This window comes from Nicotiana tabacum, chromosome 18 (assembly GCF_000715075.1).
Source record: "Nicotiana tabacum cultivar K326 chromosome 18, ASM71507v2, whole genome shotgun sequence".
Lineage (NCBI taxonomy): Eukaryota > Viridiplantae > Streptophyta > Magnoliopsida > Solanales > Solanaceae > Nicotiana > Nicotiana tabacum.
In genome coordinates this window covers 137729529-137801617 of record NC_134097.1, presented here as the reverse complement: position 1 = coordinate 137801617, position 72089 = coordinate 137729529, and the positions used below count along the sequence as shown (strand labels likewise).

The window sequence follows — 72089 nt, the reverse complement described above, 5'->3', positions numbered from 1 at the left end:
AAATATGCATTTTTGCGTTTAGGTTTTAGTATCAATTAAGGGTTAATTGTGTTTTTTAAAAAAAAACAACAAAACATGAAAATCACAAAAATTAAGTTCACTTTTGCATTTTAATGAGTGTTGCTGTGAATTTATCATGAAATAGCTGTTGAACAAATTTTAGTAATTAATTAGTCGTTGTTTTGAAATAACTAGGATTTCATGTTAGTTTTACATTCCCATAAAAATTAGAAAAAAATTATAAAAAATTTAAAAGTGAGAAAAGAAAACAAAAGGAAATAAGCATAGAAATTGGGTCTTAATAAAAGACCCAAATTTGGGCCAAATCAAAAGAATTTGTCAGGCCCAAACGGCTTAAACCATTGCAAATCAGCCCTAGCCCAAGTCCCCAACCCGGTCCGTTCCCCCTTCTAATCGAAACGACGTCGTTTCGTGGTCTCCAAATCAGGACCGCTGGATCTCATCAATCCAACGGTCCGGAACTAACGAGGTTCCTAATTTAAAAGGGTCCGAAACTTCCCCCCTACCCACATTTCCCTCGTCCTCCTCACCCCACCCCTCCTCTCAAACCCTAATCTGCGCCGCCCTAAATCCCTCACCGGCGGTGAACACAACCTACGCCGTTCACCCCCAGATTAACACCACAGATCCCCCTCACTCTCCTCTTTCCATTGCACCCACTGGCTCCCCTCGAATAAGGCCGGAACTCGTCGAATATTAGTTTAAAGTTTTCCGGCCAAGTGACAAATTCATCCAAACCAGCCCAAAATCACACCACATAATCCCCGTTCTTCCCTCAACCCTAATCCATGGTTATTTTCTTTCAAATCTCTGTGAAACGGCCCGAATCTTAGATCTGGGAATTTCTGGCCAAACCTTAAAACCAAATCTTTGTGATTTCGAACCGTAGTATCCTTAACCATGTGTTCTCTTGTAAGAACACATGGTTAGGGATGTTACGCGTCAAAAATCTGAAAGGATTCAGACGTTTCTGACTGGCCGGAGTTCTTTGTGCCTCTATGAGTTTTTACTGTTTCCTTTTACTCGCATGTTTGAAGTTTTATTTACAGTTTTGTTTCGTTAATTTTTCTGTTAATTTTATGACTTAGTTGTATTAGTTTAGTTCTGTCAATTGTTGATTAGTTTTGAGTTGATATTTGTTTGAATGATTATGAGTTTATGGATTAAGAATTAGTTTCAGTTCATTTAATGTTGTTCATGTTAGCTTAAGCTTAGTTTGATATCATTTAGTTTGATTGAGTTAATATGATTGAACAATTTGGTTTTGGTCAGTCTGATTAGTTGGTTTCTGATTGATAATTAGTCAACTTCAGCTAGTTTTAAATTGGATTAGGGTATTGGTTACAGCTATTAAGAATGAGGGTAGGTTCAGTAACTTTGAGGGGCTTTCAGGGGTAATCTGGGTATGGAAAAGGGTAGTTCTGATAGGAATAGTAATATCAAGGTATATGGAAGGGCAGTATAGGTGTTGTATGGGTAGAGGAATACCCTAGGCCTTCTAGAATGGGGTACAAGTGTAGATTTTAATAATTGTAATGCATTTACTTGTTTAGCAAGTTAAGAATAGAGGGACCAAACTGAAAATAGGGAGGGGACTAATTAGAAAATCAGAATCTGATCTATTCTCTTTGGGGTTGCCTATAAAAGGGCATGAAATGCCTTGGGAAAGGGGGCTGCTTCTGCTTCTGCCTTTCAGCTTTAAGCTTAAAACCCCCCCACCAAAAACTCTCCTCCATGCTTTCAATTTCAGCTGGCATTTTAATTCCAATTCTATTCAGAGAACAAAACATCAAAAAAATGAAACAATCAAAAACAATCCTATAGTTCATTATTAGTTGGATTTCAGTTGGGTTTTGGGTTTAGCAGTATCGCAGAGGTGTTTGGGTGCAGCTGTGAGGGTTAGGACTATATTTGAAGTATGTGTTAAATTAATCTGTGGAGGCTGCCTGTATTTCTGATTTTCAAAAGTATTTTCTGGCCTGTCTTGTGGTATATTATTGCTGAGTTTGCTGTTGTTGATGTTGCAAGTAGCTGACTCCTCTCCTTCTCTCTATTTACATTTCAATTTCCAGGTACTTGTTCTGTAGCTCTCAAGTCTATAGAATTGAAGTAAACTTGCTGTCTGAAGTTGATCTCTGAATTCTTCATGTTTTTGTTTGACTTAATGTATAAAACAGTTAGCTTACTCATGTCATTCGGGTACTAGACTAATCCTGGTTTGTATAAATTGGACTGATGAATTGTCAAGCATGAGTTTGTTCATTTTGATTAGTTAGGGGGCACTTGGGTATTTAGATTCATGTATGTAATCAAGGCTGTGGACTATCTAGACTGTGCATTTCATGTTTATGCAATCGTAGTTTCCAGTTTGTTTAAGTTCCACAGTCTGCTGAAGTTAAATCTGCAAAGTTGTAATTGATTGTGAGTTCAATACACATGACTGCTTTTAGTTTTGGTCTAATATGAATTGTACATTCAACAGCTTCCTACTGGGCCAGTTTTGGGCCTGGCGTATTAACAGGTAGCCCAGATTTTGGTTAGGTGATAAATCGAATTAAGGCCTAGGTGCATTAAGGTTTAAGAATTAAATTAAATCAAAAGGTGCCCAAGGGCTCGATCCCTGGGCTGTACGAATGCAAGTTAAATTTTGGGCCTGCTTTATGCCCGACGCCTAGAGCTCCAAGGGTCTGTGCCTGCAGCATGTGCAATGGCATGATTTGGACCTTATGGGCTCAGAGCCCATTTGCTCAGCATTTCTTCCTGGATGTTCAAATTCAAATCCAACAAAATATTGGCCTTAACCAATTAGGATCCTTAAGTAATTAATAGCATAATTATCTCACTATTTAGATTTGGAAAGGTTGTTTAGCGAATTTCACCACCTTCCTCAAAATAACAATACGCTAGAATCTTTAGGCGCGATTTTAATTAAAGTACCTTCTTAAACTCGGGTGCGCATTGATGCGACCCAAATCCAAATCTCGATGAAGTCGAAATGTGTCGGCAATTACGGGCGCATTGATTGTGACGAGGTTCGAAACGCGTTTTCACAACATCGTAATTCTTTTAAAAAAATAATGATAGAAAAGAGGTTCACAAATTGAGACGAGCCTCACCGCACAAAAATAAATAAATGTGGGGCCCTCAATAAATAATTATCAAAATAATTAGAATTTGGGATGGCCGTTTAGCGAACTTCATGGTTTTTCCCCAAAATAATACTACGATAGCATCTTTAGGCACGATTTAATTAAATTACTTCCTTAAGCTCGGGTGCGTATTAATGCAAACCAAATCCAAATCTCGAAGAAGTCGAAATGTGTTGACAACCACGGGCGCATTGATTGCGACGAGGATCGAAACGCGTTTTCGCAACATCGCAATTCTTTTAAAATAAATAACCATAAAAGCTGTTCAAAATTAAATAAAAAGCATATAAGCTAGCATGTATTAAAATCAGATAAAATCAAATACAACAGTTAAGCGACCGTGCTAAAACCACGGAACCCGGGAATGCCTAACACCTTCTCCCGGGTTAACAGAATTCCTTACTCGGATTTCTGGTACGCGGACTGTTAACAGAGTCATAAATTTCCTCGGTTCGGGATTCAACCGGTGACTTGGGACACCATTAATCTCTCAAGTGGCGACTCTGAATAATTAACAATTAAATCCCGTTCCGATTGTCCTTTAAATGGAAAAACTCCTTCATGCCCTTTGCGGGGTGTAAGTGAAAAAGGAGGTGTGACAGCTCTGGCGACTCTGCTGGGGAACGAACCCAGAATCTCTGGTTCAGGGTTCAGAATTCGAGCTTAGATAAATTGTTGTATTTGATTGTATCTGATTTTCTTACATGTTTTGTGCTAAATGTTACCGCTTTGATATTATCTGAACTGTATATAAACTGTGCCGACACCCTTCTCTCTTCACCTCCGGGGATGTGCTTACTGGTTGAGACTCCCTATTCTGTTAGTGTCATACCTTGAAATAAGAAAGAGGCCGGACAAGTTACGAAGCCGGATGACCTTTTGGTTCCCGGTAAGTTGCCCCTTCTTCGACTCGAGTTGTCCGCTCGGGTACACAGTCTAGAACATCAACCCAGGTTTTGAACATAGAATAACGTGACTTCATGCCGGATACCTAGTAGGAACGCTTATTTGCATCACGTTGCATTTGACTTAGGGGACTCAACACAGGGGTTGGGTCCGTCTAGGACTAGCAACCTGAAATGAAAAGACCATCCTACTTGCTCTGTACATATATTTATTTCGAACCTGCATGTTGACCGGTTTCTGAATCTCGGGAATGTTGGAAAATTGGAAAAAAAGAGAGAAAAGAGGAAAAAAAGAGAGAAAAGAGGAAAAAAAAGAAATATCAGTTAGGGAGTTAATTGATTATTTTAGAAATAAAAATCAATGACCAATTACTGGCGAAACTCTGCCGAAATTCTGAAAAAATAATAAAAAAATGTTTTATTTTGTTTTACTAAAAAAAGAAGCAAAAAAAATAGGAAAAGAGTCTTTTATTTTTAGTTTGGAAAAATAGGTTGTTTTATTGTCTGTGGAAAATGAAAAAGAAAAAGAGTCTGTTATTTTTTTTTAGCTTGGAAAAATAGGCTGTTTTATTTGTTGAAAAGAAAAAGAAAAAAAGAGTCTCGTTTCTAAAAATAGTTTTTATTCGCTTATGAAATGCCAAAAAATGAATGGGAAAGAGTATTGTTTTAAAATAGTTCGGTTAATTTGCCCGAACTACGCATGGTTTGATTCTTACAGGGCGTGAGATACATAGGCAACCCTCATCGGGTCCAACTTTCTCTTTTGCAAAAATAATCGGAACATATCAAATTTTTAAATTTTGTCATAAATAAACCAGGTGATGCCGTTTTTGTCAAAATTAGCCAAATGTTCCCAAACGGAACGCCGGAAGGCTGACCTTGCATAGATAGCCACATTTGGTCATGTATTTTTATTTTTATCTTAAAATAAAAAGAAGCTAAGTAGAACCGTCTTGTCAAAAATAGCCTTAAAATTTTTTTTTCCCAAAAGCACTGAAAGGCCATGTTTGAAAGTCAAGTTCTTCGCTTGAAAATATATAGGTAATTTTGAGTCGATAATATAGATAGTTTTTTGGAGTTAAATAAAAGTTTTTCTTTTTTGCTTAAACGCTTTAATAAATGTGCAGGATGAGCACGATGGTAAATGAGCCCTTTTCAATAATGACCAAAATCCCTTTGGAGCTGCAATTATGGTGGAATGATTTAGGCAAATAGGGGCAAGACGAAGTGAGAAAATATTTGAAAGACCTTCCGGATTTATTAAACATTCAGCCTCGGGGGGATATATCAGGGCATTGGTCGCCCATTGGGATTCGGCACATAATGTATTTCATTTCTCAGACTTTGAGATCACCCCGACATTGGAAGAAATAGCGGCGTATATTGGAAGTGATCAAGCTCCATTGAGGTTCAAATACTTAATTGCTCCTAGGGCCATTACCATACACCGATTCTTGGATTCCTTGAAAATACTCCGAACAGTTCATCATCCAGATTTTGCAAAAGGTTTCTGCAGTTTCCGTTTCATGTATGATAGATATGACCACGTGGGCGGGTTCAATAATCCAGACTTTAAGCTATGCAGTAGAAGTAACCGACAAAAATGGGAGAAACACAGACGGGTGGCTTTTACGATAGCCTTTTTGGGCCTCATAATATTCCCAAGGAAAGATGGTAATATCGATTTGAAGATAGAAGGGGTCGTCAGTACCTTGCAAACCATGAGGAAAAGCACTTTAGCACCTATGATCGTGGTCGATATCTTCCGAGCTCTCACTGTGTGCAAAGCTGGGGGCAACTTTTTCGAGGGATGTAACCTGCTGTTACAAATGTGGATGACTGAGCATTTGTGCCCTCGCTCTCAGTTATTGAGTTATGGTTCGGCTGAGAAAACTTGTATAGGTGAATTTTACACAAGAATCAAAGAGGCTAGTCTACCTGAAGGAGTCACGACCTGGGCATTATTATTTCGGAACCTCCATGCCAGCCAGATACAATGGGTGCTTGGATGGTTGCCTGTCGAAGAAGTTATATATATGCCAGCAGCCCGACCGCATTTTTTGTTGATGGGACTCAAAAGCATCCAGCCCTACGCATCATATCGGGTTATGAGGCAACTTGGGAGGTATCAAGTAGTACCGAGAGATGAAGATTTGAGTACCCAGGTGGTCGAAATTAGTCCTGACGGTCGATTCCCCGAGGAAGAGGTTCGCCAAATCTGGAGTGAGTGTCAACATCTGATGGCAAACACTTGTATGTCAGATAGGGTCAAAGGGGAAGTTTCCCCAAGGTATCACGATTGGTTCAGAGGTGACGTGGCATGTGGGAGACAGGCTAAAAGACCTCATCTCGAAGATTTCACCAAGTCGTCCCAAGAGCAGTGGGACTGGTTAGCAAAGGAAGAAGGCTATCGAGTTGAGATTGGCAAACTAAAGCAGCAAGTTGAGAGTCTGAAATTCGAGAACAGTGTACAGGTTGCCGCGGATCAAGGTGAAAAGAATAGACTGGCTCGAGAAAATGAAGCACTTAGGATCCAAATCCGACAGTTGAAGATAACCATCGATAAGCAACCGAGGAGCCGATCCAATGAACAATTGGTAAAAAGATTGGAAAACGAAATCAGGGAATGGCGGGATGAATTAGAAAAATCTGAGAATGTCATGGCAGAACTTAAAGCACAGTGGGCTACAAGAACAGAGGAGCATCGCCAATACTTGAATCAGTTGAAAAGGGACCATGAGAAAATTATTGCCAATTTAAAGAGAAAAGTGGTTTCCCTTGAGGGTAAAACGATTAGGCAGGCTAGAGATTTTGAAATTGAAAGTGGACATTGTTACAACTTGTTGGCCCAAATGGAGGTAGAAGTGCAGCAGCTGCAAGACCAACACCTGCAAGACTCTCGAGCTTTAAAGATGCGCAGCGATCAGATAAGACGCTTGCTCATAGAAAAGAAGCAAACAAAAGACAGGATTAGAGCCATTGCTCATGCTATTTTCAGGAGATGCCGGGTTTGTGAAGACATGGCCCATACTACTTTTGCCTCAGCAGTGATGATCTATGTGAGGCGAACCATGAATGAGTTAGAGCAGCTTGAAAGGGATTTGGATCCTAGGCCCGCGGCGAGGCCGAACGACGCCCTGCGGACACCTAAGTTTGAAGCACTAGAATATGCATAGTCTGTGTCTGTAATTTTCTACCATTTTGAGTCAGTCTTTCGTATGTCTGTTATCTGTCCAGGTGAAGTATGTCTGCAGTCTTAGAGTCTGTATTTGCTTTTAAATTGCATCTGTTAGCTTCGTTCCGAAAAATGTTGGGTTTGCAATAGTTTGTTTTAGTGATGAAAATTGAAAATTTCGAAAATTCTTACTTCCACCCTTTATTTTTGCATTTATTTTCACGAACTACGCTTGGTCTGATTCGTGCGGGGTCACGATACATAGGCAATCTCCATAGGATTCGACCATAATCGTAAGAAAAATAGAAAGAAGAAAAAGAAGAAAATAGAAGGAAAACCGAGAAAGAGAGAAAGAAAGAAAAGAGCGGAAAAACAAAAAAGAGAAAGAAACAAAAGAAAGAGAAGAGCACAAGAGAGGGATGAGGTAATAGAAGGGTAAAAAGAAACGAGGAATGAAGTGCCGGGATGACGCATGCGATCGAGCAAATGCATAATAAGAAATGATTAATTGTATAAATGCATTCATGCCAACGTGCGGTTGTTAAATCTGTTAAAACCTAATCGCTAACAAAGTGGTTGTCTAAATGTGTGAGTCCAGGCAGGTGGTTAGTTGATTGGCAATTCTGGCAACTCACCCGTATAACACCCGATCGAAGGATCAAGTAAAAATGACAGGGCAGGATTCGGAAATCAGCATCGTAGACCCTTCAAATGAGGTTGAGGTAATAGATGTGGGTGCTATCAAAGAAGAGATGAAGAAATTAAAAGCACAAATGGCTGAAATGCATCGGGCATGGTCTCAGGGACATACGACACCACTATATCCTACTAATCCATCTTACATCCCACCCTTGGCCCAAGCTCAGGAGCCCACTACTCCCCACGCATCTTCAGCTTTCCCCTATCCTGCCCAGGGTTATGGTACCACTTCATACGCTCCTCCCAGCTCCACCCCCTAAACAGAACCCTCCACCACCCATGGGTCTCGTCTTTGTGGCACCTCCCCCAGCCCCACTACATAGATCGTCCAGTGAGCCGCTATTCCAAGCTCACGACACCCAATATTACCCTCCCAAACCTACTTTCAAAGCACCTGAGCCATATACCTATTCTCCCCACTTTGAAATCCTGGGAGAGGTTGAGAAACTGGGTAAGAATACAGAACAGGAGGAAGTGATTTGTAAAGTCAAAAGCCTGGAGCAATACTTCAGGAACATGCATGGTTTAGGTAACCAAGTCAGCGTCGCATACAAAGATTTGTGCCCTTTTCCTGATGTTCAGTTGCCTGCGGGGTTTAAAATGCCGAAGTTTGACTTGTATGAGGGGCACGGTGACCCAGTAGCCCATCTGCGTGGCTTTTGTAGCAAAATAAGAGGGGATGGGGCAAAGGATGAGTTGTTGATAGTGTATTTTGGTCAAAGCCTGAGCGGGTCAGCACTAGAATGGTACACGAGACAGGACCCCGGCCGATGGTATACATGGGACGACTTGGCATAGGCATTAATTGGCCATTTTCAATATAACCTTGAGATAGTCCCTGACCGTCTGTCATTGTTGAAGCTGGAAAAGAAGCCTGAGGAAAGTTTTAGAGAGTTTGGTTTCCGTTGGAGGGAACAAGCAGCGAGGGTTGATCCTCCAATGAGGGAGAGTGAGATGGTAGATTACTTCTTGCAAACATTGGAGCCTACCTATTTTGGTCATCTGGTGACCTCCGTCGGAAAATCGTTTAATGAAGTGGTAAAGATGGGAGACGTGATTGAAGAAGGATTGAAATCTAACAAGATCTTGAGCTACTCGGCCTTGAAAGCAACCACCCAGGCCATCCAGAGTGGTACTGGTGGTGTGCTTGGAAAGAAGAAGAAAGAGGAAGTTGCTACAGTTGAAGCTAGTGCTTGGTCCAGGCCCAATAACCTTCCACTCTATTACAACCAACCCAGATCCCACCACCCAAACTACCAATATACCCCATATGGCCCACCGCAACACTACTATCCACCACCAGAACCACATTTTTCTATCCACCACGCCCAGACCTACACTCAGCCCCCGGTGCACTCGCAATGGCGTGCACCGAATCCCCAAAACACACATCCACCCCCACAAAACACATATCCCCCTCCCAGGGCAAACAGACCAGGAACCAGCTTTCGCCCAAACCAAGCTTTTAAAAATGAGAAGGCCCCAAACAGAAAAACATTTACTCCGCTGGGAGAATCTTACACTGCCCTCTTCCATAGATTGAAACAGTTGGGAATGTTGACCCCGATTGAATCCAAAGCACCAAACCCCCTTCCGAGAAACCTGGACCATTCTGTTAGCTGCGAGTATTGCTCAGGGATGCCGGGGCATGATACTGAAAAATGTTGGAAGTTGAAAAACGCGATACAATAGCTCATTGATAATCACCGTATTGAAGTACAGGCTCCAGAAGCCCCGAACATCAATCAAAATCCGTTACCAGCACATTATGAGGCCAATATGATCGAACTGATATATAAGGGGGCAGAGCCTAAAAAAACCTTCGCAGGTGGTTATGGTGATTCGTTCTACGGAAGCCAAAGAAAAGAAAGTGAGTGCAAAGCTAGTGGTTCAGTTAAAAGCAACAAAAGACAAGCCAGTGTTGGTAATGGGAAAGAGACCATCTGTGGCTGCAAAAAAGCCGGAGCCAGTCAAGTTAATAGCACTAAGGTCATCATCTGCACCCGTGGTGGTTGTGAAAGGAGCTTATGTGAAATCGGTTCTCATAAAACTAGTAGTCCAGTTACCCGTGATTGATAGCAAAGCCGTACCGTGGAAATATGACAAGATAGTGGTGACATATAAAGGAAAGGAAGTTGAGGAAGAAAATTGTGAAGCACAAGGACTAACCCGGTCGGGACGTTGTTTCGCTCCCGAAGAGTTGAGAAAGTCTAAGGGCGCTAAAGACAATCCAGTGCCAGTCAAAAAGGCTGTGACGGAAGAAGAGGCAGAAGAGTTTCTGAAGAAGATGAAAGTACAAGATTATTCCATTGTTGAACAACTGAGAAAAACACCGGCCCAAATCTCGTTGTTGTCACTATTGATTCACTCTGACGAGCATTGCCGAGCTTTGATGAAGATATTGAATGAGGCTCATGTGCCTGACAAAATTTCAGTGAATCATTTAGAGACAATTGCCAACAAAATCTTTGAAGTGAACAGGGTAGCATTTTCTGATGATGAATTGCCTGTGGAAGGCACAGAACACAACAAAGCTCTCTATTTGACGGTCAAATGTGAAGGTTCAATGGTTACTCGGGCACTGGTCGATAACGGGTCGAGTGCTAACATTTGCACGTTGTCCACATTGAACAAGTTGAAAATCGATGAGGACAGAGTCCGCAAAAATAGTATTTGTGTTCGAGGGTTCGACGGAGGGGGAACAAACACAGTAGGGGATATTGTACTCGAATTGACTATTGGCCCAGTCGAGTTCACAATGGAATTTCAGGTGTTGGATGCTGCAGTGTCCTACAATCTTTTGTTGGGTCGACCATGGATTCACGCGGCCAAAGCCGTGCCTTCCACGCTGCACCAAATGGTCAAGTTCGAGTGGGACAGACAAGAAATTGTGTTACATGGAGAAGATCCCACATGTGCCATGAATGATGCCATTGTGCCCTTTATAGAAACTGAAGATGATAAGGGACCATGGGTTTATCAGGTATTCGACACGGTCCCGGTGAGTAGAGTGCCCGAAGGTAAAAGCATGCCATGTCCCAGGGTGGCAGCTGTGACCGTCATGGTTGTATCAGAAATGCTGAATAACGGGTTCGTGCCAGGGAAAGGGCTGGGAGCTGAACTTCAGGGCATTATTCAACCTGTGTCCCTTCCCAAAAATCTGGACACCTTTGGATTAGGTTTCAAACCAACAACGGCAGATGTTAGAAGGGCCCGTAAATTGAAAAAGAAAGCTTGGGTTCTTCCTAAACCTATTCCACGTTTGTCCAGGTCCTTCGTCAGGCCGGGTAGTAAGAAACAGTCATTTGCAAAGATGTCAGGTTCGTTGATTGGGGCAGAGGGGAATTTGGATAAGGTGTTCGAGAGAGTATTTGCTGAAGTAAACATGGTTGAGGCCGGGGAAGGGTCAAGCAGAGCAGACATACAGTACATCAGACCACATGCTAACATCAACCATTGGGAAGCTACTCCTCTTCCAATTCGGAGGGAGTCGTGGTAGTGGGTTTTGTGTTCCTTTTGTCACCTAGATTATTCCAGGGTTTTGTAATCTAGTTGCTATGTTCCGTCCGTTTGGATGAGTTAAAACCTTGTTATCTTTACCTTTAATGAAATGCAATTTTCTTCGTCCCTAATTCTCTTTCCATTTTCTTTTCTTTTTGTACAGTTCTTTTTATGCTGATATCAATGATATGACATGCGTGAGAAATCTTCGGCCCAGTTTTAAAAGCCAATTTAGCTCGGAAGTAATAATACAAGAAATCGAGTGTGATGATGGGGTGGATTGTAACAATGATGAAGCTTATGAGGAAATTAGTAAAGAATTAAGTCATTTTGAAGATAAACCCAAACCTAACCTAAATGACACAGAAGCAGTTAATCTACGGGACCAAGACAATGTGCGGGAAACTAAAATAAGTGTTCATCTGGAGCCACAACTCAAGGAGGAGATAATTAAAGTATTGCATGAGTACAAAGATGTTTTTGCATGGTCATATGATGATATGCCGGGTTTAAGCACTGATTTGGTGGTTCATAAATTACCCACTGATCCGACACTCCTCCCTGTCAAGCAGAAGTTGAGAAAGTTCAAAATGGACATAAGTGTGAAGATCAAAGAAGAGATTACCAAGCAGTTTGAGGCAAAGGTCATTCAGGTTACACGGTACCCCACTTGGTTAGCTAATGTCGTGCATGTGCCGAAGAAAGATGGCAAGACCAGGGTGTGCATCGATTATCGAGACCTTAACAAGGCAAGTCCAAAAGATAATTTCCCATTGCCCAACATCCATATATTGATCGACAATTGTGCCAAACATGATATTGGCTCTTTTGTGGATTGTTATGCAGGTTATCATCAGATTCTAATGGACAAGGAAGATGCAGAAAAGACGGCATTCATCATGCCGTGGGGAACGTATTGTTATCGGGTCATGCCGTTTGGTTTGAAAAATGTCGGGGCAACTTATATGAGGGCCATGACAACCATGATGTGATAGTGAAGTCTAGACAACAATCCGACCATGTCAGAGATTTGAGAAAGTTCTTTCAAAGGCTTCGTAGGTACAATCTTAAGCTCAATCCTGCAAAATATGCTTTCGGGGTGCCATCTGGGAAGTTGTTGGGGTTTATAGTCAGCCGGCGGGGTATTGAATTGGACCCATCGAAGATCAAAGCCATTCAAGAGTTTCCACCTCCAAGAAACAAAACCGAGGTGATGAGTTTGTTGGAAAGACTGAACTATATCAATAGGTTCATTGCTCAGCTCACGACAACGTGTGAACCAATTTTCAAGTTCTTAAAGAAAGATGTCGCGGTCAAATGGACTGATGAATGTCAGGAGGCTTTTGATAAGATAAAAGGGTATTTGTCAAACCCACCCGTATTGGTTCCGCCAGAACCAGGGAGACCTTTGATTCTATATCTGACAGTTGTGGACAGTTCATTCGGCTGTGTACTGGGGCAGCACGATATTACGGGCAGAAAGGAGCAGGCTATCTACTATCTCAGCAAGAAGTTCACATCTTACGAGGTTAAGTATACTCATCTGGAAAGGACATGTTGCGCCCTAACTTGGGTGGCACAAAAGTTGAAACATTATTTGTCATCTTACACTACTTACCTTATATCTCGCTTGGACCCATTGAAGTATATTTTTCAGAAACCCATGCCCACAGGGAGGCTTGAAAAGTGGCAGATCCTGCTTACAGAGTTCGACATTATCTATGTGACACGGACCGCCATGAAAGCACAGGCATTAGCCGATCATTTGGCTGAGAACCCCGTCGATGAAGATTATGAGCCTTTGAAAACCTATTTCCCTGATGAAGAGGTGATGCACATGGATGAATTGGAACAATCTGAGAAGTCGGTATGGAAACTTTTCTTTGATGGGGCCGCAAATATGAAAGGCGTGGGAATAGGAGCGGTACTTATTTCGGAAACAGGTCAACATTACCCTGTTACAGCTCGACTTCGTTTCTACTGTACAAACAACATGGCAGAATATGAGGCGTGTATATTGGGATTGAGATTAGTTGTGGATATGGGTGTACGGGAAGTCTTGATCATGGGTGACTCGGACTTATTGGTACACCAGATTCAAGGAGAATGGGAAACACGAGATCTGAAGCTTATACCGTATCGGCAGTGTCTGCATGAGCTTTGCCAGCGTTTTCAGGCCATAGAATTCAGGCACATTCCAAGGATTCATAATGAGGTTGCTGACGCTTTGGCTACTTTGGTGTCAATGTTTCACCATCCAGATAAAGCTTATGTTGATCCATTGCAGATTCTGGTCCGTGATCAGCATGCTTACTGTAATGTGATAGAAGAGGAAATTGATAAAGAGTCGTGGTTCCATGATATCAAAGAGTACATTAGAACGGGAGTATATCCGATACAGGCCACCGGTGATCAGAAAAGAATGATTCGGCAATTGGCAAGCGGGTTTTTCCTTAGTGGAGGAGTGCTGTACAAAAGAACTCCAGATCTGGGTTTGTTGAGATGTATAGATGCAAGGCATGCCACAACTATCATGACTGAGGTACATTCCGGAGTTTGTGGACCGCATATGAGTGGGTATGTTCTAGCAAAAAAGATTCTCCGAGCGGGTTATTATTGGCTCACGATGGAGCGGGATAGTATCAGTTTTGTGCGTAAGTGTCATCAATGCCAAGTACATGGAGATTTGATTCATTCTCCACCATTAGAATTACATACGATGTCCGCACCATGGCCTTTTGTTGCATGGGGCATGGATGTTATTGGGCCAATCGATCCAGCAGCATCAAATGGACACAGGTTTATTTTGGTAGCTATAGATTATTTTACCAAATGGGTGGAAGCTAAGACGTTCAAGTCTGTGACTAAGAAAGCTGTAGTCGACTTCGTGCATTCAAATATCATATGTCGGTTTGGGATTCCAAAGGTAATCATCACAGATAATGGGGGTAATCTTAATAGTCATTTGATGAAGGAGACGTGTGAGCAGTTTAAGATTACCCATCGGCATTCTACTCCATACCGTCCCAAAGCAAATGGTGCGGTTGAAGCAGCCAATAAGAATATAAAGAAAATACTCCAGAAGATGGTTGAAGGATCTAGACAGTGGCATGAGAAATTACCTTTTGCATTGTTAGGATATCGCACCACCGTTCGTACCTCGGTGGGGGCGACTCCTTACTCATTGGTATATGGTACCAAGGCAGTAATACCCGCAGAAGTGGAAATCCCATCTCTGCGAATCATTGCGGAGGCTGAGATCGATGATGATGAATGGGTGAAAAGCCGTCTTGAGCAGTTGAGTTTGATTGACGAGAAGAGACTGGCATCAGTGTGTCATGGCCAATTGTACCAACGAAGAATGGCAAGAGCATACAACAAGAAAGTACGTCCAAGGAAATTCGAAGTCGGGCAATTAGTATTGAGGCGGATTTTGCCTCATTGGGCTGAAGCAAAAGGAAAGTTTGCCCCAAACTGGCAGGGACCATTTGTAATAACCAGAGTGTTGTTTAACGGAGCATTGTATTTGACAGATGTGGAAGGAAAATGTATAGAAATGGCCATCAATTCCGATGCGGTCAAGAGATATTATGTATGATTTCTTTATTTTCTGAATGTATCTGTTTGTATTTGGCATATCTTAAATATTGAAATGATGAAGGTGTTTTGTCCTGCTATCCAAACACTCTTACCCCTTGTTATCTCCTTTGAGCCTTACTTATTTTTCATACCCCTCTTTCGGAATCAACGGCACTATTAGGGAACACAGGTGCCGAACATAAAAGAAAGAAGAGAAAAATAAAAGGAAAAGAAAGAAGAGAAAAACAAAGGAAGAAAAGAAAGAAAAGAAAGAAAAAAGGAGAGAAAAACAAAGGAAAAGAAAAGAAAGAAAAGCAAAAGAAAAAAAGGGGAGAAAAACAAAGGAAAAGGAAAAAGAAAGAGAAAGAAAAGGGAAAAAAAAAGAAAAACACAACAACAAAAGTTAAATACATTGAACTACGTTTGACTTGATCCCGAAAAGGGTACGTAGGCAGCCTTACTCCGAGGTTCAGTCATACCAAAATAGAAACCCAAAAATCCCCAAGCAAGAAACTGGGGCAGAAGTTGTGATTTCTGTGAAAATTGGATTCCGAAAGTTGTAATTTAAAATCCATTTGAATTTTTTTGAGCCTTTCATACCTTTCTTTCTAACCCAATCCAAAAGCCTACATTACGGTCCAAAGAAAGACCTTTTGATCAATTTCTAAGAAATGCCAGGTCGAGCAGGTAGCGGTAATTCGTATCAGTGGCGACACTCTGGTTCAAGCAAGAAAGAACTAAAGTAAAAATGAGAGAGTCTTATTGGTGAAAATCTTCACAGGCACTGTAAGGCAACGGGAGCTGAGAGAAAATAAACAAGAGAGTCTTATTGGTGAAAACCCTCGCGGGCACCTTGAGGCGAAAGTGAGCTGGAAAGTGTTTGAATGGAAAAAGGTCTGTGGGTGAAAAAATGTTTCGAGGTACCGCAGGAAAGTAAAGTTAAGGTTTGGGTAATTCAAACAAGTGATGGAAGTTCGGGGCAACAAAGTATGGCGATTGAAAGTCGGTTATTTGGACAGATTGGGCCGATCAATTCAAAATGCATGTTATAACCATTGGTACCAGCTGTCTCGCTCAGATAAGTTTCGTTTCCTTCTCTTTTTGAAATAACCATCTGGTTTTGGATTCTTCTTATCCTTGACTCAAAAATCATCGCATTTCATTTTCTTTTAAGGGTTTTATCTAGTTGAGATGTTTCAGTGTTAGTCCTGGTCAATGCAAGCAGAAAGGACTTCAAAGCTCACTACCGATTTCTAGAATTGCAAAGAACAACGTGGTCAGAGCATGTCAAAAATAACTTGATGTTAGGTGGAACACAGGGAATTAACGGAAGTTTCATCGGTGAAATGATTTAGGTCGCCGGATGTTGGGAAATTTAAAAGTTGGTCAGAAAGTCAAGCGATTCAGGGACAATGCGTGGAAGGCAGTCAACACAAAGCAAGGCAGTGGAAGGATTTTTCAGCAAAAAGGCCATCAACTAACCACCATTTTAAACTGACGAAATTTTCTTTGATTGTAACAGGGGCAGAAAGTTAGCCATTGAGAAGGAATCCTCCAAGAAGGAAAAAACAAGCAGTAATCAGGTTTGATCGCAAAGTGCGGTTTGATTAAATACAAGATAATCTTGAAATGCATAAGGGGAATGGAATTTGATTGCAAAGTTGGCATGATTAGAATAAATGCAAGTTGTCAGGACCTTCCTGGATAATAGGACGTAGTTCATATACCCGGGTAATATACCTTGGTACAGTGAGAAGTAACACCTTAGGTTCATAATTGGTTGGAGCAATCAGGAGCCCGCCTGGATAATGGAGGAATACATTTAATTTCAAATTCAGAAGTCAGTAGTCCGCCTGGAAAATAGAGACATACCATTCAGATTTTTTTTAAGCAGTCAGGGGTCCGCCTGAAAAACGGAGGTGATACAATTCAAGTTTTACCTTCCCCTCAATCTCTTAGTTTATCTTGAAGTCAGGAGTATGCCTGGAGAATAGAGACATACAATTTAATTTTAGTAATCAGGAGTCCGCCTGGAGAATAGAGACATACAATTTAATTTTAGTAATCAGGAGTCCGCCTGGAGAATAGAGACATACAATTTAATTTTAGCAATCAGGAGCCCGCCTGGAGAACAGAGGTGATATAATTTAATTTTAGTTTTCAATCAATCTCTTTGTCTATTTTGAAGTCAGGGGCCCGCCTGAAGAATAGAGGCATGCAATTTAAGTTTCGGAGGTCAGGAATCCGTCTGGAGAATAGAGAAAGTTTTCGCTGTTGTATTTGTGTTGTGAAGTCAGGAGCCCGCCGGGATAACAGAAGAATACATACAGTTCAAGTTTCAGAAGTTGGGAGTCCGCCTAAGGGAATAGCAATATGGATTTTATCAAGAAAGAACAAGACAACAAGGCAACAAGGAAGTACAAGAGCAAGTTTGAAGAATTTAGATAGGATTTTTATAATTCATAGAGCATAGTTAGTTTAGCTTCTTTTATCTTTGACATGGTGTAATAAGGGAGGTCAGCAAGCAGTAACAGCAGCAGTAACAACAACAAGCGTAGTACAATCACAGTTCCTGGTAGTCCCAGCTACCAGACATTCCCGAACTACACTGACCTGATTCCTGTTTAGCCCAGGATATGTAGGCAACCTCCGAAGCAGGATGCGGTCAAACTTTTCAAAAATGCTTCACACGGAATTCTCAAACGGGCAAAAATCGCTCGTATTTGCTCACTTATCTTTGCCCGAAAACCCTTCATGTTTCCGAGCAAAGAGGGGCAGCTGTGAGCACGTGATTTTTGCCCTAAAATATGATTAATCCCAAAATCCCAAACAAAAAATTTTCCTTTATTTTTTACAACTTTTGTGCATTTTGGTGTCATTTTCTGATAAGTGTTGCATTCTATTTGCGCATGTTAATTCTATAAAGTACAAAAATATGCATTTTGCGTTTAGGTTTTAGTATCAATTAAGGGTTAATTGTGTTTTTAAAAAAAAACATGAAAATCACAAAAATTAAGTTCACTTTTGTATTTTAATGATTGTTGCTGTGAATTTGTAATGAAATAGCTGTTGAACAAATTTTAGTAATTAATTAGTCGTTGTTTTGAAATAACTAGGATTTCATGTTAGTTATACATTCCCATAAAAATTAGAAAAAAATTATAAAAATTTTAAAAGTGAGAAAAGAAAACAAAAGGAAATAAGCATAGAAATTGGGTCTTAATAAAAGACCCAAATTTGGGCCAAATCAAAAGAATTTGTCAGGCCCATACGCCTTAAACCATTGCAAATCATCCCCAGCCCAAGTCCCCAACCCGGTCCGTTCCCCCTTCTAATCGAAACGACGTCGTTTCGTGGTCTCCAAATTAGGACCGCTGGATCTCATCAATCCAACGGTCCGGAACTAACGAGGTTCCTAATTTAAAAGGGTCCGAAACTTTCCCCCTACCCCCATTTCCCTCGTCCTCCTCACCCCACCCCTCCTCTCAAACCCTAATCCACGCCGCCCCTAAATCCCTCGCCGGCGGTGAACACAACCTACGCCGCTCACCCCTAGATTAACACCACAGATCCCCCTCACTCTCCTCTTTCCATTGCACCCACTGGCTCCCCTCGAATAAGGCCGGAACTCGTCGAATCTTAGTTTGAAGTTTTCCGGCCAAGTGACAAGTTCATCCAAACCAGCCCAAAATCACACCACATAATCTCCGTTCTTCCCTCAACCCTAATCCATGGTTATTTTCTTTCAAATCTCTGTGAAACGGCCTGAATCTTAGATATGGGAATTTCTGGCCAAACCCTAAAACCAAATCTTTGTGATTTCGAACCGTTGTATCCTTAACCATGTGTTCTCTTGTAAGAACACATGGTTAGGGATGTTACACGTCAAAAATCTGAAAGGATTCAGACGTTTCTAACTGGCCGGAGTTCTTTGTGCCTCTGTGAGTTTTTACTGTTTTCATTTTACTCGCATGTTTGAAGTTTTATTTACAGTTTTGTTTCGTTAATTTTTCTGTTAATTTTATGACTTAGTTGTATTAGTTTAGTTCTGTCAATTGTTGATTAGTTTTGAGTTGATATTTGTTTGAATGATTATGAGTTTATGGATTAAGAATTAGTTTCAGTTCATTTAATGTTGTTCATGTTAGCTTAAGCTTAGTTTGATATCATTTAGTTTGATTGAGTTAATATGATTGAACAATTTGGTTTTGGTCAGTCTGATTAGTTGGTTTCTGAATGATAATTAGTCAACTTCAGCTAGTTTTAAATTGGATTAGGGTATTGGTTACAGCTGTTAAGAATGAGGGTAGGTTCAGTAACTTTGAGGGGCTTTCAGGGGTAATCTGGGTATGGAAAAGGGTAGTTCTGATAGGAATAGTAATATCAAGGTATATGGAAGGGCAGTATAGGTATTGTATGGGTAGAGGAATACCCTAGGGCCTTCTAGAATAGGGTACAAGTGTAGATTTTAATAATTGTAATGCATTTACTTGTTTAGCAAGTTAAGAATAGAGGGACCAAACTGAAAATAGGGAGGAGACTAATTAGAAAATCAGAATCTGATCTATTCTCTTTGGGGTTGCCTATAAAAGGGCATGAAATGCCTTGGGAAAGGGGCTTGGCTGGGTTTTTCTGCCTTCAACACTGAGTTTCTAAAACCCCCCCACCAAAAACTCTCCTCCATGCTTTCAATTTCAGCTGGCATTTTAATTCCAATTCTATTCAGAGAACAAAACATCAAAAAAATGAAACAATCAAAAACAATCCTATAGTTCATTATTAGTTGGATTTCAGTTGGGTTTTGGGTTTAGCAGTATCGCAGAGGTGTTTGGGTGCAGCTGTGAGGGTTAGGACTATATTTGAAGTATGTGTTAAATTAATCTGTGGAGGCTGCCTGTATTTCTGATTTTCAAAAGTATTTTCTGGCCTGTCCTGTGGTATATATTGCTGAGTTTGCTGCTGTTGTTGTTGCAAGTAGCTGACTCCTCTCCTTCTCTCTATTTACATTTCAATTTCCAGGTACTTGTTCTGTAGCTCTCAAGTCTATGGAATTGAAGTAAACATGCTGTCTGAAGTTGATCTCTGAATTCTTCATGTTTTTGTTTGACTTAATGTATAAAACAGTTAGCTTACTCATGTCATTTGGGTACTAGACTAATCCTGGTTTGTATAAATTGGACTGATGAATTGTCAAGCATGAGTTTGTTCATTTTGATTAGTAAGGAGGCACTTGGGTATTTAGATTCATGTATGTAATCAAGGCTGTGGACTGTCTAGACTGTGCATTTCATGTTTATGCAATCGTAGTTTTCAGTTTGTTTAAGTTCCACAGTCTGCTGAAGTTAAATCTGCAAAGTTGTAATTGATTGTGAGTTCAATACACATGACTGCTTTTAGTTTTGGTCTAATATGAATTGTACATTCAACAGCTTCCTACTGGGCCAGTTTTGGTCCTGGCGTATTAACAGGTAGCCCAGATTTTGGTTAGGTGATAAATCGAATTAAGGCCTAGGTGCATTAAGGTTTAAGAATTAAATTAAATCAAAAGGTGTCCAAGGGCTCGATCCCTGGGCTGTACGAATGCAAGTTAAAATTTTGGGCCTGCTTTATGCCCGACGCCTAGAGCTCCAAGGGTCTGTGCCTGCAGCATGTGCAATGGCATGATTTGGACCTTATGGGCTGAGAGCCCATTTGCTCAGCATTTCTTCCTGGATGTTCAAATTCAAATCCAACAAAATATTGGCCTTAACCAATTAGGATCCTTAAGTAATTAATAGCATAATTATCTCACTGTTTAGATTTGGAAAGGTTGTTTAGCGAATTTCACCACCTTCCTCAAAATAACAATATGCTAGAATCTTTAGGCGCGATTTTAATTAAAGTACCTTCTTAAACTCGGGTGCGCATTGATGCGACCCAAATCCAAATCTCGATGAAGTCGAAACGTGTCGGCAATTACGGGCGCATTGATTGCGACGAGGTTCGAAACGCGTTTTCACAACATCGTAATTCTTTAAAAAAAATAATGATAGAAAAGAGGTTCACAAATTGAGACGAGCCTCACCGCACAAAAATAAATAAATGTGGGGCCCTCAATAAATAATTATCGAAATAATTAGAATTTGGGATGGCCGTTTAGCGAACTTCATGGTTTTTTCCCAAAATAATACTACGATAGCATCTTTAGGCACGATTTAATTAAATTACTTCCTTAAGCTCGGGTGCGTATTAATGCGACCCAAATCCAAATCTCGACAAAGTCGAAATGTGTTGACAACCACGGGCGCATTGATTGCGACGAGGATCGAAACGCGTTTTCGCAACGTCGCAATTCTTTTAAAATAAATAACCATAAAAGCTGTTCAAAATTAAATAAAAAGCATATAAGCTAGCATGTATTAAAATCAGATAAAATCAAATACAACAGTTAAGCGACCGTGCTAAAACCACGGAACCCGGGAATGCCTAACACCTTCTCCCGGGTTAACAGAATTCCTTACTCGGATTTCTGGTACGCGGACTGTTAACAGAGTCATAAATTTCCTCGGTTCGGGATTCAACCGTTGACTTGGGACACCATTAATCTCTCAAGTGGCGACTCTGAATAATTAACAATTAAATCTCGTTCCGATTGTCCTTTAAATGGAAAAACTCCTTCATGCCCTTTGCGGGGTGTAAGTGAAAAAGGAGGTGTGACAGCTCTGGCCGACCTCTTGTATGGTTAGCTTGGAATCATATTGATCATTTAGACTAGGTTGAAGATCCGTTGTGCATGCCATGTCATTAGAACCAGTATGAAAAGAACTGTTCAGAAAAAGAAATGAAAGAAGCAAAATTAAAATAATAAAAAAAATAAGATAAGAAATAAAGAAGAAACTTTTCGTTTTATTGAATTATGGGATAACAAGGTTTCACACTGTATTGAACACAATAAAAAGAAATCTGGATTACAACCCTGGAATAATCCAGAAAATAGAAAAGGAAAATCAGAGCCAACTACCAGGACTCCCTCCAAGTAGGAAGAGGAGTAGCCATCCAATTGTTGACCTTGACCTTAGGATCCACAAATTGTATGTCTGCCTTACTGGAACCCTCTCCAGCTTCTATCATGTTGACGTCGGCAAACACTCTTCCAAAGCTTTCATTCAAATCTCCGTTTGTCCCCATCAGAGGTCCAAGAACTTCCGGGACCGACAACTTTTTGCACCCTGCTTTGACAAATGATCTGGACAGGCGTGGGACTGGCTTAGGAAGGACCCAGACTCTTTTCTTTAATTTACGGGCTCGCTTCACATCCGCTGCGGTAGTATTGAATCCCAACCCAAAAGTTTCCAGGTTCTTGGGCAAAGAAACTGGCTAGATCATTCCCTGTAGATCAACCCCCAGACCTTTTCCTGGTACAAACCCATTATTCAACATTTATGATGCTATCATGAAGGTTGCAGCTGTGATTCTGGGAAGTGGAAGGCCCCCGCCCTCAGGAATTTTGTCTACTAAGACTGCGTCAAAAACCTAATAAACCCATGGGCCCTTATTATCGTCGGTTTCTATGAAGGGCACAATAGCATTGTTGACGGCATGTGTGTCGTCATCCCCGTGTACAACAATCTCTTGTCTATCCCATTCAAACTTGACCATTTTATGCAGTGTAGAAGGCACTGCTTTGGCTGCATGGATCCAGGGTCGTCCCAACAAAAGATTGTACGATACTGCCACATCTATTACTTGAAATTCCATGGTGAACTCGACCGGACCAATGGTTAATTCCAGTACGATATCACCCACTGTGTTAGTGCCGCCCCCATCAAAACCTCGGACGCAGACATTGTTTTTGTGGGTCCTATCATCCGCAACCTTTAGTTTGTTTAGAGTGGCCAAAGGGCAAATATTGGCACTTGACCCATTATCAATTAGTGCTCGAGTGACCACCGATTCTTCGCATTTTACCATCAGATAGAGTGCTCTGTTGTGTTCAGTACCCTCTACCGGTAACTCATCGTCAGAGAATGTCACTCGGTTTACTTCAAAGATCTTGTGCGCTACTTTCTCCAAATGGTTCACTGAGAGCTTGTCCGGGACATAGGCCTCGTTCAGAATCTTCATTAAGGCCTGACAATGATCATTTGAATGGATTAACAAGGATAGCAACGAAATCTGGGCTGGGGTCTTTCTCAATTGCTCGATAATTGAGTAATCATGTGCCTTCATCTTCTTCAAAAATTCCTCTGCTTCTTCCTCTGTTACTGGTTTCTTTATTGTTTCAGGATTGACCCTTCTCAATTCTGCGGGAGCAAAACACCTTCCCGATCGAGTTAACCCCTGTGCCTCGCATACGTCTTCCATAACCTCTTTCCCCTTATGCGTCACTGTCACTTGACTGTAACTCCACGGCACAGCTTTCTCACTTGTTATCGGCAACTGTATGACCGGCTTGATAACAACTGGTTCCACGTGGACCCCTTTTACTACCAACATTGGTTTGTTTGCTACTCCCTGCAACACTGCTCTGACTGACTCTGGCTTCTTCGCAGTAATAGACGATCCTTTCCCTACTACCACAAAGGGCTTGTCATATACCTTTCCCGACTGTACCACTGCCTTTCCACTGGTCGACTCTTCATTAGCACTGGCGCGAATCATCATTACCGTTTGTGAGGGTGTTTTTGGTTTCCCTCCTTCGTGCACTAGTTCGATCATATGGGCTTCATGGTGCACCGGTAACGGATTTTCATTGATGTTGGGTGTCTCTGGTGCTTGAACCTCGATCCTATTTGTGTCAATAAGATCTTGTATGACAGTCTTCAACTTCCAATATTTTTCAGTATCGTGCCCGGGAGCACCTGAACAATATTCGCAGCTTACTGAATGGTACAGATTTCTGGGAAGGGAATTTGGCAATTTGGTTTCAACAGGACTTAGCAGGCTTATCTGCTTCAACTTGTGAAATAGAGTAGTATAGGTTTCTCCCAACGGAGTGAATGTTCTTGGCTTCTGCATTCTTTCGTTCCTGAAAGCCTGATTTCCGCGAAAGTTTGGCCCTGAAGGATTCCTGTAGGCCCTCGGTGGTGGATATGTGTTTTGTGGAGGTAGATATGTATGTTGGGGAGCCGGTACACGCCATTGTGGACGATCCGGAGGCTGGGTGTAAGTTTGGGCGTGATGGACGGAAAAATGTTGTTATTGTGGTGGGTAGTAGGGTTGCGGAGGGTTGTATGGATTGTGTGGGTAGTTTAGATGATGGGGTATGGGTTGGTAATGAGGGGAAGGACCTTTAGATCTGGACCAATTGCCTGCCTCTATTGTCGTGACCTCCTCTCTCCTTTTCTTTCTAAGCGCACCCCTCGTGCCGCTCTGAATGGCCTGAGTTGTTGCCTTAATTGCCGAGTAACTCAGGATCTTATTGGACTTAAGTCCCTCTTCTATCATACCTCCCATCTTCACCACTTTATTGAAGGATTTGCCAACTGAAGTCACCAAGTGACCGAAGTAAGTTGGCTCTAGAGTTTGTAGAAAGTAATCTACCATTTCTCCCTCTCTCATTGGAGGATCAACTCTAGCTGCCTGTTCTCTCCATCGGAACCCAAATTCCCTGAAGCTCTCTCCGGGTTTCTTCTCAAACTTTAGCAATGTGAGACGGTCTGGGACTATCTCAAGGTTGTATTGGAAGTGTCCTGCGAAAGCCTGTGCCAAGTCATCCCAGGTGTACCACCTGCTCGGATCTTGTCTTGTATACCACTCCAGTGTCGACCCGCTCAAACTCTGGCCAAAGTAAGCTATCAGGAGCTCATCTTTTCCCCCTGCTCCCCTCATTTTGCTACAAAATCCCCGTAGATGTGCCATAGGATCGCCATGCCCTTCGTACAAATCAAACTTGGGCATCTTGAACCCTGTTGGTAATTGGACGTCAGGGAAAGGGCATAGATCCTTGTAAGCCACGCTGACCTGGTTGCCTAACCTGTGCATGTTCCTGAAGGACAGCTCCAGGCTTTTAAATTTCCGCATCACCTCGTCCTGCTCTGGGCTCTTAGCTGGCTTTTCAATCTCCGTCGGGACCTCAAAGTGGGGATTATAGGTATGTGGCTCGGGTGCTTTGAATGTGAGTTCAGGGGGTAATATTGTGTATCGTGATCCTGAAACAATGGCTCGCTAGACGATCTGTGCAATGGGGCTGGGGCAGGCGCCACAAAGACGGGAACATTTGGTGGAGGAGGATTCTGATTGGGTGGTGGAGCTTGGGGATCATAGGCCTCTCTTCCCTGATAGTAGTGATGGCTTGGGAAACTCGTTGAAGGACCGGGAGAGGGGTATTCTGACGTGTGTCCTGGTTGGAGAGTAGGAGTAACAGGTAGTTCCTGCCCCTTTTGGGCTCTAGCTAAGGCTATCTGCATTTCATTCATTTCCAGCCTCATCTTTTCCATTTTTTCCATGGCTTCCTTCAGCATCTGATTTGCCGTCTTTTCCGACTCAATACTATGGTCTGAACCAGTCATGCTTTCTGGTAGGGGCCCTTTTGATCTTGTTTGATAATGGTACGGCGCCAGTACGCTTTAACAAACTAACTGATAGTGATTGGAAAAACAACAAACTTGTTAGTGTTAGAGTCTTAACAGATATTGTATTTGCACGTTGGGGGGGGGATGCAATGTTCTTAGGCAGTTAATCATTTCTAACATGCTTTTGCTCCGACCGCATGCATCATCCCGGCTTATTTTATTTGTGCCTTTTTCGAGTGTTTCAGGGACCTTTCTTTTCTTCTTCTCTCTCTTTTTTTTCCTCTTTTTTTTTAATTACGGTCGAATCCTATAGAGATTGCCTACGTATCGTGACCCCGCACGAATCAGACCAAGCGTAATTCGTGCCATAAGTAAAATAAAGACACAATTTTACTTTTTATTACCCAAATATGCTATTACAAGCCATCATTTGAAAGAAAAACAAACGAAAATACAGACTCCATACTTTTTAAGAATGCTTGAAGAGAACATAAGGGTAGACAACAGACTCTGAAAAACAAACAAGTGCAAGATTTAACTAGGGATACATTAAAGCCTTGAATTTTGGTGCACGCGAGGCATCATTCGGCCTTTCCGCGGGCTTTGGTGTTAGGCCTCTTTGCAATCTTTTTAATTCCTCCATGATCTGGTGGACATAACCCATGACTGAGGCAAAAAGGATATCACGAGGCATTTCTTCACATGTTAGGCATTTCGTGGTGATGTAGCGCCCAATCTCATTGATCCTACCCCTGATTCTATCCCTCTCTATGCATAGCTGTTCTATTCGTTGATTCTTTAGTCCCAATATTCGAGTATTGTCAATGAGCTGACCTTGGAACCTTCCCATTTGTTCTTCCATTCGGGCTATTGACTCATAGTAGTGTTCCCTATCTGTTCTAGCATCCCGGGATTGTTTAAGGACCCGATCACTGAGAGTGGAATTTATTTCTCTCAATGTTGTAACACTCATTTCGTAATCCCTTTTCACTTGCCATAGGTGCTTTCTCCGTGCTGCTGTAACTTTTTCCCACCTGGTCCGTAATCTTGCTATGCTAGCCTTGGATCTTTCCAAGTCTTTCTGGCCTTCAGCGACCTGATTCCTTAACCCTGCTATCAACCTTTTATCAGCCCGGCTTCTCAGTTGGTTGTCGGCATCCATTTTCATCTTACGGATCTGAGCTTTGAGGATCTCGCCTTCTCTGGCTAATCTGTTCTTTTCTCCCTTGTTGGCAGCAAACTGCACTTTTCTTTCATATTTCAGATCATGAATCTGTTGTTTCAGTTTGCTTATTTCGGCAAGATATTCCAGCTCTTTGGCCAACCAGTCCCAATGCTCTTGTGAGGACTTGGCAAATTCTTGAAGGTGAGATCTTTTAGTCGGCCTTCCAGACGACATTTCCCCTTTGTACCAAGCCTGATATCCAGGTGAAACTTCCCCTCTTACCTGATTCAGCACACAAGTATTTGCCTCTAAGTATTGACATTGGCTCCAAATCTGGCGGACTCTTGCTTCAGGAAATTGACCATCGGAACTGATCTCAATTACCTGGGTACTTAGATCCTCATCTTTGGGCTCTATATGACACCTCCCTAGTTGCCTCAACACCCGATACGGCGCATAAGGTTGAATGCTCTTAAGTCCCATCAAGAGAAAATGGGGCCTAGATGCTGGCATGTATATGACTTCGTCGACAGGTAACCATCCCAGTGTCCACTGTATTTGACTGGCGTTGAGGGTCCGGAAATATGAGGTCCATGCCGAGACTCCTTCAGGCAAGTGGGACTCATTAATTCTGGTGTAGAACTCCTCTATGCAGGTCTTTTCAGAAGATCCATGGCTCAGGAACTGGGCTCGGTGACATAGGTGTTCGGTCATCCACATTTGCAACAACAAGTTACAACCTTCGAAAAAGTTTCCTCCGGCTTTGCAGGCCGTGAGAGCTCGGAACATATCAGATACAATCATGGGCGCCAGCGTGCTATCTTTTTGAGTGAGCAAAGTACTGACGACCCCAGCTATCTTTATGTCGATATTCCTGTCTTTTCTTGGGAATACTAAGAGCCCTAAGAAGGTTATCATGAAAGCAACCCGTCTATGTTCATCCCACTTTCGACGGTTACTTTTGCTGCACAACTTGTTTTCTGGCTTGTCGAATCCTCCTATGTGACCATATCTTTGGTATATGAAACTCATAGTGCAAAAACCTTTTGCCAAGTCAGGGTTATGGATTGTTCTGACTATCTTTAATGAGTCCAAAAACCGGTGTACTGCTATGGCTCTTAGAGCAACCAGGCATTTATGCCTCAATGGAACCTCAGCACTGCCGATGTACCCTGCTATTTCCTCTAAAGTTGGGGTAAGTTCAAAGTTCGATAAGTGGAAGACATTGTGCGTAGGGTCCCAGTGAGGGACCAATGCCCTTATTATATCTCCTCGAGGCCTGATATCCAACAAACTCGTGAGACCTTTCTGATGTTTCTTGATTTCGTCATGCCCTTCTTTGCCTAAATCATTCCACCATAGCCACAATTGGAGGGGAATTTTATTCATGATTGAAAAAGGTTCATTTTGAGTCGTGCTCATTCTGCACATTTATTAATAAGATTTAAACAAGCGAAAATTTATTCGACTAAAAATAAATATGATCATTTTTCCTAAAAAAGAATTTCTGAACACGACCTTTCAGCACTTCAGGGACGAAGATTTTAAGGTTGTGTGATTTAACCAAAATAAAAAATAAGAAGTGGCCGTTTATACAAAGGCAGCCTTCCGGAGTTCCTTTTGGGAACATTCGGCTATTTTTGATATAAACAGCATCACCCGACTCTATGACAGAAAAATGAAAATTTTGACATTTTTATTATTTATTAATTTTTTACAAAAATGGGAGGTTGGACCCGACGAGGGTTGCCTACGTATCTCACGTCCTGTGAGAATCAAACCGGCGTAGTTCGCCCAACATAAACTAAACTTGTAAACAAGACTCTTTTTTTTCAAATAAATCAAACTAAAAAAACATTTTCATGTTTTTTTTTTCGAAATTTCGGCAGGGTTTTGATACTACTCGGACATTGGTTTTATTTTTCTAAAAAGTAGTTATCTCCCTACACTGCTATTTTTTCTCTTCTTTTTTTTCACAAATTTTTTTTTCAAAAATTTTTGATTTCAGAAGTCGGTCAGCATGCATATCTAAAGCAAATAAATGTGCACAACACACAGGATGCAGCAGGATGGTCTTTTTCTATTTCAGGTTGCTAGTCCTAGACAGACCCAAACCCTGTGTTGAGTCCCCTAAGTCAAATGCAACATGATGCAAATAAGCGTTCCTACTAGGGATCCGGCATGAAGTCACGTTATTCTATGTTCAAAACCTGGGTCTTTGTTCTAGACAGTGCACCCGAGCGGACAGCTCGAGTTGAGGAAGGAGCTCCTTTCCGGGAACCAAAAGGCCAGCCGGCTTAGAAACTTTCCGAGCCTCTTTTGTTTGGGTACGACACTAACAGAGTAGGGAGTCTTAACCAGTAAGCACATCCCCGGAGGTAAGAAGAGAAGGCTTCAGCACAGTTTATATGTACAGTTCAAATAATATCAAAGCAGTAAAAAGCATCATTTTGCATATTAAGCTCAAACATGTAAAATCAGATAAAGCCAAATATAACAATTTATCTAAGCTCGAATTTTGAACCCTGAACCAGAGATTCTGGGTTCATCCCCAGCAGAGTCGCCAGAGCTGTCACACCTCCTTTTTCCGTCCCCGCGAGGGGTGAAGGAGTTTTTTCAATTAAAGGACAATCGAAACGGGATTTATTTATTTTTTCAGAGTCTCCACTTGGGAGATTTAAGGTGTCCCAAGTCACCAATTTAATCCCGTATCGAGGAAAATATTCGACTTTCCAAATGAAGTCTGCGAACCAGAAATTCTAAGTAAAGCATTCTGTTGACCCGAGGGAAGGTGTTAGGCACCCCCGAATCCCATGGTTCTAGCACGGTCGCTTAAACTATTGTAATGGTTAAAATATCTGATTTTAATACATGTTCAAAAATTATAGAGCAATTTCAACTTTTAACCGCCTTATTGTTATTATTATTTTATAGAGAATTGCAACATCGTGAAAATGTATCTCGAACCACGTCACATCAATATACCCGTGGTTATCGATATATTCCGACTCTGTTGAGATTTTGATTTGGGTCACATAAATGTGCACCCGAGTTTTAAGAAAATTAAATTATTAAAGGCGCACCTAAAGCGACTAGCGCATCACTTACTTTGGGTAGGGCCGTGAAAGTTTGCTAAACGGTCCATTCCGAACTCTAAGCAATTTTTATAGTAAATATTTACTGAGGGCCCCGCAATTTGTGATTTACTATAGCGAGGCACACCTCCATTTTTTTTTATTCTAAAAGGATCGTCCTATAGTAACTATGTTTTTCTATTTCCGTCCGTCTCTAAAATAAAATAAGAAAAAATACCTAATTTATTTACATGCTTGCGGGTTATTAGTTAAGATCCATATACGATTTGTTAATTCTGAAAATGATGCAATAAGGGCGATCCGTTTGCCATTTATTGGGCCCAAATCCAACGTATGTGAGGTAAAACTGGACCCGGGGCATCCTTAATCCAATAGGGCTAGTTAATGGTTTCTACACATTCATAGCTTGTAAAAAATGGTATCATCTTATTAACAAGTTTCTTCAAATTTAAAGTGGCGTTCTACTGGAATGTAAGAACTTGGAAATCGTATTAATATTTTTTTTAAACCATTTACATGCATTAAATTAACTATTTATATCTAATTAAACAATGTCCCTATCAATTTCCGAAACAGGCCATTTGTTTCATGAGATAACTATTGAATGTTTGATAATAATCTAAATGGCCTAACATGTTTTTGATATATGCTATTTAACAGATAATACTGAAGTAACAGAACAAGAGTTACTATATCATCAATCCTTTTAACTAAACATACATGGGAAGTTTTCTTACTAAACTATTGCAAAAAGGCATGTCCAGTTATGCATAAATAAACACTTACATGATTCTAATGAAAAAGGTATTCTAATACATATACAAATAAATAAACAACTATAATGAATTTAAAACTTCAACTCTTCACTTCTTTGTATTCATGCTTCAAGTTTTAACCTACAAGAACCAGTGTATCAATTTGTGTACCTGGTATTTGAAAAACAAAGAGAAGAAGAGGAGGATCAGTGCAGAAAGCAGCAGTAGCATACACAGCAACACAGCAGTACAACAACAACCAGTAAGTCCAGGAAATACTAAAACTGAAAACCAACAGTACCAAAATGAAACACAGACAGATGTAAGGACACAGTCTTCTGATTTGTTAAACACTCAAGAAAAGCAGCCTGAAACTCTTAATGTAAAAGTTCAGCCTTAACACTCTAACTCTTAGTGCAAAAGTTCTGATTTTTACTTTCTAAATTTTTCCTTTCTTTTCCAGTATTTTTTTTCCAGATTTTTTCTCTCTTTTCTAGTCTGCCCCCTTAAAATCAGTGAGCAACCCCTTTTTATATAAATCTGCCCCCCGCCCCCTTTCCATATTAGTGCCCGACCCTTTTTTTCTTTTCAAAAATAGATTTCTCCACTCAAATGGCACTAAGTCTGCATTTTCAATTAATCAAACTCCCAATTTCCTGTTGTCCCCCACTAATGTATTAATTAATAACCCCATTAATAAAGCACTAATACTAAAATAAGAACTTAACTGTTTCAATCCCAAATTGCCCCTGAAAGTCCTTAATATTACTGCCCTTTTAACACAAACACTACTGCATTACAACCTTTTAAATCTGAAATCTATTTTCATCTTTAACAAAGATTTGAAATTAAAACTGACTTTCAACTTTAACCAAACTTATTTCTGATTACTGAAGGATTAAGGTTAGAAATTAATTGGAACAAATGAACTTGGAATTAAATCAATCTAGACTTAATCACAACATAGAACTTAACAAAATCCTTAAAACTGAAACTGAAATAATTAATCAATATGCACATGAATGCAAACATCAGGAATGCAAGTTCATTGTCATTAGGATGACAATGTCCTGAAACCAAATGGCCACGGATCAAATATACACAACAACGTTTGACAAACTTTCTGTTTTAACAAACAAGAGTGCATTAATTGACGAGAACTAATTTAACTGACTACCTAAAACAAACGATAACAGTCAATACAAAATAAACAAATAGGCTGTTTCAATCAACAATAACAGGAACATGGACTTATAATAAAATAACTAATCGACGAACTTAATTAAATCGATTACACACATTGTAACTCATAGCAATTACAACAAACAGAAACAATGCTAGAATTTGATCGAATAAACGGGTCTAGTGGATATGATACAGAATTAAGTAAAAAAAATAGGAAGATTATACATATTACTACAATAGGCAATAATACATACATAGAGTACAAAAGAAAAACAGGGAAAATACTTCTGAATCTTCAAACCCAAAATATGTCCTAATCTTGAATCGGTTTGAACCTTATTGAGGTCGAACGGACCTGAATCAAAGTATTCTAATTTGAGAATACTTCGATTAAGGTCCATTAGACCCCAAACCTTCATTTAATCGGACAAATTCCATGATTTGGAATTTTAGGGTTCCATTTTTTCTCGGATTTAGGGTTTGATCATTTCTGGGCAGATTTGAAGGGAATCAAGAGTGGTTTTGGGGTGAAGGAAGTTTGGGGGTCACCTAGTATGAATCTGAAACAAATCTGGCAAGTTCATGTTCGGCTCGAACCTTCAAAAGAAGATTCGAGGAGTTTTAGGAAGATTCGAAACAAACGATTGTTAGATCCATGGTGAGGGTGGTCAGGAGAAGCTATGGTGTTGATTTGGAAGCCATCGGAGAAAGTTGGGTTTTCAGACCAAACTTTGATCGAAGATTCGAGATGTTGGGGCCTGATTCGAAGGATATAGGCTACAGATTTGGAAAAGGGAGGTCGAGGGGAAGCTATGGTGTAAAGATGGGGTCGTTTGGACCACCGGAACCGCCGTGAGGCGATTTCCGGTGGGCGGTGCACGGTGGTTGACGGTGGGGTTATGCTTGGTCTCTGAAGGAGACGATGAACAGGGAAAGGGGGGTGTTTGGTTTGGGGGGGGCTGGGGTAGAAGATTAAGCTTATATAGGGGAGGGGTGGATGGATCCTGGCCGTTGGATCAGGTGAGATTGATGGCCAGCATCTCTTCACTTAAGGGAACAATGCCGTTTTGGTTTAGTGGGGATTGGGTCGGTCTCAGATGGGGATGGGTCGGGTCAGGAGGGAAATCCTGGGAGCCATTGGATCAACAACGATGAACGGTCCTGATCAAATACAGCCATACGACGTCATTTGGTTTAACAAGAGAATTGAACTGGACCGTTAGATCGTCTTGATCGACGGTCCAGATGGAAAGTGCCAATACGGCGTCGTTTGGATTGGCTGCAGGTGGACTGGATTTGGCCGGGTATAGAGAAAGTTTTGGGTCTGATTTTTGGTTTAAAGTTTTTTTTTGGCCCAGATCTGATTGGCCCTATGTTTTTAATTCTTTTCATTTTCTTCTTTTAATTAACACTTTAACAAAAATTCTAAAAAAAAAAATATAAAACCAAAATCAAACTACAAAATATTAACTCTTATCAACAATTATCACACAAGTAAAAATATTTAAAAAATAAAATCACACGATGGCACACTTTAAATGCATATTTTCTTCTTTTAAAACCAACTATGGTTTATTTAATTCCTAAATATATTTTTATTTTATTTTATCCTTTTATATAAACCAATGATTAATTAATTATGAAAATGCACATGTACCTATATTACTATTTTTCTGTATTTTTCTTTAATTAGAATAAAATAAATATGTACTGATAAAATGCCACGAAAAATTCAAAATCGTATACAAAGAAAAATTATTTATGATTTCTTTTGGAGTAATTCTTGTGAGGCAAAAATCACGTGCTCACAATATATAATATATATAGTATACTAATATATATATTTGGTATAATGTACAAATATAAATAATAAATGTGATATATTAGTACTAATATAAATGATATATATTATGTATGTAAATAGATTATGTTATATATTACTCCAAATGTAAAACAAATAATGATGAACATATATTAACTATATTATACGTACATAATATAAATAATATGCGTTGAACATTATTCCAAATTAATACTAAAAGGTATATAAATATTGTGTTTGTGTGTGCGCTTATATATATTGAAAAGTAAAGTGTATATATAGACTCATAGCTGAGGTACTTGCAAAGAAACAAAAAACAAATTGAAAAGTAAAGTTTGGTCAAAGCCAATATGCCATCAATACCACATTTTTGAATAAAATGAATGAAATTTATTTTAGCCTGTGGAAAAAAACATGCAAGGATTGTAGCTTAGAAAGGCCAAAAGAGAAGGAGATTGTTTAGGAAATAATTGATTGTATTTTATATTGATTTTCTTTCTCTTACCTTAAATAAGGTTAGTCTCTTATTTTTGGGTGTTTGATTTTAGTTGGAGACTGCACTATTATGGTATATTTAGAATCAGTTTCCTAATTTGTAGGAAATCTACCGTATTTGATGTACTATATTTTTGTTGTAGAATATGTTATTCAGTTAAAAGTTGTAAATTATGAAATATTTTTTGAATTCATCAGTAAGTATGAAAATTTCTAGTCTAGTATATATAAGGTGTGTACTTTTACACAACACAAACAATTATATATTGATTTTTAATAAAGTAATTTACCAAGAAAAGAAAGGTACTTCAGCCTGAGAAGTCTCGTGCTGACAGGGTTTATGCCTTTTTGTGATTGTTTTCTTTAGTTTTTTACCTTTTTTTCCTCAAATGCGGTAAGTCTGTGAACAGTAATGGAAAGGAAAAGGTAGGAGAAGAGTGACTTTATTAGAATTGATGTGACATATGTATCATATATGTGAAGTTGCAATAACTACAATTCCAAGTGCTGCCTTCTCTTATGGTGCACAATGAAACACACTAAATACATGATATACTTTGCTAGCGTTTTAACATAGATTTAATTGATACTCGAAAAAAGAGTTTTTAAAATTTGTGTTGAAAGTAATTTTTGAAAGTTGAAATTGTGTTTGGACATACATTTTATTTGAAATGGAAGAAAAAAACTACCCTAAATCAGTTTGTGGAAACTTGAACAAAAAATTTTTTTTAAAAAAAGAGTTTTTAAAATTTATGTTGAAAAGTAATTTTTGAAAGTTGAAATTGTGTTTGGACATACATTTTATTTGAAGTGGAAGAAAAAAACTACCCTAAATCAGTTTTTGGAAACTTGAACAAAAATTTCAAAAAAAGATCATGTTCCATCAACAAATAACGTTTGTATTTTCTCATTGCTTGCCAGAAATCATATTTCTACAATTGGTAGGTCACCTGGTTATTCAAATAAGTCGTAATTTTTTGTAATTTTTCCATCTTGCAACTTTCGTACCAATTGGGTCGATCCGGAAGAATTTAGCTATAGAATTTTAAGTCCTTAATTCTTTGTTGCTTTCATTGTTTATATTATAGGTTTTCCATACTCTCTTCAAGAACTTTTCTGGCTTTAAGTTTAATATAGGCGTAAAAAAATTGGTAAAAGATTAAGTACCTAAAAAAGATTAGAAAAAAATGTATTGGACCAGTAAATTAGACAAAGGATTAATTATGTCTGCAGTTTAATGTTCCCCTTCTACGAGGGTTCTAACAATGGAGTAATGTATATGCCGTCAAATTCAAGATATGGTGACGTCTAACTATCACGTAGTTAATTGGAGAGCATATTTAAATCTGTCAATTTCATATTTCACTCTCTCAAAAGGCCAAGGTTTTCTGTATAGTACTATTACTATAGACTCGTTCATGCATAACTATTTGTGTATAATTACTATTTGATAGAGGTAAGGAAAAAAAACTCTCTATTAGAAGCACGATTTGTTTTTTTCTAATCAGGTATGGAAATAGAACAATAAATTTCTGATAGCGAATTACTTGACTCGATAGCGGGAAGGAGAGCCTTCCATTCAAACACAAAATCAATACTGTGTCAACAGTACCACTAAGTAACTCACAAAAGTCGTCATTTATGTTAAGATATTTTTGTATGTTTTTAAGTGTATTTTAAAAACTTGGAAGAAATATTACTCCGATCACTCCAGTTTAACAAAGATATCAACACAACTGAAGAATACATATACCATAGATTGAGGTAGTCTCAGCTTGCACTAAATGATAATTGTCTTTATCAAAATATTATTGATGATTGCAGGTTCCTATTATCTTAGGCGGGTACGCCAACTTTGAAGCATGCATTCAGAGAAGCTAATGGAGTAGCGGACACCTTAGCCAAGAACGGATGCAGCTTGGACTCTTTTGTTAATTTAATGTTGTACTATTATCCGCCTATTTTTGCTATTCCAGTTTTTGATAGAAATGGGATAGGCACTTTATGGCCTAGACAAATCTCATGTTGTAATAACTACTAAGTAAGTACTACGTTTTTTATAAAATGTCTTTATTTACTCAAAAAAAAAAAATAACTTGCACTTAATGGTGGGTCGGGGGGGGAGGGGGAGGGGGATCCACCAACAAACAAAAAGCATCTTTCAATATCTGACATTTATGGTGTCAGCCTAGTATATTGTATAATCCGAAATGTAATTAGAAAAATAATGGGATGATATTTGATAGAATAAATAATGAGTTAAATTAAGAAAACTAGACTTAACAGATTAATTTATCTTAACATCTACTGAAGAATTCATGAAGCGGGATTACAAGACACCAAATTATGCATACAAAATAAAAGCACAAATCAAGAACCATAAAAATAAAAATAAAAATAAAAACAAAAACAAAATGAAGAACCATCATTTTCTTTACAAAAAAGATTAACTAGTCACTGTTGCAGGGAGGATCTGAGGACCACTTTTCTCCACTCAGTTGAATCTTGATATGGTTGGAATATAAATATTTTCATTTCTGCAGCAGATTTAATAATATGTTATATTCTCCAACTATATTAATGTAGAATAAATGAATTATGAGAAAAAGAAATACTAATACCTTTTAGAAAACATTTGTTTGTAAATCCTCCATCTCAGGGTTGATGTCTTTTGCCTCTTTCTCAGCTTCAGTTCCCAAATGAGGAGCATCTAGTTTTGGAGGGTTCTGAAGAGTTCTTTCACGTGTTATTCTCAAGTCTTTGGATGAAATATACACACAATATGAAAGAGTAAAAACATCCTATGACATACACATAGGGGCGGACATAGACCATTAGTTACAAGTTCGGACGAATCCAATAGCTTTTACTTATACCTTATATTTATATCAAGAAATCTTTTAAATAAGTATGAATATTTAATTGAGAAGTAACTAAGACTATGAATTCGGTGGCAAGTTCGGAAACCGCAAACTTCAAATTTTGGATCCATTTCTGTATACACACATAAATATAGTTCTCCGTCTAAGTTGAATCCAAGATCTAGAGTCAGTATGTTCAGAATGAGTGAAATCTTAATAGATGTCTATATTTTAAATTATTTTTTTGTATATATACACAATTCGAGCCCGAAGGCAATGGATTCAGTTGAACTCACTAATTCTGTCCGACATCCGCTGCGTCCCTAACTGTCACTGCTGTATATGATCAGTTGATTTAGATTCTTCACAGGTTTTTTTCAGTAAATAGTAAGTATATCATCTGACTTATAGTACCATTTTAAGAATGTTTGACACACAACAAATAACTTGAAATGGTAGCAGGATTCAAACATATGATGAGACAAGAAAGATTCACAAGCTAAAAGGAAAAGAGTTCATAACAATACCATGCATCGAACTAATGCCCAATTCACGCCTCGAAAGAATGGATGCTGCTTGATTTCGTTTGCTCCTTCGCGGGATCCTAACCTGTTTTTGGGATCTCTATGCAACAATCTATACATGAACTGCTTTCCTTGGAGACTAACCTGGAAAAGGAGAAAAGAAATAGACAGCTTTAGCAATTGGCAGAAAGAAAAAAAAAGGCGCTCCCACAAAAGGAAATGTCTCTACTTATCGTTGAGGCATTTTATTCGTTAGATTGAAAGATCATACCTGTATGCTTCCTGGGAATTTTAAATCCTTGTGTAATATATTTGAGAATGTCTTTTGCCTTGTCTTTCCCCTGAATGGTGTGTAACCGTACAGCATTTCGTATAAAAGAATGCCTACCAAGCGACAATTTTGCTCGTCAAAAATAGCAGAAACTTCTGAAGGGAGTATGGAGTGAAAAGGTCTAAATGAAGACAGAAGGATCAGGAAATATAAGCACTCAAAAGTTCAAATGGATTCTAAAGAATTACCAAGAGCCCACCAATCCACTGCGCTAGTGTGGCCTGCTCCAGTTATAATTTCCTGTGAGATAAACAAGCAAAAAGAGATGATTTAAAGAACAGGATATAAATGAATAAAAGCTTGACTTATAACACAAACTTAAAGTGTAGAAGAAAAAAGACTAAATTTTTGGAGCAAAATCTTGCAGTTAGTCATATAAGAATTTGTGATATTCAGAATAGAAGCATTGATCGTAGAAAACCAGCAGCAATAACTTACAAAATAAAACACTAAATGGAAAAGAAAAAGTCTAACCGGAGCTATGTACTCTTCAGTTCCGACAAAAGAATTTGATGCACGCATAGGTTCAGCCATGAAGATTGGATTCTGTTGACTTTTCTGATGCTTTTTCTTTTCGTTGATTTCTGGAAGTAAAAGCTGTCCAAATCACCAAAAACAGTGTATTGGCATTCATTAGTCACTAATTTTGTTTGCCAAGGCACTTCATGAAAATAAACGAGATTTGGTGAACTTGACAAAAGTTAGGAGTTAGCTTACCTGTGGCTTGCAAGATGTCAAACAGGAAAGATCAAAATCCGTCAAAGATATATGCCCACCGCTCTGTAGCAAGACGTTTTCAGGCTTCAGATCTCTGTAAATTATACCTGTTGGCAGAAGATAACTCAGGATATATGGAGATGGATTTTTCAACTCTTCAGACTTCGGATATGTTGCAGACTTAAGTGATAAATAGTACATATACTATGATTTTGCTCTGATCGGTATGCCATCTGCAGCATTGCCACATAACTGAATGATCACTCACCATATATATTCGTATCGAGCACTAACCATTCCGTACAACTAAAGTAAAAGTGAATGGTGCATATAGCTTTAAAGGAAGAACGTAAAGTAAAAAATAGATACATCAAACGTCGATTCATGAATATGAATTCTCCTCAATCGCAAATCGCTAATAAGGTATAGGTAATTGTTTGATCATGCTAGTCTAAAAATCAGTAGGATTGGACTAATAGAAAAGAATGAATAAAGACTTATTTATGATTCAGAATCTGATTGTACATATGAAACATGTGGATATAAGGGATACCTTGACAGTGAAGGTACTCCAGGGCCACCACTACTTCAGCGGCATAGAACCTGCGGAAAACAAAAAAGTTTAATATCACCGGATAACGGGGCAGCAAAGCTGGCGTAACATTGTCTATCTACCGAAATTGGCACCTATAGATATTAATGAAGAAGACAAAAAGGAAAAAAAAAATAGGGATCACAGGAACTAAGTGACTCAAATTGGCTAAGAAGCAGACGAAATGAAAAATATTTTAATAAATGTTTAAAAGACCATGAGAATATGATAGTATTAAAGTCTCAACAAACTCTGTAGAATGCTTCTCGGATAGGTATAACTGTAGACAGTTTAGTTCTTCAAATTTGTTTTTACATTTGGTTTACCTTGCGGCGTCTTCCTTCAACACCTTTGTTGGTTGTCTGTCTAGAAGCAGGAACAGCTCTCCACCAGGGTAGTAATCAGTTATCAGACAAATATGGGTTTTGGTCTGAAACAAAGACATATTTAATAAATCAGAATTGAGAAAAGAAAGAGCAATAAAAGAGATGATTATGAAATAAGTGATAAGGGTGGTTAAACTTTTTCACACTCGAAATCAAAATAAAGAATGAATATGTTGGCATAAGTATACTCAGGTGGATATTATCGATTCATTGAATTCATCAAGTATCAAATGCCCATGCTATAGTACAGTTTAGTTTGAAGGATTCAAGTGTATATGTGATTTGTATTTCGCACTCATAACATTTTTCTCAAGTTACTACTACTAAATAATAATGCTCCCTCTCTTCAAGTTCTATGTATCTAACCTGAAAAGATGCATAGAGTGCGGGAAGAAAAGGGTGGTCCAACATATCTAGGATTTCTCGTTCTGCACAAGCTCTATGCACCTGTAGAAAAGATAAAATGATCCTTATCAAGATAGAAGAATGAGAATTTAAGCTAAGAAGCCAAAAAGCGAAATGATCCCTTCACAAAGATGCCGGGGGTCATAACACAAGAAAAATTCTATGCAAACACATAACTTTGCAAATGCCATGACAAGGCGGGAATATAAGTAAAAATCTCCAATCACTAAAGATACAGCGACAAGTTGGATGTTGCAATGTAGATCCCTACCTTGTTTCGATTAAGCATTATGCTCTTATCCATTGCTTTCATAGCAAAACATTGGCCAGTTCCGCACAGTTCCACTAAATGCACGCTGCATATTAACAAGTTATACCACAGTTAACCAAGAGAACATAAATAGTCCCTTCAAATAAAAATTTAAGGCAGACATTGACTTGTTTCTATAGACAAAGATTTAGGAGCCAGGAAAATCAGCAATACTCTTCATTCAAAATCTAAGAACTTTATAGCAGTATTATGGAAACTTTTCTCGCATATCAAATCAGAGCGCCACCACAATTATCTTCTTGTGGAATCTTGTTTAATCTCTTTATATTCAGAAATTAGACAGGGGTCAAAGCTGGAACTAGCATCATTTTCAAAAATAAACTCCCTATACAGTTTAGGACACAATTATTAGTTAATAATTGTGTTACTGATGGAAAGTTGTGGCATGCAAATTATATAAATTAGATTTTACTTGTAAGTTGAAATACCACTGAATCAAATCTCAGACCTAGTATTTTGTTTTACAGTTTTACTTATTCAGAGAAACGGATAACAATATGTGGCATATTATAATACTTGATCCACTTGAAAGTGGAACTAGTAAAACCAACCTGCCAGTATCACCAGATCCCAGTGGTTTGATTGGCTTGAAATGCTTCAAGCCTATGGGTTCTCCACTGTCCAAAACCTGCATTTCATAAGCCTCTCAGTAATGAAAGAGGCGGTAAAACCTCAAGCTGAAATTAATCAGTGGAAACAAAAATTATTCTACAGAGTTTCCACAATACCGACAAAATGATTGGGACATTTTGATCTTCATATGATTTAAAAAACTCAGAAAGCTAGACATAATATTGCATAATGGAGGAATGCTGTAACACTGAGATATTATCACTGTTCTGAGCAAACATTTTCTATGTGCACATATATACCTGTCTATAGAAAGCCAATTGATGAGCGTAAACTAACTTTCTTTTTACCTTTTGTATTGCTTGCCAAGATGGGCTGTCCTTCCTATGAGGCTTTGCATGAACAACTTTTGAATGATTTCTCCATAAATCCTCTGGTTTCTGCAGGTCAGCTTAGCAGTTTGTGAGCCTTGTATAATTCAACACCTACAAATAATCTCAAACAGTTTTTGTTCAAAATTTTGGATTTACCGAATTGGCATCTGGAAGTTCTCGAACTGCGTCATCAACATTTTCAGCGGTTTCTTTCACCTGAAAACGAGCCAAATGAAAACCATTATTGACAAGATAGTGTTGAAATGTCAAATATTCCAGCTTCACAAGCTATTGGAGTTATTAGCAGATATATGCACAATCCAGGGAAGGAGCATTGGCAAGCTGTGAAGTGGATTCTACGGTATATTCATAATACTGTAGATGTCGGATTAGTTTTTGAGCAGGAAGACAATCAGTTTATAGTTGGATATTGTGACTCAGATTTTGCGGGTGATATGGACAAACGAAGATCAACTACTGGTTATGTGTTTACTTTTGCAAAGGCACCAGTTAGTTGGAAGTCTACTTTGCAGTCAACAGTTGCTTTGTCTACAACAGAGGCAGAGTATATGGCTATTACAGAGGCTGTGAAAGAGGCAATTTGGCTTCAAGGATTGCTAAAGGAGCTTGGTGTTGAACAAAAAGGTATCACAATTTTTTGTGATAGTCAAAGTGCTATTCAATTAGCGAAGAACCAAGTTTATCATGCAAGGACGAAGCACATTGATGTTCGGTATCATTTCGTACGAGAAATCATAGAAGAAGGTGGAGTCACGATGAAGAAAATTCATACTACGGAGAATCCTGCTGATATGCTGACAAAGGTGGTGACTGCGGTCAAGTTTCAACATTGTTTGGATTTGATCAACATTGTTGAACACTGAAGATTGAAGATGAAGACACAACCAAAATTTGTTATAGAGAGAAAATTGAAGACGTGGAATTTTTGCCAAGGTGGAGATTTGTTGAAATGTCAAATATTCCAGCTTCCCACATCGGTGGGTTAGCAATAGTTGGGGGGATTTTCCCCCTATAAAAGAAGGCTTAATGTTTAGGATTTAAATACACCTCTCATTTGCCTTCTCATCTGTTTAAGGCATTTGTATCTTCTCTCTTTAGTATTATTTCACTTGTATTTTTGGAGTGGAATAAAATATTGGTTGTGTCCGAGGAGTAGGCAAAATTAGCTGAACCTCGTAAATTCTGGTGTTCCCTTTATTGTTGCTTTATTGTCTTATTTATTATTTGGTGGCTGTCATAATTTTTGGTATAGTAGTTGTGACTTATTCACACTATATACATTTGGCTTCCGCAACAGATAGGCCACTGAATATTATATTGACACATTATAAAAAAGTGATCATTCATGAGTAAATTTGTATATGCCATATCTACGAGAGTACGAGACATAAGCGAAAAGCATTGCAAAAACTTATGTGAAATAAAGACAACTGAAGAAGAGTAGAGTAGAAACGAGACCAGCTTTGCACTCTCTGTTGCCTTGTCTTCGGGAATACTGTTGTGAAGTGGCTCTACATGCTGACTCCCGTCTAGTTGCACTCCGATGAAGTATTGTACCTCTCCCTATTTATACACACAAAAGCCATTGAATAAGGATTTTTAAAAGTGTTTGTGCAATACCTTTAGAGCAGCAGCACTTTTATCTTGACATCAGGAACTATGTGAATACACATACCTTCTGATCACGCATAGGCTGCAAGTGGAACAAATTCCAGAACTTCTTGCCTGAATTTTATATGGAATATCAGTTGCTTCAACAATAAAAAACTTTGCATTTCTGACCAAAAAATCTAAAATTCTCATGATGTCATTCATTAGTAACCTATATAACTAATGACAAGTTCACTGATGGTGTAAAAAGATTTTACATTGTCAAGATATAATTCAAATCCAAAAAGAAAATCTTAAGTTTGACTTCTCTTTCTAAAATGGGAGGAAGAATGGAAAGTTTATTGAGAGCATACCAGTCTTAGTGTAGTTAATGAGCTGAACAGTGACATCAGTTTGATTATCAATTGCTTGTCTGATTTTCTTCACAGTAGCTGGATCAGTTTCTGGTCCTTGAAGAAACCTATAGTATAACAATTTCAAAACCAAACATCAGTAAATTTTGTATAAGTGAGACACATACGAAACTTTGATCAACTCAAAAATTCTGGGTCTTTTTCTGTTTTCCCTTTTTCTTTGGTATAAGTGTGCACCAGCAACTGTCATCACTGTGTCACCAACCAGAAGCAGTATTATGATTATCAACAAACTTCTTTCTTGAGATTGCGTGTTGTTTCATGCCCCATCATTTAAAGTAAGAATAACACTATTTTCCGCATTTACACTTAGTATTACACTCTCTTTTACTGGAGTATAATTTTTTCAGATAGTTAAAAATATTTTAATTTGGCTATAAAATATTGGATAGTTTTTAAATATATTCATTAAATAAAAAATAAATGCTGACTGTGCTTCAAATAGGTTTTTTTTTTTAAAAAAAAAAAGATGAGGACATTTTTACTTTTTACTTTACGGGTTTAATAGCTTTAGTTAATAATTTATATACATTAAGTTAGCTTTTTGGGTCTTTAAAATTGTCAATGACATGGCAAAATTAAAAGAAAATAAATACCTGCAGTTTCTACCCAAGATTTCTTCACGGCTGTACTCTGTCAGCTCCAAGAAACTATCCGATGCAAATATCTGATTTATCCACACACAATTCACCGTCATACACAAACTTATAATTAATTTGGAGCTAGAAAACTCACCAAATGCTTTTGATTTTGAATAAAAAAGAGAGAAATTAAGTCTTACAATGGGATTATCAGGCAGCCTTGGATCAGTAATGACAAAGTTCTTCTCTATTCGTTCAAGAGTCGTTGCTAAATCAATACCTTTCCTCATTTCCTTCTTCCTCACTTTATCATCAACACTATCAGGGCGTCCATCATTATCGCTCTCATCATCGTCGTCATAGTCGTCATCATTATCCATAGTCATTCTTGCCTCAAAATCATCATCAGCAGTTGTAGTACTAGAACGACCTTTCTTTTTAATCCTGTACTTAATTACACCACATATAATAAGTAATGTTAACATTTATATGAACGTGTATGCATGCATGCATGATAAACATAGGATTACACTTTAATTTAAAGAGTTTAAGTTCTACATATTGACTGTGGAAAAGAATTTAATTACCCGATGAAAGAGAGGCGACTAGGTTTTTTAGGTTTCTTGTCGGGGATTTCATTAATTTTCTCCATCTGCATGGTTGTTCTGGTACCAGCATGAGAATGTCTTCTTGCTGGAGCTTTGTTCTGTAAATTTAGTTTATTACTGATGCCCATAATATCCTGTCGGTCTTGTTCGGTTCCACCTCCTTCTGACTTTCTCAAGAGAGGGCGATTTGTCGATTCACTTAAGGCTCTTGCCCTTGGTTTTTTCATTACTTCCAGTAACTCAGTCACTGAATTACTAGCCATCTCCTTCTGACGAGCTGCCAACAAAAACACCATAATAATATAATATACATAAATTTTAATTTAATTTTTTTTTGGTACATATTACCATTTATAACAAAATCAGTACACCTAAAGAGCACTTAATTCCAAAACCACCTTCTAGGAAGGGTGCTGTGGAAACTAAGCCTCTAGACAAATACTAATTACAATTATTAGTGAGCTTTAAATTTTTTTAATTATTATAATACTACAAAATAAAGGTTTTTTTACACCTATGATTCCAAGTTCCTTTAAAGATTTCCATGGTAGCAAGAGAAATATTCTAAAACACTTTTACTTAATTAGTGAACAAACTTCACTACTAATTGAGAACATGCCTTTCTCAACCTAGAAGATATGCTCTTAATTAACCTCCCTAAACTAACAATTAAAGTAAACTAATAAAAATGATTGATCACATTAACATCCTCGTCTTTGTGAAGGTAATTTTCTTATAAGTTAAACCAAATTAATAGCCTGTTTGGCCAAACTTCTCTAAGCCAAAAGCAATTTTTTTTTAAAAAAAATAAAAAAAGTATCTTTTATTCACAGTTCATGAGGTGTTTGGCCAAGCTTATAAAAGAAAAAAGTATTTTTGAGTAGAAACAAAATAAGTTTTTGAGAAGCAGACAAAATTAGTTTCTCCCAAAAAGCACTTTTTAAAAAGAACTTTTGAGAAAAAAATACTAATTAACCAGAAACACTTTTTAAAAGTTTGTTCAAACACTAATTGCTACTTAAAAGTGATTTTTAAATTAATTTGCCAAACACAAACTGCTTCTTACCAAAAGTATATTTTTTGAAAAGTATTTTTAAGAAAAAAACTTAAGCTGACTTTAGAAGTTTGGCCAAACAGGCTATAAGCATCCGCGTTGTTTCTCATAATGCCTAGTTGCCTACTTCTACATTTGTCTTTTAAAATAAAATGAATCAAATGCCTCTTAATTAAGTCAATTATAAGTTAAAAATGCATTAGTACAAAGTAATTGTACAAGATAGGAAAAAGTGGTGAAGAAAGCTATAATACCGTCGTAGCGTATCAATGATTCGGGAAGCCCATTTGGTCGGACCATCTTATCCTTTGCGCCTTCAGTATGCTTGCTTACTTCTACTTGCATTCTGCCAAATTTTCATATTGTCATAATCCAAATTTTAGGAACATAATAATTTATTGGATATATTTATTGACACGCACCTGAATTTCACAATTTTGAGGAAAAAACATAAATCTCAAAGATTTTTATTTAGCAATATAAGTAGGGAAATGTACATTACTTAACAAATTAACTTGATGTAATAATAAATCGTGGTAGGTAGCTTCGAAACTCTTAAAAGAAAAAAAGAAAAATAGAAAAGTAAAGGTGCAACTATGTATGAACAATTTAGGCATTACGTTAACTCCTAGGGATAGATTAATACCATGTAATGAGGATGTTTCTGATTTCTCTTTCCTTTTTCATTTCATTTTGTTTGAGTCTTTGAGACTTCATCAATTCACGAACGATTGCATAATTTTACCTTTTTAATGACTTTATTTTAGAATAAATCTTTAAATACTTTTTCTGTAGTTTTAAGCCGAGGATCTATCAAAAATAATCTCTCTATCTGCACAAGGCAAAAGTAAGGCTGTGTATTTTCTACTCTCCGCAGATCCTACTTGTGGAATTGCATTAAATATGTTGTTGTTGTAGTAGTTTTTCTAAAGTAAAGTAGCAACTTCATGAGTTTGCTATCGCTCAATCTCAGGAATTTTGCACGTGGAAAATTAAACTCTAAAAACCACAATAAAATTGGGGTATTATCACTTTTAGCCGCGCCAGAAACTATTTACATTTGATAGCTGAAAAAGTGTAAAATTTGTATAAGTTTTGTATATAACATACAGAATGTATATATATACAAAAAATATACAAATTTTATACATTTTTCGACTATTATTTTTACAGTGACTATACAGTATCATTTTTCCAATAAAATTGGACCACACCATTAAGCCCACCACAAGTTCTGTGAGTGCATGAGAATGACTCCAAAAATTGACAAGTAAAAAGGATGCAATGGCAATAGTCTAGTGGGGCTTTATGCATATTTTGGTTCCCTATTATCATATCAAGAAAATGTAGCCCAATCCAAACAGTCCAGAACAAAGCTTTATATTTAAGGCCCACTACTATCTTCCATCTTAATCATGTATTGAATCTTTTCAATTCCGATGGCCATGGATAAGGTGAGGACAGGGGTCCAGCTGGTTACCAAAGAAAATCAAGAATTATTGAAGAGATAAGGGAACAAAAATACATTGCCACAACATCCCCATTACTTACTATAGTTTTTCACATTTAAATTTTGAACAATTATTCAAGTATATCGTTCTCCAAATTACTGCTCGACTAATTTATATTAGGGCAGCGTAGGGTTCATTAAAGGGAAACACTCTGTATTAAGAATTTCATCCGAGAACTTGAACTCGAATCTTTCAGTCAAGGGTTGAGAGGTTACATCCGTCCTATCATATCTATTGGTAGTGTATGATATTTTCATCTTAACATTATGTAAATTTACCAAATGTAAGTCAATGGCGGATCTACCGTAGGAGGCATGAGTGCTGAAACAGTCATTGACTTTGGCCAAATTATGTAATATATCCATAGATAATACCTAAAAGATTCAGTAATTGACCATGAGCAGCCACTATGATCATGTTTGACTAGTAGAATTTAAACTAAAATAAGTGAAGTATCCGTGACTTAAAATTCTGGATCCGTCACTGATTATATGAACGTAATAGGATTATTAGACGATGATATATATATATATATATATATATATATATAATTTCAAAATCAATTTCATGGAAATTTTGTACGTAAAAATGGGTTGATAACCTGGAAAATAGAGTAAAAAAATGGTTTCATAACCTAGAACCGAGCAAATGTTGGAGTAAATATTTTTTACGTCATCAGTAATCACACATGTATCCGTAGTAATCATTAATTAAGGTAAATAACAAAAATTGATTAGACTTTTACCCAATGAATTTGAGAACTTTGCCAGCCTCATCTTTGATAGGTGCAATTGTGAGGAGATTCCAAAAGGGGGTCCCATCCTTTTTGTAATTGAGTAATCTTCCACAATAAGTCGAACCCGATTGCAATGCTTCTCGGATCTTGGCCACATCCTCAGGATCCGTATCCGAACCCTGCATGAACCGACTAGACGCGACCCAACAATAAAACCAACAAAAATTGTCATATATTGTTATTTTCCTGAAATAACCTTTATGACATTGTCAAATAAAAAATATAAACCAAAGTATATCGTAAGTATATGATTATTACCAATTCCTGCCTATAACCTCCTTTGATGTATAACCAGTCATTTTGAAAAATCCAGCACTTGCATACAAAATCGGGTAATCGGGTTTTGTTGCATCCGACACCACAAATGTTTGTTGAAATGTTGATAAGGCATCTCTCAAATCCTCTGAAACCCTTGGAAAACCCCTCTCTTTACCTGAATTTCAGTTCAGGAACTGATCATATTTTAAAAAAGAACTAAATTTTACGTAAGGTTATATGGTTGATAAATTTATACTTAGATTGACAACATAAAAAATAAAGTAAATAAAATGAGCTTGTATGTATATACTGATAGTGTAATTTGTTAAATTCGTGTAACAATGCTTACCAGCTCCATCGTCAGAAAACTCGCCGGAACTCCGAACAGAGTTACCGGAGTTCCTTCTAGAATTCTCAGCTTTACCATTAGGATCATCTCCAGAATTTCGAACTTTAACTCCTTTTAACTTCCCAGTTTCATCATCAGTTTTCAGCACCAGTCCCCACTCCGCCGCTCTCTGAGCAGCAGCTCCATTTTCATTCACCGCCGCCGCTGCCGCCGGCGAAATTGCCGTCTGAGTAATCGGAGAAGCCAATTGCGACGTTGAAATTGGAGTAATAATTGGGTCTTTGATTGCCATCCATGACGTGGCAGTAGTTTCCTCTTTAATATCATTATTACTGGATACTATAGGCTCTGATTCTTCTTCTGTTTCAGGGATGCTGCTGCTTCTTTTAATGGGCTCGGGCTCGGACTCGGCCCAATTATTTTTCCACGACGGCTGTGATGATCGGAAAACTGGATTTTTTGGCCGGGAAATAGAGTAAGTTGATGGGTTGAATACTTCTAGTGAGCCTCTTGGATCTCTGGGGAGTGGTGGTATAAGAGGAGGAGATTGCTTGTTTTGCTGTTGTTCCATGTTCTCTGCGTATAATAATAACTCTATTTCTCATGTCTGTATCGGTGATATATATGTATACTCACTATGATCTTTATATGTACATGATATTTATCTAAGTCTTAGCTCATTTACACAAGCATATAGTAGTATTATGAGTAGTATTTACTCCTCCATTTTATATTTTATATCGTCACAGCTTGATTGGACGCAAAGTTTAATAAGAAAAGAAACAATTTCGGGCACGTACCAAAAATATTATGTAGTCTAAAACTAGGTCATGATGTTATTAAGGGTTAAATAGAAAGTTTAAAATTAAAAAGCTTTTAAATATATAACTGTGTCAATATTTTTGGAATAGATTAAAAAAAATGTGTCATATAAATTAGAATGCATAGAGTAATTAAGTATTCTATCAGTGTATAAAATTTAAAATAACAATTAAATCAACTTGTACATTTGTGGTAGGTACAAAAGTGTCATGATAGTTGTTAAGATAAGCATTGGACCTAACTCATACGCCAAAAGCTAGCTAAAGGGAAGAGGATTGTCCGAATCTTATAAAGAGATCAGAGATAATCTCATCCCGGTCCGACGTGGGATTCATTCCATTCATCAAATAGATGATGATTTCACAAATATATCTTATCTCTATGTTCTATTTTATATTTATATGTGACTGTATACGAAGGTTAATAAAAATAAAGACTTTTGACACAAACTAAATATAAAAATCAAATATACCAAAAAATATTTTTTATTGTTGTGAACTTACATGTTATGTCATTGATATAAGAGAGTGTAAATAAGGAATAAGGACAAAACATAAATGTCAAAATTAAAGAATTTTCAACTATCGAAATTTGTCAGATTACAAGTCATTGTAGCTAAGGAGATAGGAGTAATACTTAATAACAGTAGAATGGCCCGTGGGGGCAGATGACTGAAAAGGGCAAGACTTAGAAGCTTGAAAATGAAAATTTGTAAGTGTTGTACGTATGACAATAACAAGACACAAACAAGGATCACACTAGGATGAGATTTGAGGTGAATAGAGACATAGATAAGGGTGGAATAGGAAATTTAATTGCTAACTTTTAAATAGTATGTGTTCACTATAGTTCCCAACATGGAAAGAACACTTGAGAACCTCATATTTAAAGGGGTAGTTTTGTCAATGAAGGGTAGATCAGGATATTCACCAAAAGAGTCCAAAAATAAGATTATAAAAACAGCTAAAAGTTGCTAAAAAAATCACAATTCACAACTTAGTTCCAACTTTTATTACATGTCCAGTAGTTAGCTATTTAAAGCACTCTAACCCTACCACGTTCTATCTTGACAACGACATTAGACGAATATTAACCTCAATTGTTATTAAAAAAAAATTGTTTATTGCTTGCCAAAAAATCTTACTTCTAATCTTAAATCATATGATAAAGAGGTTATGGGTTCGAATGGTGGAAATAGTCTTTTGTAGAAATACATGATAAGATTGTGTATAATAGATCATTTGTGATTCGGCCCCTGCGCGAGAGCTTAATGCACCGGATTACCCTTTAAATAATTGGAGTTTTTGTGTAGAAGATAGAATATATTAGCTCTTGTTAGCTTTCATCAAAGTTATTATAAATGCATGAGTCCAGCAAAGATATATAAAGAACAAAGCTATTTGGACAATACGTATTTTCGCTACAAATTGTATTGTTTGCCATTATTTCATGATTTCATGCACTAATAATACGAAGAATAAACTTGCAAAAGAAAGTAAAACACAAGATCGAATTATTATATAAAAAGGTAGGATATACCAGATAAAATAGGATTATTTAATAATAAAAAGGGGCAAGTTGGGGGAAAAAAGAAGGTAATAACGTGATCCCATCTAATTGGTCGTTACTAAAGTGGTTTTTTCATTGTTACGTAACAACGAATTTAACGATATAATAAAATAAAATTTAAGTGAATCAAAACAAATATTATATTTATAAAATAACAATACGCTTCAATACAACAGAACAGATCACAACCATCCAAACAAGTTGTTAGTCCAGTCCAAATTAACCCTAAACCAAAGAAGGGCTAAACGAGGGCCATAGCGATATAGTACTGTTCATAATCAAGTATGTTTAAGCTTTGATGAGATGTGAAATATACACATTAACAATAGCCGTTCAAATTTAATATTTACTTTTTTAGTCGGTATACATAAATTATACACAGTTATACATATATTATACAAGACATATATATACTATATATCCTTCAACTGTTTTTAATTTAACAAATTAGGTGGGCGACCATTTGGATTAATCGAAAAGAAATTAAAGCATGCATGCAGTTAGGAAAAGTAGTTCAAAAGATTTGATCCAATGTATTAGATGAACATATATAATAGAAAAAAAAACTGTGTATTTTATCTATAACATCAAAATTGATCAGAGTACACAATGATCACTAAATATTGTCAAGAGAGTGTACATACCTGAATAGAAAGTGGGATACTGAGCTTTTGCCTTGATTGCAGGAGTAACCAGAGAGTTAAGTAAGTAGATATTAAAGTGTATGCAGCCTTTACACAGAAGCTGATCTTATAAATAAAGAAGTTTCTCAAATGATTTAAAAGCATATAGTATAATGGAAGAGATAAATGATGGGTTCGACAAAAAGATCTATATCGAAATGGGAACAATTTTTACTAGCAGAAAAGGCTAAGAAGATCAGGGTAATTAAAAAGAAAAGCAAGAAGGGAGAATGATTGTCTTGAAATATTGGCTTCCCATGCCTTTACACCTCAAATTCACATGCTTAGACACTCATCCCTATGTCTTCACTCCAATCATCAACCCAATACAAACACACTTTTTACATCAATTTTCTAGCTTCCAAATCTTGTTTCTGTTTATAAATTCTCTCTTTCTTTCTTCCTTTCTATCTGTCTCTAAGTACTAGTATATGTATATATCAGTCTCTCACTTGTACTGCTTATTACACTGATGAGTTGTGGGCTTTGATATTTTTGACAGACTGGGATTTGAAATGTATCTACTACTTGGCGACAAAAGATTTTAAAAGGAAAAGAGAATGAAGATATTGTACCCTACTCATGTGAATATCATTTGGATTTAAGTTATATATTAATTTTTTTACACCCCCGATGGTAGCTAGGTTAAGTTACCATTTTAATCATGTTAATACTTAATCTTATCATAAAAATTTACTCATAATTACCTTATAAGTAATCTGATATACAATGCTATAATTTGTAAATATTTTTTTTACACTTTATTGAACTTAAGCACATGTCATTTAGGATGGGGGCAGATGCAACTTTCTTGTTCTCTATCGTTCTTGCAGTTGGAGCGCCCCCTATCCCCTACCCCCACCCCCGAAGTAAGCTTAGCTGGCTGGGCTACTCACCCAATTTAACTACATATTACTCTCATGTTTTTGTCTCTCAATTGAATAAATAAAAGGTTAGACCCTTTTGGTGTCATGTACTTTTGCCGTAAGGGGCCGTTTAGTTGTTGGTTAGAGTTAATAATACATACTCCTTCATCTTTAACCAGATGTTCTGGGTTCGAGTTCCTGAGTATTGAGTCGCCTTTGTTAGGGAGCGCTTTACCCCCAACGTGAGATTTTCCGGCGTGAATCCGAATTTAGTCGGCCCCAATATGGGTGCCGGATACCGAATGGAAAACCAAAAAAAGGGTCAGAATCGTTTAGTTGCTGATTAGAGTTATCTATTGTATTAATAATATAGGAATTAAATATGCGTTGTTTGGTTATACAGAGATTTGTTAGGTAGGATTTTAATTATACCATCTTTTATCCCGCATAAAATTATATATAAATTGACTCATGACTTGGGATTGTAAGATGATAACCAAACACTACAGAGTAATTAAAAAGTTACCAAACGTTATACTCCTATATTAGTTATATTAAGTTTAATGCATAAATAATTCCCTTCCTAACCAGCAACTAATAGACGCCTCTTAAGAGTTTAACTTGTTATGTAAATTATAAAATCATCTCGAATTCGCCTTTGTGCATATCTACGTCCACTTCTCTTTCTTTCACGTAGTATTGTAGTAACTTCTTGCTGCCTTACTTTAATCTGACATGAAATGCCCATACAATGGTAGGTACAATATTAGCCAGAGAAGAGAGTATTGGGCCTTAAGGGCATGTGATGATTAGAAAAGTCATGTTTCAATGTTGGTACAATAAAAAATAATTTATCTTTTCTTGAGTTTTTATTTATTTGTTGTATTAATTAGGTTTTTGAGTTGTCAATTTACACTTCCATAGTCCACGTAAGTCCAAATCCTATCTAAGATATTGTACGCAGAATAATTATTGAGGGCGAAGAAAATATTTCCATATATAGATAGGAACATAATTTCTTCTTCAGGGATTGGATCTTTAATTTGTAGTTGTGGTTGTAATGCGAGTTTTGTCAGTTTTATGAATATGTAAATATTGATCAAGTATAACTAGAACCAGACGAAGTCGAGCGTTGGAGCAACGATAAAGTTGTCTTTGTGATCTATAGGTCACTGTTTCAAGCCGTGGAAGCAGCCGTTAATGCTTGTATTCGAGTGGAATGTCTACATCGTACCCATTGAGTTGCGGCCTTTCCCCAAATCGTAGGTGAATGCGAAATATTTTGTACACCGAATTACCCTTAATTATAACTAGAATCATATATATACTTCATAATCCACACACAAGTTCTTTGTGCAAGTGTTTTACATATTTTGTGAGGTCAAATGGCTTAATCGCGTTATACTCTATTGGTTTGTAATTGAATCCAGAATTCTGTTGTGTAAATTCCACTCTATCGTCCCATAAGATCTAAAAAATTTAATTACCTTTTTTCACGATCATGTCAAACTTTTCTGAGTTATCAGTTTAACTAGTAACGAATCTAGAATTTAAAGTTTGTAGGTTTTGTTTTTTATACATGTATTAATCAATCACATATAGTTTGAGTTAGATACAATTTGCATCGTCTAGTCTAAGTTTGCCACTAAACCTAATGGAGGTCAGTGACGGATCTAGATATGAGATATACGTTCATATGAACTTAGTAGTTTTTTATAGATTTTATATATGTATTAAAAATTTACGAAATATGTATGAATATTTCACTATGAACTCGATTATTATTGTATATTAATTTGAGGTCATTGTAAAACCCATAAACTTCAAATCCTGAATATGGTGATTGAGTTAAAACTATTTGTTGTAAGTTTATCCGGCACACACATTTAACATTCAATAGGCTGGTTGGTAGAATGTGTGTGTAGTTTGTGAAACGCATTTAACAGAATATTTTGATAAACAAGTACATGATGTATACATAAAGTTAGCATTTATGTACAAAAAGGTCAAGAATACACAATATTTATTGATAAAATCACTAGATAATAACCTCTCTACTTATTACTTCTTAGCCTTTTCTCCGTTGAGGCAGGAATTTATGCTATTAATTGGAGAAACTTATAGTATAGCCACTCCCAAAAATATATATTCTGCTGACTATTATTTTAAGTTCTACATTTTTTATAATAGTCGGTAAAATATATATTTTTGTATAGCAATGTACAATATTCATATTTTATATTCTTCCCGTTTCAATTTATGTAAATCTATTTGATTGGGTACGGAGTTTAAGAAAAAAAGAAGACTTTTGAACTCGTGGCTATAAATTATTGGAGTAAAATGAGGCACATATTTTATGTGGCTATAAATCATTGCATATAGGTAATTTTTACTATCAAATATGAAAATGGATCATTCTTTTTAGCACGGGTTAAAAGGAAATAAATTCACATAAATTGAAACAAAATACATACTATGTTTTTTGTATATTTAACTGACCGGCCAAATATGTAACTTGTCCTTATTAATTCTAAGGCAATGGTAGGACTTAGGGCTTTTAGCGTCACATTCTAGTGGTTCGTGTACAATAAGATCGGGGCATTTGCATCTATACCCGCTTTTTATGCCACATTTTAACTTGTGCCCGCTTTGCAAAAAAATTGCAAGCGTACCTGCTTTTTCGCATAACTTCAGCATATGGGGCTGAAGTAGCAAAGGCAATCACGCAAAACTTCAGCATTCTAGTAGCCGGGCCTGAAGTTCAGCTCTAGAGCTGAAGTTTTTGTGTTGTAAATGGGAAACTTCAGCTCTAGAGCTGAAGTTTTTTTACCACCTATTAATATTACATACTAGAGCTGAAGTTTTTTACCACCTATTAATATTCAGCTCAGCTGAAGTTTTTTACCACCTATTAATATTCAGCTCAGCATACTAGAATGTGATGCTTCTGGCAAAGGAATATGTGTTGTTTTGATGCAAGATTCTAAACCTATTGCCTACTTTAGTGAGAAGTTGAGTGGAGCCACATTGAACTATTCCACTTATGACAAAAAGCTATATGTTTTGGTAAGGGCTTTAGCCACATGGCAACATTACTTGTGGCCAAGAGAGTTTGTCATTAAAACTGACCATGAATCCTTAAAATACTTGAAGAGTCAAGGTAAGCTTAGTAGAAGACATGCTAAGTGGGTTGAATTCATTGAAACTTTTCCTTATGTAATTTCTTACAAACAAGGGAAAGAGAATGTTGTTGCTGATGCACTTTCAAGAAGGTATGTCTTAGTTTCTACCCTGACTTCTAAATTAATGGGTTTTGATCAAATCAAGGAACTTTATGCTAATGATGTTGATTTTGGCAAAAATTTTGCAGATTGTAAGTTAGGTCCTTTTGAGAGGTTTAACCTACAAGATGGGTTTCTCTTTAAGGAAAATAAGTTGTGTATCCCTAATTGCTCTTTACGTGAAGTATTTGTAAGGGAAGCACATTGTGGAGGACTTATGGGACACTTTGGAGTCCCAAAGACAATAGACATACTTGCTGAAAATTTCTTTTGGCCTGGAATGAGAAAAGACGTTGAAAGAATGTGCACACAGTGTTTGGAATGTAAACAAGCTAAATCTAAAGTGTTACCACATGGTCTTTACCCGCCATTACCTCTTCCTACTTCACCTTGGATTGATATTTCTATGGATTTTGTGTTAGGTCTGCCTAGAACAAGGTATGGTAAGGATAGTATATTTGTTGTGGTAGATAGGTTCTCCAAGAAGGCTCGTTTTATTCCTTGTTTAAAGACTAATGACGTTTCACATGTTGCTGATCTTTTTGTAAAAGAGGTTGTCAAATTGCATGGTATACCTAGAACTGTTATTAGTGATAGAGATGCTAACTTTTTGAGCCACTTTTGGCGTGTATTTTGGGGAAAGTTAGGCACTAAATTGTTGTTTTCTACTTCTTGTCACCCACAAACTGAAGTAGTTAATAGAACCTTAGAAAACATGTTGAGGGTTGTTTTGAAAGGTAAATTAACTTCATGGGAATATCACTTGCCTATGATTGAATTTTCTTACAATAGAACAATCCATTCTTCTACAGGTATGTCTTCTTTTGAGGTTGTTTATGGCTTTAATCTCTTTACTCCACTTGATTTATTACCATTACCTACTAATAATATTGCTAATCTTGATGGTAGGACAAAAGTTGAGATGATGAAAAAAATTCATGAGCAAATAAGGCTTGCAATTGAGAAGAAAAATAAGCAAACTTTCTTGAGAAAGAATAAGGGCCGAAAACAACTTATTTTTAAACCTGGAGATTTAGTTTGGGTTCACTTTAGGAAGGAGAGATTTCCTTCCAAAAGGAAGTCAAAGCTGCATCTTAGAGGAGATGGCATTGAATAGAACTAGAAGGTGTAAAAGGTTTAGAGTTAAAGGTTTTACCTCCCTCTTTGTTCTCAAATTTACCTTTACCCTTGTCTTCTTGAGGTCTAGAAGAACTCTTCATCTCATGATATGGCCATGACTTCTTGGAGATGGTGCTTGTCCGACCTTTCCACGAGCTAGTCTGCTTTCTTTTATTTTGATTTTCTACCTTTACACACAAATCAACTAACTTATCTATTGTTACATATTGTTGTAATTCTACTACATCAGTTATTTCCTTATTTAAACCATTTAAAAACCTATCCATTGTAGCCTCTTCTTCCTCTGTACAATTAGCTTGGATCATAGCCATATCCATAGCCTCTTCTTCCTCTGTACAATTAGCTCTAGAGATGAAGTTTTTGTGTTGTAAATGGGAAACTTCAGCTCTAGAACTGAAGTTTTTTTATCACCTATTAATATTACATACTAGAGCTGAAGTTTTTTACCACCTATTAATATTACATACTAGAGCTGAAGTTTCCAGTTATAACACAAAAACTTCAGCTCTAGAGCTGAAGTTTTTTTACCACCTATTAATATTACATACAGTTGCTCGTCTTGTATTAGCTAGGCAGGTATAAATATTTTTAAATTAATTAAAAGCATGACAGGCACAAGAAAAAAACAAAGGTCGGAGAGTGATATATACATGTATCATCTGGGGGATTGGATTAGTGGGTAGAAAGCAGAGGAGAGAGCTAGAGCAGTCATTCCAATTCTCGAAGGGAAAAAAGAAAAGCTAAAAAATAAAGTAAGAACGTGAAAGGGTAGCTTTTGCACAGCTTGTGATGTTGTTTTTATGCATATCAATCTCAATCTAGATCCTTGCTTTCTTCTGGTGAGGTACTGAAGCGGAGAAGAAATGGAGCTGAAGTTGTTTAAAAAGTGAGTACAAGTTAAAAGTTTTTAAAAAAAATGGGTATAGGTTAAATGGGAGCGACCAAATAGGACGCCCTGTGCAATTTTTACAATAAGATCTTGATCCTTGAAAATTTTACCCAACCACTGCATTCACTGACTCACTGTCTTCCATAACTGTGATGTGATTTAGGCTCCACATTTTATTGAGAAACAACTGCAACAACATGATCAACAAGGGTTGTGGTGGAGTGGTAAGTACCCCTTCATCCTTAACCAGAAGTCTCGGGTTCGAGTCCCTGGGCATGGAGTCACCTTTGTTAGGGAACACTTTACCCCCAACGTGGGACTTCCCGGCGCGAATTCAAATTTAGTCGGGCCCCAATGTGAGTACCGAACATTCGGATGGGAAGCCAACAAAACAACTACAACATGATTAAGTTTTATAGTGATCCAATTTGCTGCTGCATACTTAGTAAAGTAAAATAAAATAGTGTAGAAACAAAAATAGACAGATTAAAGGTGTGCGTGATTTTGACGGGTAAAGTCCACAAATAGCCACTTTTCAATTCCCGAACACAAAAAAATAGCCGTTGTCATAGAATTTCATATTTCATTGGTTAAATTCCAAAAGAATGTCATAGAAAGCAACTGTGGAATTTGAAACTTCATGACAGTAGTTATTTCTTAATTACAGGGCTTAATAATGGCTAGTGACTACAATTTCTACAATTTATAACCATGTGAAAATTGTATGGTCTAGCCAGTTTTCGGAATGATAATTAAAAAAAAAATAGCGTTTGCAAAATTATTGAAAAATTGCCACTATTTTACTGCAACACTGAAAGTTCCAGCATAATATATTGGAGATTGGCGCACCTGTGTATAAACTTCCAGCATATTATGTTGGAGCTCCAACACACGAAAAGTTCCAGCATAATATACTGGAGATTGGAGCACCTGTGTATGAACTTTCAACATATTATGCTAGACCAGTATGCTATACTAGAACTCCAGTATATTATGTTGGAACTCTAGTATATTATGCTAGAATATTTTCCAGATTTTGAACAGTATTTTCATTCAGATTTATTTTTACATAAAAAGTGGCTAAATTTTGATTACTTTTAAAACGGTAGCTATTTTTCCTTTATTACTCGTAAATTTGTCTATTTTTGAGTTTCACCCTTTAACCATGGATAAGCTTGAAAGATTCACGTCAGGGGTGGCCCACAAGATGGTAGTGCCCAATTCATGGGATCTGCTTCATTTGATCAGACAATATGCAGGTATTATGGGTCGTGTAGGAGTACTCACATAAGCCCAAGAACGGTTTCGGTGGTATGTGGACCCTTTCTCTTGAAGAATTCTTGGGAGAATTATACAGTTTAGCCTCTCCCAAAAATAATATATATATATATATATATATATATATATATATATATATATATATATATATATATTATATTAATATATAATATACATACTTTTTGTATAATTATTTAGCGAATATAATTATTTTTGACCGACCGATCAAATGTATAACTTGCCCAATATTTTTCTTGTTTGCTGCTCTTGCCAGCTTTTCGCAGAAATCAAAACGGGAAATTTTCATAACTGCAACTTTTATAAGAGTATATTCCATTATGAGAAATTTTCATAAAGCATTATCTTTTATTAGTAATTAGTCATCTATAGATACTATTTGCTATAATACAGATTATAGATACTTTTTCTGTGGTTATAAGATGTATTTGATGTATTTAAGCTATTGTATTCATGAATACAGTAGCAAAATAGGCGTGAATCAGGGAAGTCCAGCTAATCAGTTGTTGTATTCGAGTATATTCGGCTGTATTCATGGACTGTATTCGACTGTATTCATGGCGTGAAATAGGGAATTACATTATTTTTAAAATGGAAAATAAATCAACTAACATAGTAGACTCCTAATATAACTCAACAAACTCAATTATAACACAAAAGTTTTGTATTTTCAGTTATAAAGAAGATTCGCAACCAAAAAATACCACAAAAACATAGCAATCTTCAGAGAAATTATATAATACATCTGAATACATAAATTATATTAATTAAAAAAAATATATGAATACATTCATGGCATATAGCGAGACAGTGAATATAATGAAATACATAGAATACAACGGGATAGATTAAAATACAATGAGAAAAAAAGATACTGAATACAATGAAATACATGGGATATAACGAGATACATTGAATTAAAATGAAAAAAATAGTGAATACAATGAAATACATAGAAATACAACGAGATATGCTCTTAATAAAAGGTAACAGAATCTTCAAATTGCTCAACCCCAAACTTCAGACGACCTATTTTAGTCGACGATTTTCCGACGACCCATCGAATTCCGACCATGATTCCATAAGCAGCGATGGGAGAAAAAAGAAGAAAACAAGAAAGATCGTTGAAGAAGAAATTGCTAGCATCTGTAACGCATCTGAAGAAGTTAAAGTCCCAGAATTGAATTTCGCTAGCTACCCGCTGGTAAGGAATCGGAAGAAATTGCTAGCACCCACTGAAGAAGAAATTGCCAAGAATTTAAAGTCCCAAAAAATTCCTTGTCATGGAAAGGAAGAAGAAGAAGAAACATACTAGAGTTGGCCTTGGAGATTTCGTTGCCTTCATTAGGGTCAAGCCAGAGAGGCAACGTATTTTATGAGAGAGAGGGCGGCGTATTTTATGGCTTAAGGGTAGGATGACCATAAATAGGTATTTGGCTATAAAAATTAAAAGGTAGTTGTGGAATATAATTTTTTAAAATGGTATTTATTTAAAATAAATAAGGTATTAACTTTTGTTATAGGAGGTAACTAATCCTTCCCCCCCACACTATGCATATTGGCCAAATTGCAACGATTGTAGAAGAGAGTAGTCAAATGGACACTCCCTTAGAAAACTTCAAAATAGAAATTAAGTGTCCTATAAATCAAGACCTAGAGCAACCAAAAGACATGAACTTGGAAGAAACAATCATTGGTTCTCCAACCAATCGGCTAACCTCTTCTTCTACCCAAAATCTCACGCCTACTACCAGTGCATTAAATATTTCTTCTCCTATCCAAAATGCCAAGAGTTCCTTCATCCCTAAGAAGAAGGAATCTTCTAATCCAAACCCTATCACAACACAGACCTCTCAACATGGAAAACATTCCACCTTCAATCCTCAGGAACAACCACAGATAATTTACGCTCAACCACCCCAATCTCAAGACTACCAACCCTCGAGCTGGATGGAACTAGGTCTCATGGGCCATGCAATATAGTTCACGGTCCCAATCAATGGCCAGGCGGTTGTTGTGATCCTCTACAACACACAATATCTAGCACAACTCATCACGGAGGGAATGAGGTTAGCCATGAACAACTATCTCAATCAAGTATAGATCAACAACATTATCCACCCGATGGCTCCATTAATGAACCCTCAAATGACTCAAGTAATGAGAGAACAATGGAGCATGCCACCTCAGTTCAACCCCATAAACCTTCAAAATGCCCTGTTGGATCTTCCCTTCTTTCCACCAGAGATATATACTCAGCTCAACCCCATCTTTCTCCCTTGGGACATCAACCAAGGGAACCAAGAGATGCCAGCCCCCCCATCCCCTCCAATACCCCCACATCAACAACAAGTCGACCCCATACCCAGGCCAGTGGAGGCAGAAATAGAGAAGGATGATGTCCGTCTAAACCTACACTTAGGGCCAACCCTAGAACTCTCAAACCTAGACGGAATAAAAAAAAATCTCTTCACGGAGAGGCACGAGAAGATGCATGTGCTCAGCTGCCCGTTGGCCATATACAAGTGCTCGATGGATATCCGTCCTCCACACGACCCAACAGTGGGCAACAAGGCGATGATTCTAATTCCTTCGATGAGAAGAAATCATGTCCAAACGGGAGGGATATGGGAGAATGGAGAGATGGTAAACCCTGAATCTAATTTAGCCATGAATCATCCTACAAATTTCATAATATGGAATATAAGAGGAGGGAATAATGACAATTTCCGGAGAAACTTTAGGGAGATACTTGACACACATAGGCCGTGTATGGTGACTTTGTTGGAAACAAGGATGGTAACCACGCAGCCATGCTTAATGAGTTTGGGTTCACTGAGATGATTGAAGTTCCATCGGAGGGACAGTCTGGTGGTATGCTAATGATGTGGAAGGATGACATAATCAACGTTCAAAATGTTGTTCGTAGGGGTTAAGAGATCCATGGAACCATAGAGGTAATTCTTATACGTAAACCTTGGCATTTTACTTCCACATATGCTAGTACTTGTATTCACAATAGAAATATTATGTGGGATCACCTAGAAAGTATTAGCAATTCTTATAAAGGACCTTGGTTAGTAGTATGAGCACGTGATTTTTGCCCTATATGAGAATCACTCCCAAAAATTCAAAATAAACCAATTTTCCTTTGTGTGCAATGTTTGTATTTTTGTGGTATTTTTGTATAATTATTTGTATTTTTGTCTGTGCATGTTTATTTGTTTAAATTAATAAAAATATAAAATATGTCGCATTTTCATTTAGTATTTATTTAAGTTTGTTTTACAAAAATGAGAAAATCATAAAAAAATAATGTACGTTGCATTTTTAGCATTTAACGTCTAAATTGTACGATTTTATCGTTAATTGCTATTTAAATGTGCGATAATAGTTATTTGGAATTAATTAGTATTTTTTATAAGTTAATTTAGTTTATAAGTTAATTTAAAATTTTAGTTTTATTAATTAGGAAGTAAAAGAAAAGGGAGCAAAAAATATAAAAGAAAATCGGAATTAGGCCTCTTCTTCAATTTTGAACCACAGGCCCAAATATACCCAACCTTCCTCTACGACCTGGTCCATTCCAAACCGGGTCAACCCAGTCCATAACCTCAAAGACCCAACACCCCATTTCCCTATCTTTCATTTCAAAATAATACCCTAAAAAATTTTCACTGTTGAAAACTCCCATCCGCCCCCTCTCTTACCTTCTTCTTCTTCAAACCTCCAAATCCTCTCCCATGGCTGCCCTTCCCCTCGCCCAACGACCACCCCCTCTAGCCCTTCCCCCTCACCCTGTCACACTCACACACACACGTCCACATACACACACATACACAGCACACACACATCAAACATACGAAGCATGGGTGACCCCCCTCGAAGCTTCGCCATGGACGACCACCCTCGAAGCTTCGCCATGAACGACCACCCTCGAGCTCAAGCTCGTCCATGGACTGCCCTCCTTCTTCTTCTTCTTCTGAACACCAGCTCACTCGCCCAACCACAACAGTCCGTCGACCGCCCTGCCAAGCTCCGCCATTGACGAGCTCGTCAAGCTCCCTGCTGCGCGTCTCCTTCTTCTTCTCCGACATTGCTGCTGCTGCGTTCTTCATCCTTCACTGCTGCGTCGCTGCTGCTCTATCGTGCTGTTACTTCCAGATTCACGTCGCCATGGACGTTGCTGCTTCTTCTTCGTCGAAACCCAGCTCCACCTCGTCGCTACTGCTGCCTCGACGAGCTGATGCTGCGTCTTCTTCATCCTTCACTGCTGCTGCTTCCTTCTTCAAGTTCTTCGATGGTCCGTTCAGGGTCGTCTTCGGCGTCGAATTGTTTTGATGCGATAATCGCTTCCGGACGGATTTGTTTTCATTCATGTTCTTCGTCGTTCCGATCCGGTTAGTTGGTTTGAGTATCATTTTGTCCGTAATTTGTTTGATATTTTTCGGATCTGAAATCATTAAATGTTTGATTCTTGTTCTTGATTTTTATTCAGTTGTTTCATTTTTCTTATTTATTTTTAGATAGAAATTGTTAGTTTAATTATAATTTTTTTAGATTTAAGTTGAAGTTCAATTAATTATTTCTTCAGTTTGTTTTATTAATTTAAAAGGATTTAATTTTAATATAGAAGAGGTTAGTTTAAATCGTTTGAATCTGACATGTTTGTTGTTTAATTAAGAAATGATAATTCATTTTTTGTTTGAAGTTCATGTTAATTCAGTGATTTAATGTGAGTTTATGTTTTAGTTTTTTAATTTTTTATTTTAGTTTGAATCATGTATCTTTGCTGTAATTTTGTTGGATTTAATTTGAAGATCAATTGATTGTTTGAGTTTAGTGATTTGAATCTGTTTATTTTTGTTTAAGTTTAATTTGAATTTGAGCTCATGATTTGAATATACTTGTTTGTTATTATTGGTGAATCTGAAAATAGATTTGTTGTTTAAAAAGATTGTTCAATTAAAATAATTCCAGTTGTTTCTTGTTGTTCATCATATAGTTTGAGTTTGTTCATAAAATCTGATTAGGAATTGGTTATAGTTGCTATATTTTGGTTAGAATTGATTAGTTGAACTTGTTATAGCTGACGAGGTAGATTGGTAAATTACAAAGTTTTCAGGGTCAAAATGGTAATTTCAGTAAGGTCAGAGGGGTATTTTTGGAATTAAAATTCTGAACAATTATTTATTTTGAGTGCTCTGTCAATTAGGATTAAAATAATATTAAAATAATCAATAATGGAGGACAAGATATAATGGTGGGGAATAATGAAATTGTTTAATATAAGCATGGGGGACAAGATATAATGGGGTATTTGTTTAATGTAGTGGGGGATAAAACATTAAGTAGTGGGATTAAAAAGGGGGTTGAGTGGGAAGATAGTGGGTTTTATGTTTAAAAAATGCTGAAAGATGGGGATAAATAGAGGGACTTGATCAGATTTTAGAGGAGGAGACAGAAAAAATAGGGCTGAAGATTAAAGAGAGAGAAATAAAAATTCCGAAAAATATTAAGACTTTCAAAAAAAAATACAAAATAAAAAAAGCTGGAAATTAAAAGAGAGAGTAGTATACACCTGATAAATATTCTGATATACGGGTTCAGAAATTAAGGGTTAAATATTAATTAGTCTTTCAAATCTGAAAAGATTCCCTTGGCTTATGCCCGTTGTTTGTTGTCGGTGTTTCTGGATTTTTATCTTGATTTTCAAATCTATCACTGGGATTTTCTGTTGACTGGATTGCTGGTTATTATTGTTGTTGCTGTGTTACGTACTACGTTGCTGACTTTCTTCATATTATATTGGCAATACCAGGTACACAACTGTAATTTTGGCATTTTGTAAGCTGAAATGAAGAATGAAATGTTAAATTTCTAATTTAGTTTTTTTTTGTTTTTTTAATTGTATTTAGGGTATTTTATATATTATTATTCTGTAAATCGCCGTCGTTTTGCATAACTAGACATATTGTAGTGATGTATTAAATAATGCTTTGCTTTAACCTGATTATTAGGTAGTATATATTTAAGCATGTTCATTACTGATTAAACTGTCTAATAATTAAAATGAGAAGAAAATAACGTAAAAATGGCTTTATTAAATCAGTTTGGCAAAACTAATTAAGTTCACTATTCATAAGGGTTTTAGTATCGCCAACATTAAGTTAATCGAAATCATGTAGCTAAATTTAGTTAAAACATGAATTTAAATTAATTTTGCGAATCAAGTATTAGGACATGATTTGAATTAAAACAAGGTTAGTTAAGGTTAAATTAATTAAATTTTAGAAATACGGATTAGTAATCAAGATTGTTTCTAATTTTTAGTATTTGTAAATAATTAATTTCAATAGCTCAAGTCATCTAACAATATGATTTTAATCCGGTTATGGGATAATTAGTTTCTTTTAAAAAAAAAAATTTATTTGACAATTCCATATTGTATTTATAATTATCCGTTAATATTTGTTTTAAACTAGTATTTAATATGTTATTTTTAAGTATGTAGAGATTGATTTTATATTTATAAACAAACTTAATAATAATAAAAAAATATAGTCATTTTAAGATATTCATAAAATAAGGGAGGATTTCGCTAAAAGTAAATAAATATAAACAATACAAAAATTTGCAGGGTCCTCCAATCTTTTTTTTTTTTTAAAATACTTAGATTCCGGGATGGGCGGTTTAGTAAATTTCACGGTCCTACCTAAAAGTATAACAACGCGTGGTCTTTAGGCGCGTATTTAATAAGGGTATTTTCTTAAATATGGGTGTGCATTTATGTAACCCAAATCTTAATCTTGGCGGAGTCAAAATGTGTCAACAAATCACGTGTACACTGGTTGTGACGTGATTCGAGATGCGTTTTCACGACGTTGCAATTCTTGTATAAAATAATAATAATAACAATAATGATAAAAGCGGGTCAAAGTTAAATTTGCATATAAGTTCTTAATTGTTAAAAAAATCAGATAAATAAGCCAAATATAATAGTTGAGCGACCGTGCTAGAACCACGGAATCCGGAAATGCCTAACACCTTCTCTCGGGTTAACAGAATTCCTTATCCGAATTTCTGATTCGCGGACTGTTAAACAGAGTCATTCTTTCCTCGATTCGGGATTCAACCGGTGACTTGGGACACCATAAATCTCCCCAGTGGCGACTCTAAAATAAATAAACAAATCCCGTTTCGATTGTCCTTTAATTGGAAAAAAAACTCCTTCACCCCTCGCGGGGCGGAAAAAGGAGGTGTGACAAGTAGGTGGTGACTTTAATGACATTTTAGCCGCTAGTGAGAAATTCGGTAGCAAACCTATTAAGGATAGTAGAGCTAGATACATATGGTACAAAATCAACAAGTGTAGCTTGGTCAACCTAGGCTTCAAAGGAAGCAAATATACTTAGACAAATAATAGACATAACAAGAAGGGTCTTATTTTAGAAAGACTTCATAAAGTCTTCGGAAATGAGGAATGGATTGAACTCTTTACTAAAAGCTCTATTATTCACTTGCCTAGAACCCATTCTGACCACAATCCTATCCTTATAGAATTGATTCCAAGGAATAGATCACCCCATAAGGTTCCATTTAGACTAGAAACCTTTTGGTGTAAATCTCCGGAGTTTCAGATAATTGTCAAAAATAATTGGAATGATAGTGATTACTTTAAAGCTAGCCTAAATTTTGTAGATAAATCAAAACCTTGGAAAGATAGTACCTTTGGCAACATAATGGGAAGGAAGAGAAAATTGCTAGCTAGACTCCAAGGCATCCAAACTTCTAATAGCTATGCTACCAGCTCTTTCCTTAGGAATTTAGAATTAGACCTTCAAAATGAATTCAATGATATTCTAAAAATAGAGGAAGATTTTTGAAAACTTAGGTCTAGGATCATGTGGCTTAATGATAGAGACTCAAATACAAAATTCTTCCATGTCTCAGCCACCAATAGGAAAAGAAGAAACAAAATCAATTACTTCAAAGATGAGGCAGGTAATTGGATAAATGATCATAGCCAAATTATGTCTCATGTTCAAAATTATTTTACCTCTACATTTAATTCTTCTCACTCACATTCTATCTGAGCTAACCCCCTAAATCCCCAATCCAGATGTAATAAGATAAACCTAGACAATCTAGACACCCCTTTTTAGACAATAAAATTAAAAGAATTGTCTTTTCGTTCAAACTTTTTAAATCTCCTGGTCCAAACGGTTTGCACCCCTTCTTTTTTCAAAAATATTGGTATCACATAGGGCAATTAGTTAGCAATCTTTGTCATGACATTTTTAACAATCAGTAAATCCCTCCGGAAATTAACAAAACTCTTTTCTGCCTCATTCCCAAAATCATAATGCCAACAACATTAAAAATTTCAAACCTATTGGCTTATGCAATACTATCTACAAACTAATCACCAAGATTCTAGCCATCTGTCTTAAACCTTTCTTAGATCGATTGATTAGTCCATATCAGACTAGCTTCAAGAAAAACAGAAGAGTGTCTGATAATGCTATCATTATCCAGGAATTGATTTCTAAGTTTAACAAATTGAAAGGCAAGCAGGGCCATATGATTCTTAAAATCGACTTAGAAAAGGCTTTTGATCGTTTAGAATAGTCTTTTGTTCGCGATACCCTAGATTACTTTAATTTCCCTCCAAAATTTTCCAAATTATTACTGAGTTGCATTTCAACAGTAAAATAGCAATCTTAGTTAACGGATCTGTTACGAATTACTTTCAACCAAGTAGAGGTATTAGATAAAGATACTCCATCTCCCACTATATCTTTATCCTCTGCCTAGAAATGCTCACTAGATATATAGAACATCAAGTGGACATCAAGAATTGGGACCTTATATCCTTAGGTTATAAATATCCTAAAATCTCCCATTTATTAATTGTTGACGACCTTACACTAATGGCTAGAGCTAATGCTAAATCTTGTCAAGCTATTAAAAATGGCCTTGACTAGTTTTGTTCTCTATCCGATCAATGTGTCAACACTACAAATTCAAAATTACTTTTCTCTAAAAATTGCAACCATACTCTTATCAGAGATATTACTACTATGTTAGGAATTAAGAGAAGTAACAATTTTGGCTCATACCTAGGTTTTCCTATCTTACATCATAACCCAAAACCTAGGGACTATCAATTCCTTATTGATAAGATGAGAACTAAACTTGCCTCATGGAAAATAAAATTCTTTAGTTTGGCAGGAAGAACAACCCTTGCAGCATCATGCCTTAATTCCACCCAAATCATTACATGCAATATACTCTCCTCCCCAGGAAAACCCTAAAAGAGCTTGATAAAGTCCAAAGGGACTTCATATGGAGTAGCACAAGAGAGAAAAGGAAAATTCACATGGTGAACTAGCCTACCATATGCCAACCCAAACAATACGGTGGCTTAGGCATCCACAAGGCTCTTAATAAAAATCTATGCACTCTAGCTAGCTTAAGTTGGAGACTCCTCACAAATGCATTAATTCCTTGGGCAAAGCTTATCATCTCTTACTATTGTAATAGTTCCTCTATGAATAGATCCTCCTTCATTTGGAAAAGCAATTGCAAAGGGTGGGAAATCTGCTCCAAGGGCATCTTATGGTCCCCCCACTTTCAATCCAATCTTAACTTATGGGAGACCAATTGGATCCCAAATTTTGGTAATCTAAGGAATCATGTAATAGGCACCTCTTCCTCCAAAGATATTTCAACAAAAATCAGAGATATCTTTGATGGTTCCAATTGGAATTTAGACTGCTTAACCCTCTCTTTTCCTCTGGACTTACTAGCTAATATCACTAAAATAAAAGTCCGTCTTAAGGGTCTCTCAATTGACTTACCTATTTGGTCTCTCACCACTAAGGGGGTTTTTACTACCAAGTCTTGTTATACGCTTCTGGAATCTCCTAATACACTAATTTAGACTTCGACTGGATTTGAAAATTGGACTGTCCCAATAAAATCAGATTCTTCCTATGGCGATGCCTTCACAATTGAATCCTTTGCAGAAAATACCTTTCACAAATTGGACTAAACATTGGCCCTAACTGTCCCATATGTAAAAGCCCTTATGAAGAATCAATTGAGCATATCTTCCTAGAATGCAAAGTTGTCAACAAATTTTGGTCCAACCTTCAATGGCACCACCATATTAATCAACATGGGAAACACTGGCTTACCCAAATAAAGGACCTAAACTTTCCTCTTAATCATGATTTCCTAAAATGGAACACTTACTTTCCCTTCATCATTTGGCACATTTAGGTTAACAGAAACAGTAATACAATAACACTACTAACCAGATCAGTAGTTCTCAAATCATGCAAAGGGCCATAGAATTTAAATTACTCACGGAAAAAATCTCTATTCACCCTCCTAAATAACCAATAAAAATCAATTGGTTCAAACCTCCTTGGGGTTAGTTCAAACTAAATGTTGATACCAGTTTTCATAGCTATAACCAAAATTGTGATTTAGGTGGTGTTTTCAGAAACGCAAATGGTAGCTGGGTAGTTGGTTTTACAAAACCAACCCATGCAAATGGCTCACTAGCAGTAGAATTGAAAGCTCTACGAGAAGGTCTAAGGACAACAAAGGAGTGGAATCTCTACCCACTTGAAATAGAGACAGACTGCTCAGAGGTAATTCAGACCTTACAGGAAGGTCATAAATTATTTTATAAAACTGTTAATGATTGCAGGTCCTTAATGCACCAACAGAGGGTTACTCTCTAGCACACTTTCAGGTAGGGGAATAGGATTGCTCACCAACTAGCAAAAAGGAGTCTAGGAATGGATAACCAAGTTTTTGGAGCAGCAGGAAGAAGTAATGCTCAGAAGATCAGTAAAAAGTTTTTGTTGAACCACCAATATGTAATAGATTTTGTGAAAAGTGATAGACTAGAAACTACTACCCATGAAAAGCTGTTATGCAATGAAGCTTGCCAATTGTTAGTAAGCTTAGGGAACCAATGCATCATTCGTGACGCATCTTATGTTAATCATGTAGTAGATGTTCCTTAGTTATTAATATATATATTTTCTGTTTGCTCAAAAAAAAAAAAAAACTAACCCTTCCATTATCTACAACTGTTATTTGATTCACGTTTTGTACAATATAAGTGCTTTTATTTTATACAAACTAGGCGTTCAGTTTATAAAATCACCCAATATATATAGTAGAATCCTATAATTTAGGGAATCAACTAGCAATCAATTATCATCACATCAATGCAAATCTAAATTAACTCCATTTTGTTAAGAATATTTCATTCTTCATGTATTGATATGCATCGTATTTATGATTTATCATATCAATAAAACTTTTGTTTTTAATTATAAAAATTTGTTGCTTAAAGGTATTATCCATCCAGCAAATTGATTCACTAAAACACAACATCGAAATATTATAAGTATTCCCACAAAACTTTAAGCTACTCCATTGTATTATATTGTATTTGAAGTATATGTACATAGTATATTACTGTAAGGAAAATATACATTAAAATACACAAATATTAATTAGTTGTAAGAATACATTAATTAACGTATATACATAGATATACCTTATATTTATACAGTATATTAATGACACTTATAAGGAATGCATATCTATTCATGTGTGATTACATATTTTGAAGGGGAAAAACCATGAGTGTTGCTTAAATTAAATAAAATTTTCATTACTTAAAGGCAGTATTCACCAACAAAACTGATTTATACAGGCACACCAAATGTTGCAATATCATAGATTGAGTAGCAAAAACTCAAGGTTTTAAACCTTGTTTAATAGAATCACTTAGGAATAAGTGGATTTTATTTGGCATATATTGGTTGTTCTTAATTGTAACTCTTTTATATTTGGGAAAATTATAAAGAGAAAATACTACCTAATTATTGAAAAATATTGGGAGTCATTTAGGAACCATTTGCATATCAAAGGACCTTCCATTAGAAATATATTATATTAACACCGATAGCATTACATTCCATTGATGGGACACAACCTTGATTTCCTTAATCAAATTAATCACATTCTCTTAACAAAATAGTTCTCTTGATAATTTATAATTACAACACTCTTTTCAAACTAACGGAGTAAGATTATGACTTAAGTCAAGTTTCACACTACTCAAGTAGCCTTTTCACACCTATTCCCTATGGAATTCGACTCCAACCTAGTTGGATTATTATATTTGACATCGACCGCCTTATACTATTTATTTAGGTGTAATTTGAGCGTATCAAATTTTGGCTCCGTTACCGAGGAATACAATTTTGAAATTACTAATTAGTGTGTGCTTTACTTTACATCTTCTTCTATTCCATCATACTTTTCTTGCTTTGCTTGGTGTCATTAGGTAAACATGGGTGAGCCGGAAGAAGAGAATGTGTTTGCGGATATAGATGAGTATATTGAGGATACATATGTCATTGTCCCTCCAAGAGTTGATGCTGTGTCACGACCCCGGTTCGCCCTCCGTGAACCATCGTGACGACACCTAGTCCTCTACGACTAGGTAAGCCTAAATTGCGGAAGATAACCAAAGTGCGGAATAAAAATAAATTAAAGCAGAATGAAGAGTGATAAACAGTGTTTAAAAGTGCCGCCCAGCATACACAATATTTAACTCTTAGAAACCAATACATATCTCCAAGATCCGGAAACCCATGAATCACAAGCTAGGATCACTACACAGTACTCTAACTCCAGAATATCTAACAAGGAAAATAAATACAGAAGGGCAAATGTTTAAAAGCTAGAATAGAAAGGGACTCCTCGGTCTGCAGACGCGGAAGATATACCTCGAAGTCGCTGGAGTAGTCGCCTCGTCTCAAGGGTGATAGGACTGAGTCGCAGTACCTGGATCTGCACATGAAAAACATGCGCAGAAGGGGCATGAGTACACCACAGCGGTACTCAGTAAGTGTCAAGCCTAACCTCGGTCGGGTAGTGACGAGGAAGGTCAGGGCCCTACTGAAGTTAAATAAAATATAAAGATCAACAACATAGAACAGAACAATATAAATACGTACAACAGTAAAATAACACAGGATGTACAGGACAACAACAACTATACAGAAGTAAGGTAAACACATGAGGAATATAGCTCAGCACCAATAATAACAACCGGGGATCTCCCAGGATACCGTCTTGTAGTCCCAAATATAAATATCCAATGGATCTCC

The 72089-nt window shown here is 37.1% G+C and overlaps 1 protein-coding gene across 1 annotated transcript; it reads right to left on the bottom strand.

The window, feature by feature from the left end:
* Positions 1 to 36277: 36277 nt before the first annotated feature.
* LOC107762531 (phototropin-1) lies at positions 36278 to 51985 on the bottom strand. Its single transcript, XM_016580891.2, has 25 exons — positions 51368 to 51985; positions 48333 to 48908; positions 47984 to 48158; positions 47675 to 47857; positions 45673 to 45764; positions 44344 to 44641; positions 43957 to 44200; positions 43772 to 43842; positions 43116 to 43222; positions 42827 to 42876; positions 42610 to 42714; positions 41287 to 41346; positions 41107 to 41196; positions 40738 to 40814; positions 40127 to 40211; positions 39817 to 39897; positions 39391 to 39494; positions 39026 to 39075; positions 38473 to 38579; positions 38230 to 38352; positions 37944 to 37995; positions 37696 to 37808; positions 37428 to 37568; positions 36661 to 36765; positions 36278 to 36576 (listed from the first exon to the last, which is right to left on the bottom strand). Exons 2-24 carry the CDS (start codon positions 48901 to 48903, stop codon positions 36664 to 36666), a joined length of 3081 nt encoding a protein of 1026 aa, XP_016436377.1. The 5' UTR covers positions 48904 to 48908; positions 51368 to 51985; the 3' UTR covers positions 36278 to 36576; positions 36661 to 36663.
* Between the last annotated feature and the right edge of the window lie 20104 nt (positions 51986 to 72089).

Coding starts and splice junctions, on each gene's coding strand:
- LOC107762531 (XM_016580891.2), bottom strand. CDS start 48,903: ATGGAACAACAGCAAAACAAGCAATCTCCTCCTCTTATACCACCACTC. Junction 47,858..47,983: donor GAGGTTATAGGCAGGAATTG/GTAATAATCATA, acceptor GGTCGCGTCTAG/TCGGTTCATGCAGGGTTCGG. Junction 44,642..45,672: donor ATCATTGATACGCTACGACG/GTATTATAGCTT, acceptor TTTTGTTGGCAG/CTCGTCAGAAGGAGATGGCT.